The sequence below is a fragment of the Nothoprocta perdicaria genome, unplaced genomic scaffold (genome assembly GCF_003342845.1).
Source record: "Nothoprocta perdicaria isolate Ctin4 unplaced genomic scaffold, notPer1 scaffold_27, whole genome shotgun sequence".
NCBI classification, from domain to species: Eukaryota; Metazoa; Chordata; class Aves; order Tinamiformes; family Tinamidae; genus Nothoprocta; species Nothoprocta perdicaria.
In genome coordinates this window covers 4,847,986-4,920,074 of record NW_020455499.1, presented here as the reverse complement: position 1 = coordinate 4,920,074, position 72,089 = coordinate 4,847,986, and the positions used below count along the sequence as shown (strand labels likewise).

General features: G+C 41.0%; 1 long non-coding RNA gene across 2 annotated transcripts; it reads right to left on the bottom strand.

Moving 5' to 3' along the window:
* Positions 1-29,760: 29,760 nt before the first annotated feature.
* LOC112948634 lies at positions 29,761-63,144 on the bottom strand. Of its 2 annotated transcripts, none has more exons than XR_003249671.1 (5): positions 62,969-63,144; positions 38,271-38,309; positions 37,466-37,548; positions 36,832-36,904; positions 29,761-32,031 (listed from the first exon to the last, which is right to left on the bottom strand). It is a non-coding gene; the product is annotated as an uncharacterized LOC112948634 (long non-coding RNA). The 2 variants fall into 2 exon arrangements; XR_003249672.1 differs by having other exon boundaries at positions 29,761-31,984.
* Positions 63,145-72,089: the final 8,945 nt, after the last annotated feature.

Genomic DNA, 72,089 nt, shown 5'->3' with positions numbered 1-72,089 from the left:
CATGTTGTGAATTGCTCTTAATGCTCCTCACTGGCCGTGTAAGGCACCTATACATCTTCTATCGCATTGAAACAAAAAGCCCTGGAGGCATTCTGCTCGGATCAGGTACTTCATTTGGRGGAATTATAAAGGATAATCTGTAAGTACATAAAACGCCTCGTTGATCCTGGTGCATAGTGCCAGTAATGCTGGGTGCTGTCAATACTCATGAGGAGGCCAAGTCACTGATCCAAAAAACTATCAAATGATTAACACAGCACGGTCGCTAACCTGGAGGTCGCATAATTTAGTCATTTATAAAAAATACGGAAGAACTCAGATAAAAATCTTTAAACATGAACCATTCTAATCAATTTCTAGAACAATTTTAGTTGGTGGATCATTTGTTAGGCTTACCTAGCTTCAGGATGAAATAAGAAACAGAATAAGTGCAAAATTCTCTTTAAATGTGTTTAGCAAAACCATTTTGGATTAAAGGTTGAGAAAGATTAAATTCCTCACGTATCCTCAGTATCCTTTTAGGAAAGTGTTATCTAACATTCACAGACCCATATCTTTAGGGGCTTCAAAGAGAAACAAACTTAATGTCATATTTCTTTAAGTAATGATTTGTGCTAGGAAAATTCTTATATGAATACAAGCCAGGAAAGAACTGACCTATTATTAAATACAATTTATCATAACGGTCATGCATATTGCCATATATTAGCTTTAAAGTGACTGCCTTTACCAAACTTTCAGCACTATCGTTAGTACTATCTTAGCATGGAAAGCTATAGATTGCAATTGCCTTAAAATATGGCAGTGTGTTTGTTTAAGTCTATATCTAGATATATTAAGTCGATAGCAGAGAAGCAGTATATATGGTTAAACATGTGGAACTATCAAACATTTTAGGGTTTTGCTGATGGCTTTGCAGGCTCTTACAAGAAGAGCATGAAATCGGGAAYGGGAGGTTTTGAGAGCGCATGAACAAATTGTGTTAATATTTGCTATGTGCAGGAAACCACCAACAAATACGACCCACTGTCAAAACCACATTCCCCCTTCAGGAATGACTCCCACCATTTCCATTTTAACTCACGAGTTTACTGGACAAATGCAGCTCGAATTCACTGTTGACTACAAGTCACAACCATGCTGACACCACGCTATTCTTTATTGAGATTCAATAGCATATCTTCCTCTTTCTGTCCCTATTTTCCATTTTTTTTTACTACATTTAATGATTCGGTTTTCTTCCAGCAGGTACCAGTCAAAAGTCATCTAAAATAAAATGGATCCTGATGTAAACGGCCCTTTAAAGTTTACAACCTAAAAGCTAATAAATAAATAAAAATGAAAAGATGGCAGGGAAGAGGAAAGAGTTGAGTAAAAGGGTCTAACGTACATATTATATTACACAGTAATTATGTGCTTCTGAAATGCCAATTAGGAGCCCTGTCCATGATCCAGCTCACCGTCAGATCAATATTGGGTTGATAAAGAGTCATGATCTGGTAGAGAATGTTTTATTTTTAAAGAATGTGGAAAACCACAGAAATATTAACTCCCTTTTTCTTTTTTTCTTTTTTTTTTTTTTTTTTTGCAAGCTCTAGTCCTGACTGTGTAAACAGCAGGACATTAGTGTACTTATGTTTTGCAGTATCTGTAATTCTGCACAGATTTGGGGTTTCAAAGGATTTATAGCAGTAAATAACTCCTTTCCTTTTTTTTTCTTTTCTTCTCAGAAGAAAAAAAAAAGCAATAATGCCTTAAAAGACTTTTTCTCTGTGACAAATAAATAAACAAACAAACAAACAAATGGCCATTAGTACAACATARAAGTGCACAACAGCAGAGTGATTCTCCTGGAAGATCTAATTTATTCACTGTTGATGAGGTAAGTCAAGAATGTAAAGAATTAAAACAGGTTCACGGTCCTAGGGGAGAGTTCCACAGGGCTCTCGTCCACACAGGAAGGCTCTGAGGAGGGGCAAGATCCCGTACAGGAGCATCAACCTCCCTAAAGCAGCCCAGTGCCTTCAGATGGGAACCTGGTCTTATGTTTACAGATCCTGGTCTTGTATTTACAGCGAGTTCTCAGTCGACAAAGTCATATTGGTCATTTGGCCAGCGTTTCCACACAGACCTGCAGCATTCCTAGTGAATAGCTCACCTACATCCCACTAACTTGCAGCCCCTTTCCTCTGTTTCACTGGCCTGGGAAACACTTTGATCTACACCATTCAACGGATGCAAAGTTTCTCTTTAACTTTGTTTTCTGGCACTTTCACAATTGTTGGAATTCAGCATATTTYTTGTCAAGACAGGGTTAATGTGCAACTTATATTTCTCTGGCATATTCTAGCGGCTTATTTTAGAAATGCTTTCTGGTCTCCAATGGCATATTTTAGAAATGATTTTCAATATTAGTTCCCCATTGCCATAGGGCAATTACTACCTGTCTAGTGTCATATATATACTTTGTAATGGAGTATCCATCTGCTTAGCAAAGGAGCACTTGAAACTATTTATAAAGCACATTTTACACCTGACACGTTAAATTAAGAGCAGAAAAATGAGAGTTTTCTAATGGCATCCATATTACTACGTTGGATGTATAATGGACCCACGTTGGGAAGGCTCTGAATCACATTCTCTCTTTTTGAAGACTATTGACTGGTTTTGTGTTTTCTTTTTTCTAATGGCATATTGACATTTTGTTGCTGCTGTTTGGGCTTAGAAGYCCAGTCAAAATTAATAAATGTCACTGTCAGTGAAAAATCAGCACGGGCCGCGCCGGCTCGGACGGCAGGATGCTTCCCGGAGCGAGCACCGCGCTGCACTGAGCTCCCCAGGATGTTCTGGGACGGACCCGCGGAGGATGAAACAGGTTTGCGTGATTTGACATTATAAATGCTGGCTCTCTGAACAGGCAACTGTAATTCTTCACTCCCCGTGACCCGCTTGAGCACAGGCTAACTGGCTGCTGTGGGCAGTGGATGTCGTTATCCATGTCACGACTGGCCCCTTTGAGACGCAGGTCAATCCCCACCGTGTCCCCGCGGCGCGTGACGGACAGCACGCTGGAAATCCTAATGTAGCCTCCATTAACAAATGACAGCTTTAATAGGAGACTTATACCTTTTATCCCCTCCTGCCTCAGCTCGGAGTCCTGATTCTCATTCCGAGCAGTTAACTGTATAAAACCTAACAGAAAATTTGCCAGCACAGTGCGTGCAGGTCACCTATTCCTTTAGCGGGAGAAAAAAAATACAAACATGCAGAAAATAAGGGCTGCAGCTTCTCCTTTCCAAGGGGAGAAGCGCTTCCCCGCGCTCTGCTCCGCAGGTCGGAGCACCCCGCGCAGTGCCAGCGCTGAAACCCCACGCTAACTTTTCTTCTCTCACGCTATTTGGCGACACGCAAAACCCACCAGCGGGAAATTCCTTTCTGTGGGACTTCCAAAGCCAAGAATGGATAATCAAACGGAGGGGCACTGAGTGCGTTGTGATGTTTGCTTGCTTGTTTCCAGGAGAAGAACAAACAAATAAAAGCACTCACTTCTACAGCGATACTTCTGAGCGGACGCAGACCCGACCRGGAGTGACACCGGAGCATTCCCGGGCGGCAGCTCCGCCGCAGGGTGATGGAGGGTTTGCCCGGAGGGAAAGGGGAGCAGAGGGAGCGCAGGGAGCGCGGGCAGGTTCCCTCCTCGGCACCCCGCGCACCTCCCGCATCGGGAACACCCGACCCGACCGCCGCTGCCTCCGTTTTTCAGCCGTTTCGCGCGGCTATTACTGCAAACCTGCGCACCGCCGCCGGCCGCCCCGCGAGCGCGGAACTCGCGCGACTTTCCCCGCGCGGGCGAGGCCCCTACCTTGGCGGCGGCGGGCGGCTGGCACGGGACGTGGTGGGACACGCTCGCCGTCTGGTTCATGGTGCCGCCGCCCGCGGGACGCTCCGCGGCTCCGGCGGCTCCGCAGCCCGCGCTGCCGCCGCCCGCGCCCGCTCCGCCCCCCCGCCCCGCCCCCGGCCGCTTTTTTAGTAATATGTTTATTTATTTGTTTTTTAACCCTTTTCCCTTGGTCCCCGCACCAAGCCCCAACTCCTGCTGCTTCCAAAGCAGAGCGCAACAGCTCCACTCTGCCCCAGCACCTCGGGGGCCACTGGCCCCATAACTGCCTTTAATTTTGTTTTTATTATTTTGGAATTTGTGGCACGGTTGCTCACGGACTTGCTAGGATGAGGTAAAAGGCAGATCCTGCAAGGCTCAACCAGGGCAGGTACTGGACATGCTGGCTTTAGGCTGGGGCACTGGTAAGTTTGGCAGAGCAGGCTCAGCACAGGCTGATATGTGCAAGCAAAGTGTAATATCTATACACACACATACGTGTGTGTATATATATATAAATATATACATGCACATATATGCATTTGTATTGTGCAAATCCCATTTTATAGACACCTCCCAGTAAAATAAAGCACAGTTTGCTGCATAGCCAGGCATGGTTGGACCGTGTCCAAGGTCTGGCTGAAACCAGTGCCCAGGCAGGTAGGGTAGGATTGGCCAAGGAGGGAAAGGCCAAGCTGGAGCCAGSGAGCAAGGCCTGAAGCCTGCAGAGGAATTGCTGATGAGGAGCCTCTTGCTACACAAGGTTCCCGCTCCAGGCGGCTTCAAAGCAGCTGCTCTTTGCAGGGAGATGCTGCTGAGCGATACCAGGTATCGTGCTGAGAGCTACGCTCCTGGCACAGGACAGTGTTGTTCAAAAATAAAATAGCTTTTAAAAATGCAAGCCCTGAGTTCTCATTCTCTGGTGTCTCTTGATTTCTTTTTCTTTTTTCCTTCTTTTTCTCTATTTTCTTTTTTTCTTCCACATTTTGTCCAGCATACAGGGCTGCAACTCTGCAAAGAAAACGGGAAAGTTTTATTAAAGTCATCAGCTTGTGTTTCCAGCAGCACTCACCTCGTGCAAGCACTTGCAGGAAGGGCACGTGGTGGGGTGGCAATCGCAGGAGTTCGAGAAAAGCCTCACCTTGCAAGGGAAGGACGGACAGACGGAAGATAAAAGGCTGACTGCTCACTCTGCTGCACAAATCAATACRGTCAAATGCCCATCAATATCCCAAAGTCAAAATCCATGTTACACTTCTTAACCAAGACTCCAAGTCTGGCACTGCTGCAAGMAGAGGGCAAAAGAGATTTAACGGGTAGGGGAAAGCTCAGCTAGACTAGGCCATGTGCAAAAATAAGGAGAAAAATCATGGAAAAACCATGAAAACCATGGTCTCTGATAGAATCCCCACTTGGACACCCATTCTCTGGTGGGGTTTGCTCATGCTCGTCTCCTTCAACTCAGATTTTGTATTGGATTTTGAGCAATGAAAAGTGCRCTCAGCAAGCACTGCAGAGGCTGAGCAGTGCTTTCACCTCCCTCCTGCCCTGGCAGGATGGAAACTTAATGTATCCAGATGGAGGAAAAAAATATTAAAGAAAAATGAGACTTTTGATTCCCTCAAAGGYTCTCGATTTGGTATAGAGGAGTTGGAGGGATGGATTAAACTGCTATTGGGAGAAAGCAAAGCCTGAGTTTCCCTGTCATCATACCCAAACATTTGCTCTGAGCAGAAATATCCATTTGCATTGGGATACCATACCACAGGATTCAACAATACATATTTCCTTCTTGAAATATGTTTGTCTTTTCCTGGTGTTAGTCTTAAACCAAGTTCTACAAATTTTGATTTACGTGTTCCTAGAAAGCATAAATTTGGCTGTTTCACCTCCTGCTCTTGATAGATGCAACCTAATTACGATGTGAACCTAACAAGGGTGACCAGGGTAGCAATGACTCTGCAAGAGCCTCRTTGATCATTATATAAAATATCTAAAGAATTGCTCAGCTGGGTTTTGCCTGCGAGCACGTGGTGGCACGAAAACACACTCAGCACCACCCACAGCATGGTGACTCAGTGCTGGGAGAGGGGATGCAGGAAAAACAGCCTGGAAACAACCATGTCRTAATCAGGGAAGAGAAGCCAGCAGTCCTCAAGTCAGAAAGCTGCAAACGTGCCAAAGCAAACGYTGTGCATGAGCATCTGTGGATGTACGCGCGCGGGATGAGCAAAGAGCAACTTTCGGTCCTTCTTGTTTTTGAGCAAGGGTTCAGAGTAGGAATCGATGCTATTTAGGAATACCAAAAAAAAAAACAGTRGAAAAAAAGATGGTGAAATCCTACTAATTTGCCCCATCTGATGCACAGAAAATCCACAGAAATGCCAGGTTTTGACTGCAATTGAAGTTGTGGTTGTTCCTTAAAGATCAAAGCTGCACTCTGCTCGATGTGAACGCACCAATCATACACTGTGTACAAACTAACTTGAAAATATTGGAAAAAAAGTGGAAGAAAAAAATAACCAGCTACATATTTTTACACATGAGGAGCTCCAGCAAAGAACTATGAATTCTTCTACTCTAATCCTATGCAAAGCCCATAGTAAACCCCAGGGGCACTAAGCTCCATCCTACTGTTTTAGCAAGGAGTTTTCTTATTCATTTAAGGCCCTCATATCTGTAGAAGTTGTATTATAAAAATATAAAAATGATAAAGACACAAAGATAAAAAGATAAAAATGATCAAAGAAGCTGATTTAATTTCATACCAAACTATTACTTACACTGCTAATATGATTCAATATATCTGCCACCAGAGAATTACAGAGTGGGTAATATTTGTGCACACCTGAAGGCACACAGGAGCACCTACCTAGCAAACTCCTCAATTCTGAGTGCAGTGCTCATATTCCCATTGCACAACACTGTGGAGCTATCACAAAATACAGGGAGATCCACCAGAAGTCACGTAGCTGTTTTTCTGTTCAAATTTAGGCTTCTTTAAGCAGGAAGAGCTTTCTCGTGGTGGAAAAGAGGAGAAACCTGTGCAGCATGCTTAGTCTGGAAGAACAGGATTTGTACACCTTGTCCATCTCTGGGCTTCCAGGGATGTTTAGATTTCTGCCTTAATGCCTGAAATCCACAGTCCAGAGGGACTTCATTAAAATTTCCAGATTAGGCCACCAGTTTGAAAGAAATGTCAAGCAAAACCAAAGATATTTGGGCTAAGCAGGACCTGCTCCCTTATTCTCAGTACATAGGACATCATCCAAAAGCAGCCTCCATCTTCTAAAAGTCACATCCCACCAGTGACTCACCAAGAATCAGACTAGCTTTCCAAGTCTTAATGCTCCATGTAGACAGCCCTGCAAACTTGTCAAGGCTTTGCCAAGCTTATTACAACAGAAAAACATGATCTGACCAAATTATTCATGCCCTCACTGGGATGAAGTTTCCCCTTCAATTCTCTTTCACATAAGGCTTGGACAAGCCTTGGACAAGGTATGAAAAGCTGGCAAAATTAATTCTTGGGTCATTGGGTCTGCTTGAGGAGTTTTATCCTGAGCTGTTCCTATCTTGCAGCAGCAAGCAAAAATCAGCTGGCAGTAAAGCCGGGGAAGAAGAAAAAAGGGAAAAAAATGGCATATATAAAGGGTTTGGAGTTTTAATTAATCRTTTGTAGCTATGGAGACTGAAGTGGAGGAGGAATATTTTTTATGCAGGATCTCAGAGGCTGCAGGAAAGAAAGATGTTTTTCAAATTAAACAAAAACAGAAAAAAACACTCAGTGCCAACAGCAGGAAAAGAGAAAGCGAACTGGCTACTATAGATTCTCTTTCTTCATCTGAGTGAGCTAATACAAACTTAAGAGGAATTTTGGGGGATGTGCTATCACTTGTGGGCGTGAAAAAGAAAACTTCAGCAGAACAATACTGAGACTGTAATTATTTCCAATGTTATACTTCAGAGTTACTGAATAGTTGAGCAACAGGCACCCTTTCGCGCGGATGCAAGATRCGGCACTTTCCCCAGAACATCTCTTGGAAAGGGAGCTCCGGGGAGTCAGCACCGTCAGAAGTGCAAAGAGGTTTTTTCCACCCTTTACACCAAGCCAAGGTCTCATTCACCGTGAGACACATCCCTGCCTCCTACTTCTAAAGTGTTTTTACAAGTCTCTCAGAGTGCCAAGGAAGGCTTTAATTCATCGCCACATGTATAAAACAGCAGACGAGTGATTCATCTTCTGGCTCCCTCTTCCCCAACCTTGCAGTATTCATGCACTGGTTGGGCATAGTTGGTACACGTGTCTCAAACACTTTTTAATTAAAAGGGCTCAAATACGKATTAGCAACCAGCACCCAGAGTGCAAACAGGGCTGAGTGGCACAAACGTGTCGTGAGGATTTACCACTTTGAATCCCCTGCTCCAGGACAAGAAATTACAACCTGAAAACAGCAGCAGCCTCATGCAAGTCACAACTTCATTGCTTAGGTAAAGCAAAAAGAGATGGTGCAAGGAAACACCAGTAGGCAAAAAGCATAAAGACCTACTGCAATGAAGCTGAGCGTAGACAAACCATAGGCATTTGAAGGAAGAGCTTGCTGAACGCACAACAACTGTATAGGCTACAAAAAGCACTTTTTAGACACAATCCTTGCTATTGAGCTATAGCAACTTAGCTGGAGCTGAGATTCAGGACTGGATTTTGCCACACGAAGCCCTTCGCTGCTTGGGCTGGCAACTCTAAACACTGCTAGTGACCTTGTTCCTGCAAGAGACTCATCTCCTGTTGCAATAGCAGTTACAGTTAAAATAAACAAGGGCCGAGGTGTGAGGTGAGAGCCTTCTGGGCCAAGAAGCTTTCAGTGAATTCCAGACAGATAGTGAGGACTGAGGAACTCAAGTGGTGGAGACGGACTTGTCCAGGAATGACCAAGTCCTACATACTGTTATATATTCTAAACCTAGAAAAATTGCAGTCAGCTCTGAGCTTTGGTAATACAGTAAAATATGTGCTTATAGGGACATGCTAAAGGCCTCAAATGCACATTATTATAGTGACTTATAGACCTTCTGCGACAAGTGTAAAATAGTTGTCCAAATAAAGACCACTAGCTCCCCTGTACTCCCAACATCCAGCCATTACTCGSTTTGCAGCATATTTTCTAAATCATCCCACCAATGTTTTTATTAGAGCACACGATTTGTCAGAAGTGATTCCAGCAGGTGCAAGGAAAAGAGCAGAGGAACTGAAGCTTGCTTAACCAGGTCTATAAACCTGCAGTTTCCATCTCAAAGATAAATCACCGTGCCCGAGCACGCTCACTAAACATTCATGCTCTCCTCCTTGCCCTCCCATTTATGTTCAAAGGGGAGAATAGAAAAACATAAATCAAAGTCTCAAAACATATTTCTTCTCCAATACCAAAGCTGCCATATCTCTATGTTGAAATCATAATCCCCCACCACAGAAAAAAAAAACCCATGGCCTAGCATTCAGCACTTCAGAAATAATTACACCCAGCACAGCAGCTTAGACTTACCTCAAGCCTTTCACCCCAAGGATCCCAAAGCAATTTCTACCTAATATAGATTTGGCTGATATGAAAACACTAGTGGCAAGGACCTCTGGGGAAATTGAGGGAGTCTATAATRCAAAGTCTATAAGATCTTTGCAAACCAAAATTTGGCATATGCCAGTTATCTTGCTAGCAATGTGAACCAAATCTAATAAATTTTGCCCCAAATTTAGGTATATTCCAAGTCCAAAGGGGATTCTGAACCTCTCTTTAATTTCAACCAGTGATTTTGAGACATTGGAAAAGGACTTGGTGCCCACCAGTCATCCCCAGGGTTCAGCAAATGTTTATCCAAAGCACTGACCCATCCTTCCAAAGAGAAGGAACTCCTCCAGTTCTCTGCTTACTCTCCTTTATCAATGTTTTTCACACTGATTTACAGGAAGAGTCTTGGCTCTKGGTGTGCTAGCTCTCCAATGCCAGCATGTCCCCAAAGACAAGCAGAGAGGAGTCTAAGGGACCTTATTGGACTCCCAACCTGATCAATAGCTCAAGGCTGCAAAAGAAGAAACACAACACRAAACTGCTGCCAAATTGCATCCCTGGGCACTGCATGAAAGGAAGTTCAGAGAACTCCACAGATATGTACTTTTGAAAATTTAAACCGTAAGTCCATTTTTATATAGCCATTTATATTTCCAAAGTAATTTTCACATGAAAGGGGCTATTTTCTCTCTCTACATTATAAAACATGAGTTGTCTTTCCTCACTCTTCACCATGCGGGCACACARGCTTTGCGGGCATTAGCTGTATGCTTTGTGGGATCCTTAAAACGCAAATTCAAGAAGCTAGTGGGACTCCTCTTCAACACACCTTAGAGATGCTACCAACAGCACAGCTCCCCTTCTGGGGAAAGAAATTTAATTTTTTTTTTAATAAAATGGCATATGCCAGAGAAAAATCTCACCATTTGTGCTACCCACTCAATGCATTTGAGCTTCGCTTCTGKGTGGCAACTGCAGCATCTCTTAGCTGGGGGACAGAAGTGCCCATTTTCCAAGGAGGAATAGGAAAAGAAGTGATGAGTGGGAGTTTTCTGCTCTTCCTCATGATTTCCGGTGTCCTGACAGCTGATCCACTAGTGACACTCAAGTCTGCTGAATTATTCACCAGTTTTCATACTGACATGCTGGAAAGGGTTGATTGTTTTGCCTCACACTGGATTTCTTTTATTATTATGATGATGATTACTTTTGAGAGGGGGAGGGCAACAAATTAGACATCTCTTTAAATAGAGTGGCCTCAGAGATGGCAAGCATCCCATTTTGCCCGTAAAGAGAAAGCTGCCAGAGGAAAAAACACAGGATTAAATAGGTGATTTGAGTTAAACTCTGAAACTAGACCAGCAAATGTATGGGAGYTGTTTATTTTTACAGTCTTCATACTGCTGCAGTCTAGGCTTCAAATTTTCAAGAGGCGAAGAAAGATTTTCTTTTAGCATTTATAGACTACCCAGAGAAGCGACACTGATTTGTACCGCCAGGGAATCTCACCCCAAGCTACTCTGCTTCACTCATCCCCAGTTCTTGGCCTACAATTGCCTAGAGATGAACTAGTGTTGATCTGCAAACACATCCTTAAAGAACAGCCAGGAACATGCTCCCTCCCCAAAGCAACCAAACCAAAGCAGACTTCAAAACTTAGGTTGTGAAAATGAATGGAGGCAGAGACAAAAAATAAAGGAAAACCCAAAAAGGACAGAAATTGGACTGAAAGATCACGATTCAGCAGTGAATCCTGGTTAGGACAGGTCCTTTGGGTTTCTTTGCTGCATACCGGAATTAGTGCCACAGGAAAATGACTTATAACCCGGCACTTATGGCTGCAAGGGTAACCCTGAAGGTCCTGCGTATTTTYACCTGCCCATTCCCTGCTCCATCAGAGTGCAAGAAGTTGTACTGGAAATAGCCTATATTTTGATTATGGGAACTATAGGTCTAACCTTTGGGACTCAATAGAGAGTCATGGCAGAGAACTGACTGCAAAAAGCAAATATTCACAGTTTCCTATATTTCTCATCATATCATCCAGCTCTGCAGATACTTTCAGGCACATACAGCGCTCTCCCTTGCTATTGCAGGTGACCTCCAAATAAAATCCATCTAGCAAACTGATGGATTGCTTGATCCTGTCAAAAGACATTTGGTGTCACACAGTTTCACCTCTACTCAGAGGCTTTCAGTCAGTGGATGGGAAGCACCAGGCACACTCATGATGGAAATGTTTTTCCTATTCAGGCTGTAAAAGCATGAGAAAGGTGGGAAAAGAGAGGAATGTAASGAGCTAAGAGACAGCTTTAGTACATTGGATTACCTTGTTTAAAGCTGAATTCTGATGAGAGCTGAATTCTTCGAGGCATTTCTGCAGTTTCCAGGAGCGTCATTTTCTCCTTGCTCAATTTCAGAACCAGCAAATCTACWAAAAAAGATCTGATCTAGGTTAAACCTAGGAAAAAATATATTCYTTGGGTACATCTAGCTTGGAGCTTGACCTAACCTCAGCCTGCTTTGCCCTACTAGTTCCCCCAGGAGCTTTGGRGGATTTAAAACATTAAGGGAAGAGCTGGGCAGAGTCCATGGGGTACTGCAGRAGCTCTGGGAAAAAGATAACCAGGATATGCTCTGTAAGGAATTAGGCATTAGGGACATGCTTACTTCCAGGGGACACAGCTGTATGAAAATAGGGTCTTCTCAAGTAAATTGGATGTTCTCTTTGCCTGTGAACAAGATGGGAAACCCAGGGGAAACTGTGATGAGAGGGCAAGCCAAGAACCATCCGCACRGGAAGACGAGTGCCTAGCTGCCCCAGGGGGATTTTGTTCATATTTATAACAAGAATAGTTGAAAACCCCGGGGAAGGGAAAGAGGAGAAATACAAGAATGACAGAAGGAGACCAAAATACAGCTGATAACGAAGTGCCTCAGAGGCTTAACCTTTTCACCCCGAATACCTACATAGGAAGAATATAGTCAGTAGCAAAAAAGAGATGTAATTAGAAAAAGAAAGGATAAAAGTCATGCAAGAATTAGAAATTGAAGTTTAGATGAATAATCAAGTTCTGATTTAATAACAGTAGTCAGCTGTTGGAAGCATTGAGGAATTGTCACCATTTGAAAACATTGAAGCAAAAAGCCCAGCCCCAGGAAAAGCTGGGTAAGTTTTAGTAAAGTAAATGTTCAGGTRTTTATTAAGGTTCAGCGTCTTATCTTGGGTTCATAAATGTCCTTTTGACTCAAGGAGCCACTGCTGAGAGTCCAGTGGGCGGAGGAAGCGGTGTGGAGGTGACGATGAGGAGCAGACGAAGGCAGAGCAGGATGCAAGAGCTGCATGACAGACACAGAAATAATGTCAGCATTAGTAACTCCTGCCATCACAGATGTTTGCAGCCAGGAATTGCTGTGACAGGTATAATTCCCTGCTGGAAAGACCTTTTTTTCACTTAATTTTATGTTTGGGAATATACAAGAGCACCAGTGCCTYGTGGCTTCTGTGCTGCTTGCAAAGGGCTTTCTAGCTCATTGTGGAACCTTTCCCTAAAGAAATGCTCTTTCATTGCCTGTTAACTTTGAATCCAGCTTTACACAATTAATTAGGGAAGCGTTCAAAGGCCTAGATTTTAAACTACTTAATTAATAAGGAATGAGTGTTTAATGGCTATTCCTCTCAGACTGTTTAGTTTAATGAGAGAATTTGCAAGAAAAAGGAGCAAGAAAAATCAATTTAGTACATAACAAATTGCAACAGAAAACAGGCCTGCCTGGGATGAGCATATGTATCTATTTATTATGCAAATGCATAAGAGCATCCCTTATGCAGAGCTCAGGGTGCTGTGTGTATTTTCCATTGATGATTACACAGCTCATCCCACTAGAGAATCTCCCCTATCCAGGTGAATGAATATCCATCCACACACCACGTTGCAGATCATTACTATTCCCACCCCATCTCCTAAAGGGAAAAGCCCAGATCAGGACAGGCAAGTCCTATGGTTTGTCCCAGACATGAGCAGGGGAGGAGGCTGAGGAGCTGCAGGATGCCCACGGTGCTCACATTGCACTAACACCAACACATGTAGGACACATATATCTAAATTATACCTTTCCATTGCTGGAAAAATAGTGCATGTCACAGTTGTGGGCTGCGAGAACTGTCACACCGATATCTCTCCCAAAGTAGCATTTCTTTTCACGTCAACGGAGGGTCTGAATGCCAGCTGATGGGAACGGGCCCTTCRAAGTTACTCAAACGCTGCTAGCTCAGCTTCGTTCCCGGAGGTATCCACCACCAACTGGAAGAACCACCCCAGGAGACAGGCTGATTTGGTCGGGAATGCCAAAATACTTCCAGCAATATAAATCAGGCACAGGGCTGCAGTTATACTAATGTTGGTAAGGAATATAATAGACACTGTTCCTCTCCTGAGGTGTTTCAAATCTAATTTTTTGTTTGTTTTTTTGAATCTTCTGTAACTACRGAACATAAGGCTTTGAGCTGGGGAAAAGCTATGGCTTTGTTTTWTTCCTCTAGGAACACAGAATTTGGTCAGATCTAACTACAGAAATTCAAGAAAACAATGAAATTTGAAAAAAAATGTTATCCATCAGTACTAGTAAGACTGAACCACTTATGTTAAGAAAAAAATAAGACTCCAACGCACTTAACATTTGTAAACAAATAAGGGGCATGCAGCTTTGGGAGGATTTTACCAAACACTTGCATGATTCATCATCATGTGTTGGTTTAGCTGCCCACCTATTTTTGCCAAGGCATCTGGAATATGGGCTTGCTGATACAAAGCACAACCTCATTTTTTCCCCCAAATACTGCTAATGAGCATTTTACCTCTGGAATTTGAATGAATCCGGAAAGTCTAATCAGAAATCACTACAAAACTGAGTGGTGGGAAGAGGATATCTGCAGAACTGGGCCTCTCTGAGTTCACACAGAGAAAGTATATAACTATCAGTACAGAGAATTGCTTTCTTAACATATTAAGGGACCCTTGATCAAAAAGGAAAGGAGGAATATGGACCTTCAAAGGGCAAATTCCTAAACAGATCAAAAAAATGCAAGGAGTAAGAGCCTTGCAAATCTATTTGGCAGTGTTTATCAAAAATACTGCTTATAGCTGCTCCTGTCATATTGTCTCAGTAACTCGGAAGGTATAAYACTCTCTTCAATACAAAAAATGGGCTAGTCCATTGTCAAAGTAAACTCAAAAGCTTTTTTGAAGGTAAATAGTTAAGAAAAATAAAAGTTTTTTCTTTTGCCATTTTGGTATTTTAAGTTTAGAAGTCAAGACTACAGGAATGTGCATTTTCAGATCCTTTTGGAGATTAACATTTGAGGAATTTTATTGAGMTGTAGGGATTTTTATAGACCTGAGTAATCTCCTTATGATACTTTTATATGCCTTTGAGTTTGGCGTTTGAGCAGTGATGAACTTACTGTGTAGATTATGATCAGAAAAGACTGTTTTACATGGGTTAAAAATATAAATTCAGATGTCAAATCATCCTTTTTTTTTTCCCCTTCTGCTTTATTTGATCCAGTCACTATGGACATTTGCTTTCTTCCTTGAAGCATAAGTGAGTTTAACACAAGCAAAACTTATATTGTGGAAAAGTTGTCATCACATTCCTCTGTTTCTACAGATAAAAATAGTTTACAATCATATTTTCCTGCAATATCTTTGTAGATTCATGGGGTTTATTTTATTTAGACATGTTGCATAACTTACTGCTTTGATAGATATCTGAATTCTTCCTGTGTCCTTTAAGCTCCTAAAAACAAACCAAAATATGTTACTTTCCGCAGGTTATAATGATGAAAAAAATATRTGTGTTGAGCAGTAACTATCAACCTATCAGAAACTTCAAAGAAACAGAGTTTCAGAAGTCTTCCCCTCTTCTCTGGCTTGTTGAATATCTGACTAGGGCTAAAATATTAAGATACGAGAAAATCAATTATTGAACCACTTCCTTTATTCACTGACATTTTTTGTCAGTTAAGCCAGATTTGGATTCTCAGGCTCCCTACATCATATTTTATCAGGATATTTCTTTTCCCCCTCTTCCCTTCAAGCTTGGCAGTTTCCTTTTAACTCCTGGCTCCCTGAGGTCAACTAACTCATGCCCTTTTACAATGCTGTATTTCAGAAATTCTAAAAGAAGGGTTTTTTGTGGTCTTCAGGCTGCCAGAGACCAGGGTTCACTGATGCATGGGGCCTTTGGAATAGCTCAAGTCATTTGAGCCTACTAATGAAAAGTTAGTAAGCAGCTAGCAATAATGAAGATGAAGTACAGAACCAATATATGGTCCTCCTATGGTACCTCATTCATTTTTTTCCATCAGAAAAACAAACTGACATAAGAATATAGCATCTGTTTGCCAGCAGAGGAGGGTGATGTGGAGAGGAGATGAGCAGCAGGACCAGCATCTCGCTGCATACACATGGGTCCTGGACTGGCAGGTGCACACAAACACCAAGGAAAATCAGCAACAAATGGAGACTTTCTGGCAAGAATTAGCACTGATTATTTCTGCTGCTTCTCCAACACCATATGCATCAACAAGACTGTATCTGCCTTTAGAAGGATGAATGGTGAATAAAATCTATTTTGCTAAGCTGGAGAACACGCAAACTAACCCACAAAGGTTCCCATTGCCTTAGTCAGCTTGGCTTTACTCAAACTTATTTATGCCTCCCATTCTAATCATAGTTTCCAGTTTGCACCCAAATCATCTTTAAATGCTTGACAGAAACCATGATTGCACTGCAGCATTTCTTAGAAGCTATTGACATGGGGCTAGGGGCAATTCCATGAATATATCTACAACCTCTTCATTGAACTCATAAGGAGAAACTTCCCTAGGATTTTTTTTCCTTCTCTCTCTCTTTTTTTAAGTTGTTTGCTAACTTATACTTCATAAGTTGCATAAGGAACTGCAAGCCRCTAGTTAGGTCATTCAGTAAATAAGAACAGGTAGGTGTCACCTGGTCCCCTATCTTTAAATACAAATGGCAGCATTCACTCCTGTAACACATTTCAGTGGCATCTGCATTTTCGCTTCTATAGAGCTTCTTGTTATCTCCCTTTTCCTCATGTTGTCTGTCATACATTAAGCAGTGTGAATATGATATATCATCTGTATGGTTCTCCTTCCCACGTTCACAAAGGTGGTAAGAGAAACATTAGTGTTAATGATAAAGTTATAGTTTAATATTTGGGCTGCTTCCAGTATTTCAGACAGCTGCTGCCCTGAGCTGCTATGTCTTCCTCAGAAAGCATTTTTCAAAAAATGTATCKTGATTTAAAAAAAATAAAATAAAAATAAAAGAAAGATCCCCTATTAGTACTTATCTTTCTGCTAACATGATTTCCAGTTGTTTGCATGCTTTGTTTCATATCGTCTTTTCAATTTAAACATCCCTATGCCAAGATAAGAAAAACAATTCACTGGCTTGCATTTCTTTTTATCTGTTCCAATTAGTTTTCTAATTAATTCACAACTCCAAAATGCTTAATTTATTTTATGTTTCAATTTAACTTCTGAGCTGCTGCAATCAGGTTAGCAATCAAACCAATTTTGAAAATCTTTTTTCTTGCGAGAAGTTGGGCAAGCTCACACAAAATTGCCTCTTTTGAACATAACRAGCTCACAGTTTTTGCTTTGGGAAAGCGCTGATGATGCTCTGCAAGCACGTGCTCAGCCCCRATTAAGGCTCTGGAGTGAAGCATCCCAAGGAACAGATGGAAAAAAGACGGACTTAGCATGGGATTGCACTTTTTTAGTTGATTCTGGATGTGGAAAACATCACCCGAAGAGCAAAAARTCAAAATCATCATCAGTAGATTTACGGAGCATCATGATCCTGTCAGTGCCCATCACTTGACAGGGTTGGCACCAAGATCTCTCATTCATCTAGGGCTGTCATGCCCATGAAATAGATTACACAGCAGTCCCTCCAATCTTCCCATCATCTTCCTCAGGAGATACCCACACCCTTGTCCAACCTGGCAATATTGATAACATTCCTAATAATGCTAATAATTCAAGTCTTAATGCTGCGCCCTCTTTCAGACATCCCTTGGAAAAATGAAGAATGTATTAAAAGAACCTGGACAAACTGCTTACATTCAGGTGACAAGTCACACTGTTGACACTCTCAACACCATTCTGGCCAAGGAATCATTAAGGAATGGCACAAAATGTGTCTCAGTTTAATGAGCATAAAGTCACTGCCAAACACATTGCTACGACTTCRGCTCTAACTCTTGGACACATCACAACCAAAAAGATTGCAAAATCCAACTAAACRTTTAACCTCTATTCCAAAGCAAGGAGAAAAAGGCATACATATGATTAAAAGAGGGATGCACGTAGGAAGAGTGAAATAATGCTTGGAAGAGGTTTGTTAAAAAATAGTGCAATAGTGCCAGTACCACTCACCTTCTCCTGTGTYACACTAAGGACAAGTTTAACCGGTTAAAAGCTATTACGTGACAGTTTTACCAAGGATTAAAGGTTTGTACATGCCAATGAAGGAAGTCTTGAAGTCAGAAGTCATAAGAAATGATTTAAAATACTTACAGCCTCTTGGGTTTTTTTTTTTTTTTCTCTCTCTCTCTCTCATCTCTTATATCAACTACTACTTGCATAGAAGTCTTCCATGAATATCCTAGGGAAAAATAGCTTCATGAAACCAGAGGTATTTTGTGTGCACAGATGTCCCCTTGCATGAGAGGAAATAATCACTCTCCCACTAAGCTCCTGAGAAATATTCATTCCTTACACAGCCAAAATCTSTTCTCATTTCTCTATTTACGCACTTTACCCACAGCTTTTATATTAGCCTTATAAGCATCAGCACTTACTTTTTTTTTGGTGCTAAAATTTCATGTTCTTATYGAATGCTGAGGCCACCGGCCCCCCGTGCCAGAGCTGATTCTCCACTGCCACTGAACTCACTCAACTTAAACCCGTGCTCCCATCGGACTGTGCAACTCTAAAAGGTTTTAACCCTTTTCCCAAGTCCTCTACACAATTTTCTTCTTAACTTGCTGAAGGAAAAGCCCTCTATTTTCATGCCACCTATTTCAAACTGGGATGTTYCCTCAAAATTTCAAAAATACTTTATCCCAGGAAAAATATTACTATGGAATTCCTGAAACTGGGCTTTCACATTCAAGCCCTCTGCAGCTTCAGTTAAGCAGCACATAACGCTATTTGCAAATAGCCAAGCACCAAGGATTTTATCCAACAGTGGGCTCTTTGAGTCTTTAAGCAGGTGCCAATAACCCTATATAATCCATGACAAAAAAAAAAAAAAAAAAAACCTTCTATGATCTCCTCTGTCTCCCCATTGACTGCAAAGGCTAGTCCTAAATGGGGGCCTAAGGTGAGGGAAATCCAGATCCCCTTTACATCCTCATCCTCTTCCTTTATATTRCCACAAAAGATCAAAAAGCAGCTAGTCCTTCCCATTCAATCCCTTAAAAATTTAAGAGGGTGGATTTGTCTTGACCTTCTTAGTGCAGGAAGGAATGATGGCACCTAAGCAACACATCTWTCAAGATCACAACAGAGTGAATAAATAGATGCAAATATTTTCTTTTTTAGGTGTAAGAAATAATGACAGTAGAGAACACCAAAATAAGTCTTTGAGATATCTCCCCACCAGAGGGAGAAATAAATTAAAACACGCAATAAAAGTTTTATAGCAGTTAGTGATTTCTCTTTGGGAAACCTGCTAGGAACAAAGTTAATGGCATAATAAATTTCCTTTTTTTTTTTTTTTTTTTTGAGGAATGATTATTTGGAGTGTTAAGGTTTGACAATTTCTTGTAAATCTATTCAGCCAGCGAGCAATTAATAATGTTAAATTGCTTCACATTTTCCTGCACAAGTGCCGTCATGCCATACCAGAGCCTTCAACACCTTCAAAGGCTCAGATGTCTCCTACTGGTTATTCATGTTAGCCATGTAGGTGCAAAAGAAAGCATTTCTAGAATTATTAATACTCCTGTGAGAAACGGCCAGACAAGCCAAGATTTCTATCAGTAAAGTTGAAAAATTTTTTCCTTCCACTTTTGATTCTGCCTGACCTATCTTTCATGCTTTATTTTAATTAGAAGAAAGAAGCGGGTAATTTGGGTCTGACACAGCTCAAACCATCACCCAAAACCTTTAACTTAACATGCTCAGAAGCTGAGGACAGAGTCCATATCGCTCCATTTGCAGGGACTTGGGCGCTGAGCTCTGCACCCTCAGCCAGAGCATTTCATGTCTTAGCACAGCACAGTATATGTCCATCTCCAAGCCCCTGTGCTCAAAACTCTCCCACTTCAAAAGGAAACRGTGGTGGAGGAGAACAGGAGCTGCTTAATGCTCATAGTTCATCTTCACAACTAAATGCAGCATTAACCTTTTCCTTTTCTATTTGCTAAGATGCTGAAGTAGCTGCAACATTTGTGACCTACCCAAAGCATGCAATAATGATATTCCCAGAGGAATATCAGAGTCCTGAGGATCCTCTGGTGCAGCCAGCACCACGGAGCAGCCTGGGGAGCAGGTGATAGGCACACTGACCCATGACTGTGGGCTCGCTGCCAACCCTCAACATTGGGTAATAATGTGGAAGGGCCACATGGGAAGAATATAGGCACATTGTAAGAGAATGGAGGGATGCAATGATGAAGGCCAAGGCCCATTCAGAATTAGAGTTGGCAAGAGATGTCAGGGACAACACAAAGGATTTCTACAAGTACATCAGCAGCAGGAGGAAAACTAGGGAGAATGTTGGTCCATTCCTGAATAGGGAGGGTGCCTTGGTGATGGAGGATGTCGAGAAGGCAGTTCTGGGCTCCTCAGCACAGGAGGAATGAGGAACTTCTTGAGAGGGTCCGGTACAGAGCAATAAAGACGGTTAAGGAACTGGACCATCTATCTTATGAGGAAAGACTAAGTGAGCTGGGCCTGTTTAGCTTGGAGAAGACTGAGAGGAGATCTGATCAATGTGTATAAATACCTAAGGGGAGAATGCAGGGAGGAGGAGGCCAAACTCTTCTCGGTGGTGGCCAGTGACAGGACAAGGGGTGATGGGTACAAACTGCAACACAGAAAGCTCCATCTCCACATGAGGAAGAACTTTTTTCCTGTGAGGGTGACAGAGCCCTGGAACAGGCTGCCCAGGGAGGTTGGGGAGTCTCTTTCTCTGGAGATCTTCCAAACCCACCTGGATGACACCCTGTGCCCCGTGCTCTGGGTGTCCCCTGCTTGAGCAGGGGAGGTGGACTAGATGTTCTCCAGAGGTCYCTTCCCACCTTAACYATTTTGTGAGATTCTGTAGGTAGTCAATGACCAGTGCTAAGCCACCCTCCAGTTCCCCTGCCAAATGCAAGATGATGGTTCCCCTGCAAGGAGGTGGCATTTTGCTAAGGCCCAATACAAGTAAAATGTACAAACTCCCCTATAAAGSCACCCAGGGTGCAGCATCATATAGTCTGTTATCACCTATTCCCTGATTTTTGGCCTTTTTATAAATACGTACAATTAGACTATTTTTTAAAAAGCCTATTACATGTGTAGGGTTCGATAACAAAGCTTTTGGCATATGTGGAAAATTTAGGATACCTTTCCCTATAAAAACAATGCTTGAAAGCTGCTATTCAATTAGTGCTGCCAGCACAAATTGTTTTCACTCTTAACGACATGATAAAATGTTAAACAGCAGGTGGGAGCTCCRTTACTAAATGCCCAAGAGGAAGCCAGATGAAGGATTTTTTTGTCTGTTGAGAATTGACCATTATTATAATTGAATAACCTTTTAAAAACAGGAGACACTGAGCTAAGTTTTCACAACCTTAATTGCTTCACATAACTTCACACATCATGTGTTTGTGTTTTGTCACTTGGTATTCCTGACAACCCATAGAGCCTTTCCTTCCCCATAACTGATGTCACTAATATACTTTTTTTGAAGGGTTTTCTGTAATCATTAACCAACCATATGGGATGTAAAATCAATGATCTGAACTATGTTGTTAATAATACGTTAGGTATGAAAGACTTTTTCTTTAAAATATGAATTCTGCAGGTTGTGTTGTTGCTGAAAAGGTTATTACCTTGGCATGTACCAATGTTTCCACATGGCACAACACTTATTTGATGCTTGCTCCTTTAAAAAAAAGAGCAAGAAAACACTTTGTTTTCTATACTCCGTGTAGATCATCAGTACCAGATACAGGAAAATTTTTCCAGTGGAAAAATACTGACTACCACATCCCCTTTAATATAATTAACAACTTATCTGAATACTGAAAACATTCCTTGGATCTGAAAGAGAAGGAAAACAGTAAAATTCTGCCACGGTATATTGCAATATCCCTACTTTGCAGGATTTTTGCTATTTCTTCTTCCTCTCCATAAAAATTTGGAGGGCTTTTTACACTATAGAATTTCTCTGCACAGCGCAGAAACTTCAAGACACAGGCGAAAATAATAATAAAAAAAATATTTGAGGTAAATCTTCCTCAAGATGACAGTTTTATAAGACCTATGCTCCTGACTGACAACATCTTTACAGATGAGGTGCTGTCAAGAGGAATGCACCKGGATTTGTGGATTTTCAAAGGCAACAACGTAAATTTTTTAAATGTTAAAATGTTTACTCATACCTGCCTGTCCTAGCTAGCTGTGAAATTCAGATCAGGTCTCGTCAAAACAGTGTTCCTTCTCCAAAAGGTATTTGTTCTCATTCTGCATTTAATTATTTTAATTGCTAGCCATAAGAAGCCTCTCTCATTATGTTAACATAAAGCATACCATTTCCCCTCACCCTTGCAATCACTAACTCACATAAAAGAAAATACATTAGATTGATTTTCTTCCATAGGAATACATCAAGGAATGGAAAGGATTGATTTCCCTCCATAGGAAACAAGACATGAATGTTTTTAATCCAGATGTTGCATTCAGCTACAATGTACGGTATGAAAAACGGTGACATAAAAATGAAATTAAATGCATAGTAGCACAGATTACTGTTCTCTTATTATCTTAAAGCAACCAATATTTAGGCAGGACACAGTATAAATCTTTAAACATGACAAACACCCACTTTTTTCCCCCTAAAGGGGTCCAGTACCTATTTATTCACCTTTTTAGGATACCCTTTAGAAAGGATATGTCAACATCTGTCTCCAGCTTCAGCAGAGACTTTGAACGCAGCGTGACTTACTGAATCTGAGGACAAAACACCAGTCCCATCCTATGCCACTGCAGTCCATGCTCTTGTATCACATATCAGTCCCTCAAAGATTTAGGACTCAGGTTACAATTCACAAGCAAATCAAAGATGTCACTTCAGAAGCTGCACCCTCCTTGACTTCAGAATCATTCATGAAGATTTCCACAGGCCCAGGGCTCAATTATATCAAATTAAGTTTTGCACCTTGTATAAAACAAAACAAAAAAAAACAGCCAAAACTAAAACACCATGTCCAGGCATAACAAAGTTTGTGGCTAGGTTTGGGTCTAGGTTGCTGTGTAAGCTTGGTCTTATCCCTGGGGAAAACAGGGCTAGATCATTAGTGACTATGTGCTTCTGAGGTCATCATCATAGACAACCAGTTATGTGAAGGGTTTCCCTGTAACTTGCATTTGAAAAATGCTTCCAAGCATCCCTTCTTTTCTGTTGCATATCCACAAGCGGGGAAAAAATGTTTCCTATGCTCTGAATGCCCAGCAGAGCCAAGATGGACACTGCTTGGCCTCCAGCAAAGTGGGATATTCATTTGCTGACTCGCCACCAAGGGCACACTGCTCCTTAAACACATTCGTGTCTCTCCTCTCAAGCCAGCCTCCCCCATTAGCCAACAACAGAACTACTTCAATCTGCATTCAGCAAAAGTCAGGCAGATGCARTCCTTTTGGATGAGACATTTTCTATATCTTTAAACAAAATATCAACAAAAGGTTGAACTTATTCTGTCTTCCCAGCTGAGACACACACGGTTATTGATCTGGACATTAGGTTGCCATTTTATTGAAAGAAAGACTGATCATCTTTTTATCTAAATTGTCAGAAGATATCAATAAGAACGTTCCTATACTTAGCCAATGTACACAGCTCCTATTTTAAGGACAGTATGTTTGTCACTAGCAGAGACATGGCTTTCCTCATTGTCTTTTAATGACGATTATCTTGTATTAAAAAAAGATAACCAGTTTTAGCTCAATATATTTGAAAGCTAAGTGAATGCATGGAGTGCCATAAAGAACAGCAGAGGTTAAATATAGCTTTTGCAGTTGTCTTAAGTGTTCAATGAAATAGATGATTCAATTTCTTACAATTACCCTCTGCCATCCATTTGCCAGAAGCGCCCCGACGTGCCCAATCTCCAGTTYGGATTTGTATATGAAATTCCTTACATATGATGTTCCCAAAGACGTTAGTCTCAGCCTAGGAGATCTGCTTACAGCATCTCCCCAGTCCTATATCCACAGTAATTTGCTGCACGCTACTTTCTGCCTAGCYCAAAGTTTTATTCACTTGTCTTTCTAAGGTTTTCCTCAGAGGATTTGCACTCCTTTGTGCCTTTAGCCAAATAGGCCTCCTTGACTCTGAGTTTTAATAATAGCTGCTCAAGTGGCGTGGAGTAGTGTGCCTCTTACAAGAGCACTGCACTCATTTGATGCCCTTTTACAGTCCAAAGAGTGAACAAATGCACAAAAGGTACTTGGGGACACRTGATGAGCCATGCTGGGAAGATGCTTCCCATGCTGGGAATTCTCAGGGTGACAAATCTGAGGTTTCTGCCATCACAGTGGCGAGTTCTCACATGAAAGAAAAGCTTTCTCTCTAAGTTTTTTCTTAGGAAGACACTATTTTCTTAAACTAATTCCTCATCTTAAAGATGCTTTCCTCAGAACAGCAAAGGGAAACTGCACTTTTTGGTTTTTGCACTTTGGTTTTTGGACTCATAGTCCCAAGAGTAGCTGCAAAAKATCAATCTGCTGATAACCACCGTAGGACAGAACTGAGCAAGAGAACAAAGTGAGAAACATTTGCAAACATAGATCTGTTTTTCCTGTGGCTGATAGTACTGGCCCATCACTTGTCACCTAGTCCAGAGTAGCCTACAGATKGTTCTGCCTTCCTGTGCTGGCAGCAGCCAAGAGAAACTGCTCCYGCAATTCCCAATAAATTAGAAGGTTTTAGTCCATCAGCAGACACTGTCTTAGCATCAGTGACATGCATTACTCTGTGCAACAGCACAGCAATTTATCTGGGCTTGGAGCTGTGCACATTTAGAAGGCAAGGCACACAAGACAACCACATATTCTGTGTTGAGTCATCCTGGATGTCCTCCACCCTTCCCAGAAAGCCTCCTAGCCACTCTGAGGTCCCTGTGCTAGCCCTCAGCTAATCAGCATTTTGGGGCTAGCCCCTCTCATGGGCTTCCCTTGGCTTCAGGATAAGGGAAGGCTTATCASGCTATGGTGAAAATCTGCATCTCCAGTAAATCAGCAACTTCAACAGGAGGCCCTGATCACCAGCTCAGGCCCTCCACAGGCTCTCCTACGGCCTGTAGGCTGACCTACAACTAGATCCAAACTCAAATAACTTACAGGAGAAAGAGAAAGTTGTCTTATTTTTCCCYGGGTACTCTTTTTGCCTCTGTTCATATCAGGAAATAATATTCATACTCTGCTGTTCAGCCAAGGTTGGAAATGAACCAGCACTGAACTAGATACATTCACAGTCACCACTGGCCATCACCAACTGCATATAGATTTCCAATAAACAGGTCTCATTCATTGYGAAAATTAGATAATTGAAACAATCTCTTAGCTCCAAGGCTGTGGTCTCGGATGCRATGCACGCGTGCTGCCTTGACAAGYAGGAGCTGCYGTAATTCACTTCCACGCCACCCTGCCACCCGTTCTGCTCGTCCATAATGAGAGCATTTTGGGAAATGCCAGAGATTAYTGGCTGGCTCCTACCAAAATTGCTATTCTGCCTTAATAAGGCCTCTTTCCCTATTACCATCACTATCTCAGCAGAGATATTTAGGAATGATAGAAGAAAGGGWTCGCATCAAAACCAATCTCCAATTGCTCCTGTTATCTTTTCCACAATTYGGATAGCTTGCTATTGATTAYTATGCAGGCTCTGAAGTAATTACATTGAAGCAAGGGGGAAAATGTAAACTCTGCCAACAAATCTGCATGCAACAGATCCCACTCAAGGGTAACTTATCTACTGAAGGATTCATTGAAATTTCCTTGCCTTTCTGATTAAAATTTCAGGGATAAAAATAAATATGATTTGAGAGATTTATGATTTAATATTTTGTACTGAGTGTATGGAGGTCAAGGAAATAGAGGAAGATCTTCCTGGTATAAGGAAAGGCATCTATGAGCCACTAAGTTAGCAGGAAGCACTGTAAAGTTCATTGTATGTATTGATAAATCCATAACTACACAGAAAGTAAAAAATCAAAAATAGAGAAACTTCCTACTGACAAAATTCCTCTTTATAATATTTGTGCCATTGTCTTCAGCCAGTACAATAACATTTTAGCTGACACTGCTCACTCCAGTGCAAGTCCACTTCAATTGCTCAAAACCTCCATTCAACTGCAATACATCTTTCCAGCCATTTTTTTCCATTTTTTTCCAGTTTTTTTTTCCTCTCTATAACAATCATGAGCATCAGATCAGATATGCCTTAGCTGCAAATCACTCAAATATACTCAGCAGCACATGATACTTCAAAGAACTGGCAATTGAATGATCCATCAACTACTYGCCACAAAGAGTGTTATTCACAGGACATCACATTTTGTCTTTTGATAGACTTAGTTCCCTGCTAGGCAACTTAAAAGTTCTTGACTTACTATTGTTTGCATATGAAGTCATTTTTTAATGAGTTAACATGGAAATATGGAACCTTATCTTAAATCCTGAATTGCTAACTTGAACACTTGCTTTTAAGAGGGCTTAATATAAAGCTAGTTCAGTGGAATTGTGGTCTTGGTTCATGTTTGTACAGAAACAGAACGTATCAATGAAAAATTATAACTTATTCATCATTTTATTACTCTTAGCAATGGAAATGTAAACATACAACCAAATTTAGCAGAAAAATGTAAAAGAAAGCTAATCAGGACTTCTTAAAGTAAACTTCTTTGTTTTAATTCATGATCTACAGTCAGCTGGACCAGAAAGGGCTGGAGAATGAAGAGAAAGCAAAGAAAGCAGGAGGCAGCAGCTGCACAGGACACAAATTTGTCCCTCCTGTAGTAGGACTCATTGTGAAGGTAGTCCTGAAAGGAGCCTTTTCTCACCTCATTTGGAGATGCATGACCTCCTCCTCATTTGGAGATGCATGATTTGAGATCAAATGCAAGATAAAGCAAGGACACGTTAAAGTGATGCTTGAGCCACATTATTAGTTCTTCTCCCACCATAGGAGAGCATGCAATTCTGGTATCTACCAGGGGTGAAGGAGAATCCTTCCCAAGGAGGATATTACTCAAGAGATGCTGCCATCAATTGCAGTGGGAACACTTGGCCAAGTACTCAGCAGCATCAAGGCCTTTGCCTTTAAAATTGCACTATATTTCATACATAACTTCAGGCTGCCTTCTATATCATCCATTTCATCATTAAGAAATTACTTTTACTCACAATATTTTTACTCTAATATACCTGCAGGGAAATACACATTTGCTCTACAAGGGAAGCCTTCAAAAATTGAAATTAGCAAGTCCTTCATCCTTTGCCTTCCCTTGATATAAGCCAAAATATTCATTGTGCTTGTTAAAATAAAAATACACAGTACTGAAAAAGAAGATATAATTCTAATTTATAGAGACAGTATTCAGTCAACACTTTGATTTAAGTCATTTATATGTGCTGCTTTAAATAACCATCCTCCTACACAGAGGAAGAACAAATAAACAGCTGGAATTCAAGTTGATGTTTTATCCTGTACAATGACCATTCAAATAGAAAATTCTCTGCTGATTACATTCATTTGGTAAGGATAAAAACTATTTTAGCAAATTTATGAAGATTAGAATAGTCATGACTCATGGGAAAATTTATATAAGCAGTGCTAAAACATACTTTTAGAGCATGAAAGAGGTAAAGTTCTGGCAGTGGCTGCATTAGTAAAGAGAAGATGTACAATAATATTGATTAACATTTGTATAATACCTGCCTAATTAAAAATATACTGTTATATTTTGCAGCCAATAGATTAATCTATTTTTCAACCATTTTTAAAAGAGAAAAAAACATAAGTCTAGTTCAGAAATATTTTTCGTCCAGCAAATTGCCAAATAAGAGGCTAAAATGTAAAATATTTTTTCCATTAGTTTTAGGTAATTGAAATGCAAAGTGCTGAACACTTAATCTTCCCAGGCAGGGAAAGCTGCCTGCTGTCAGATTTTATTAAGTCTTTTTGCTGCTCTTTGTATAGTCAATAACAAGTGTCTAAAATGCAGGAAATGATGTAGAGGTAGTGTTCAAAGGTAAGGATATGATAAGGTGGTGTTTGCATTCAGGATAATATGAAAAAGTCCAGCATGTATCCAGGAAGATTTTTCTTCATGTCAACTAATTAGCATGTTTATTGGAAGCATTAATTATTCTGACAACCTCAGAGATTTTTAAGTGAGTTAACTCCTTACATGCTCCCTTCCTACAAGCCTTTCCACACCAAATGTATATTTGGCAACTATCAGAAGTAGATTTACATATCTTAAAGCTAAAAATAATGGTGGTTCCCAATTTTAGCACACATTAGAGTGCCAAAAGAAATTTTGCCATAAAAAATGATCCTGRCCTCATTTTCAAAACAAACCAAAGTTACAGTTTTGGTAAAAATTGAAAAGACCTTGACAATTTCCATAGAGATAACCTTGCATTTAATCACTCAGTATTATCCTAGCCTTAAAAATATAAATCAGAATTAAGCCTACAGCTGGGAAAGCAGCAGTTTACATGAGCCTGTTATCAAAGCAGCCACCAAAGCTGGCACAGGTGGGCTGTCTGGAGCACGGTCCCTGCACAGGGAGCCAAAGAAAGTTCAACCTGTTTATAAAACAYCCAGATAAAATAATGACTTTGCATATGGGAGGGGAGTTGGGTCCAYAGTGCTTCAATTGCTCAGCATGTGTGTATCCTAATTGCTGTTGATGAGAGAGTATCGAATAAACCACACATCTTTTGTGTGTCCCAAAATGTAATTCCTGGACACCCAGAATAGAAAGTTGTTGAAATATTCCCAAGCTAAAGACTTGAAGGATTGTAAAAAAATAAAGGTCTCTGTATTCAGAGGCCTTTCATTGCTCACTCTGTTCACTCATTCACCTGCTACTAAATATATGCATGGAAGTTGTTGTTATTAGCATGAATGTATATGAAATGAGACTTGGGTGTTCATTAACAAGTTGCCCTTGCGGAGCTCTTGAGATTTGGCACTATCCTAGTAAATATTTTTCTAAAGATTTCCTATTCTAAAGATTTCCTATTACTGTCATCTGCTTTATTGGCCAGCAAGATGGGACCAGTGTCTACATCTGCCTCGAGATGCCCCGAATCTARAATTATCATGTAGCTTCCTCCCCTCCCCCAAATTAGCTTTATTCTTCCTCTGAAAAAAAGAAAAATTAAATGGACAGAGATCTAATTACCAATATCTCCAACCATCATTAACAAACGAGACACAACATGAATTTAATATCACTTCAGGGAGATTGTTACATTTGCAATCCCACAAAGCTTTTTAAAACACCTTTCATTAAGGCTGCACCCCAAGCATTTCAAAAAAATCAATAATACACTTGTGAATAACCAATAATTTGGGGATAAGAAGGAAGAATTTAAGAAACTCCATAAAAAGAAAAGTATTAAGTCAGAATAACATTCAAAAAACAGCTAAGTGACTGAGTGCATTGGTAATGGTGATTGTGGACACATCTGAGTTGCTTCTGCTGATATTAGCCCAATATTAACTGATAGAAAACAGATTGTTCTTTATGGACAGACTTTGTGGTCTGGAGGCAGGTGTATATAAAAAAAATTCAAGAAAATTTCAAGAAAAGATTCTTGAAAGCTCAGAGCTTGCTGTACAACTGAGGCATTTCCAGAACCAAATAAAAAGCAGTGTTTTTCCCAGATGCTGAACAAATCGCATTACTCTTATGGAAAACAACAAAACCAAGTAGGAAAATAGAGCAAGAGAGAATTTGGGGCACTCAGTGTTTGTTTAGAAGAAAACTGCCAGGCTGGTCCTATTGAGGTTAAACCAGGAAGGTTTCTATCGAGAAACAAAATCTTAGGGAACTTAAACCTGTCTTCACGTCCCCTGTGTTCAGAGAGCTGCTGACCTTGAGCTATACAGGCAGGACACCAGGAACTTCAGGTTTTTGTAAAAGGTTACAGCTCAGGGATCAGAGATGTAGATAATTATGTAAGGGCACAGAGATCTCAGGAACACACTAGAGGTTTCTATCTCTATCTTGATGTATGTCAAAACCCGCAACTCTGATGTTAAATACTTACCTTTTTTAATTTTACAGTCTGAACTTACTTTTAAGGTACTCAAGCACGTTTAGTTAATCACTTTTGTATGTCAAGAGGAGAAACAAGATCAAAAGCTCYTCCTGATACATGAAAGCCTGAGCATCATAAAAGCAAAAGGCATAAAAACCCTCACTTGCCTCTCCAAAATACTGTCTATAGCATCACACTATTTTACCATAGCCAACCTTTTCTTCTTTTCCTTGCCAKATGTTCCCAAAATGGGGTATATATTGCATGATAAATACTGCTGCTTTATCATTTCAGATATATCTTCAGTTTAGACATAAAAATCTTTAGCATTTTGTTGTGCCACCAGTGTTCTGGAACAATTCTCATTGCAGCTACAAGTGTTGCCACCCACTAACTACAGCATTAATCAGCATACAAAATTAATCCCAATATCTTCTAGACATATTTGCATGCAGTAACAAAAAAAGGCTAAAGAAAATATAATAAAAATCTGTGCTCTAAAGAGAGAAACAARGATGAAGACACAAGTTATAAATGTGGAATAATGGATCCAAGTGGAGCTGATAGAACTCTTCCATATTCTGATGATTAAGTTAATTTATTCTAGAGCATTAAAATATACCTTTCAAAGGAGATATTGAAGTTGGCTAGAAATTTAATGCTTTCCCCTGGGAAGGAAAGGGAATCCAAGCCAACAGCGAATATCTGAAGCCAAAATAATGTTTCACAAAAGACTAGGAAAAATCAAAGGGGAAAATAAATTGCTGAAAAACTTACTGGTTTGCTATTTAAAACTGCTGTCCATCTGCAAGTCTATTTAAGTCAGAGGGAACATTGACTACCTTTTTAAATGGGTGAAAGAAACAATAACTGGGTAGGTTCAACAAGATTTCAGAAGGCCAGTGATGCAAGATCAAGAGTTCTTAACTAGTGTTATAAAAAAAGTTTAAGAAGAAATGTCTCAGAATTCACAATGCAAACATCTGCCAATTTACTTTTTTTTATAAAAAACAAGACTCATTTCCTCTACAACCTGATGAACAAAACATCTTGGTGACAAGTACAGGATTATAAGTAAGTCTGTACTAACAAATCAGTATTCAAGACATAAAAAAATGGTGAGAATATATATATCAAAACTTGCCTCAGTGATCTTTTACTTTTAGCTTTGTTTTTCAGGAACACACAGAAAACTAAGCAGGTTAAAAACCCTTCAAAATGCTTTGACACTGACATATCTGGGCTTATAAACAGTACACTGAGAGCAGAACACTCCAATCCTTTATTCTCAGCTTTCCCAAGCCAGAAAACAATATCAAAGACTTGCAGTTGTCACAAGAATAAAGGACTGCAGGGTACCATTTCATATTATTTTTAAGCTTAGGATGTGTTAGTTGTATCATTCATGAGAAGTTCTTATAGCCATGGAGGCTCCACTGGCTTTTTAGGAGATACTTCCAGGGGCTAATGGGGTGATTCGTATCACTATTTGAGCAATTACTCACTTTGATGGGAGGTTTCTCTCAAATTAAACTCCAGTTGACAAGAACTACCCTGTGAATACATTCATTTCTAGACCACACCATGGTATCACCTGCTTTCCATAAGCTGCTCAAGACCAGAAACTTCCTTTCTGAAAAACAGTTCATTGGTTTTTACGTTTTGCACCATCTCAGCCAAAGGGCTTACCCAGTTCACTTAACCATCACAGTAGTTCCATCAGAAATACATGGTCACCTTTCTCCTGCCATTGCTGACCAGTCAGATAACATCCCTGTCCCCAATCCAGTGGGCTGCCAGGTGGAAGAAAGGCTGCACAGGGATGTTGGTCTGGTCTCCATTTCCACCACAGGTGRGTCCCACAGGTGCAGTATGAGAGCTCCAGCCAAACATGCTCCTCACATGTCTTCTTGTTCACCAGGTACATTGATTTGCTGCTTTTTACAGTGTATCCTGAAAAATTTGAACAGTTGTCCGGATCACAACTTCTACAGCCATCTCTAAGTGAACACAAGTTGTTTAAGAATGCTGTAAGCTTTTGAAATACTTGGGCACACTGAAGAAAGTTAAGAACATTTGTGCTTTTTGCAATAAAAGTCAAGGTAACTGCTTTGAAAATTGTTGCAGTCTTTAGGAACAGTGGAGGACGATTTTAGGAACATTCATCAGGAAGATTAAGTACATTCAATTTCTTTAATGACAGAAAGGCCATTGCAAATGGCTGCATGCTGTGTCATATGATACACTTTTAAAAGATCTGACTACTGAGATGCTATTAAATTAGAACCACTCTTGGTGAAAAGTGTCTTAAATTGCCCTATTTCTTGTAAGAAAAAAATATTTTTGTTCCTTCCTGTAATTTGTCATAGCCACACAAATCTATTACATGGCTTGACACCTTTTTGAAGAGYAATTTCTAAGAAAGCTCATAAGAGAAAGATGAATCCACATTTCAAGATACAAAGAGACATCTGGGTGAAATAATACAGAGCAGCAGTAGCGCCCACACAGCTAGCTGTACCTTTTTCCCCTCTCCCATACAAAGGATTTGTACCACCCCTGCACTGCTTTCCATCTCCTGAGCCCTCAGGAGCCAATATGGGAATAGGAGAATTTACTCTAAGCAATAATGAGTCTTCCAAAAAGCCTGCACAGCCCCGTGTGCAACCTACCACCTTGTGAGCTATGGGTGACTCACCAGCTGCAGAAAATACAAGAAAAAAAATCTTGCTGACCAGCAGACTTGAAATCTTCACCTCAACTGACAGCACTGTCCATTTCAGAGGGGAATGGTTCAGCTAAGCATTCTCCTACTCAATATATTTCAACTCTAAAGAGAGAAATCTTATCCAGCAAATAATTAGATCTGCTGGCCAGGATGCAGAATTGAGCACTCCAGGCAAACATCAATGGAAAGATACCTCTGCAAGACCTTTTAAAAGTGTTGTGTCACCAATAGACATCAAAACATGCTCCTGAGTTACACTCGTAAATGGAGAAAAGGTGCATTTTTCTTGAAGCCATTAAGTTTGGACCACTGCTAATATGGATTCACTGTCTGAAAGATACAGGCAGAGGGAAACAGAGRTGCTTTATGTACAAGTGCACTATGCTTTACACATTCTGAATTTAAAAAATTGGTTTTAGGAGGCAAGTGTGATCAAGACGCTCCTCCTGAGAAGGCATGGTGGTTTTCTTAGCACCACTTCCAACATTCAAGAGAAGCTCAGCTCAACTGTGATGCTTTTCAATTCCCTGAAGCACTAATACACTTAATTGCTTCCAAATACAGGTTGATTTTGCTGTACAAAATTTAATGTGTTAAGCCAGGTTATACAGATAGGAATGATGCCTGTTATCATGGTATCACTCCCATCTCCTATCAGCAGAGATGCTGGGCAGTTGTACCATGACCAGAGAGATCAAAATCTGACCCTTCTGTGCTGCAGAGATTGCATTATCTACCTTGCCAGCTGGCTAAATACTTCCATCCAGCTTTCTTGGAGACAGTTACTGCTTTGAAATTCATTAGGGAGAATGATTCATACATATAGTAATAAATGTCTACAAATACTGTTTAATTTTCCTATACAGTTTCCTGAATTCCCCTACCTTAGTAGATTCATCAAAAACCTGCATTTTTTTCCTAAAATGCAAAGAATCACACTGAAATCCTTCAATAGGTTAACACATTTTATGGTACCACTTACTTTCATTTTAAGACATCTCTTAATTTTAGTCAAATGTGACAAAGAAAATAAAAATGACACATTAAAATGAATGCAGTAAATATTTTTTTCTCCCCTTTGGGGGGGAAGTGTATTTTCTGATGTTTTTCCACTAAAATGAAAAACATTATAATTGATTTTCTCCCCTTTTTCTTTTTCCCCTGTGCACCTGCTCACSAGAGGGGCCGTGATTAGGGTTTTGGAACCTGATCTGTATTCTGCATTCAGCTTTCCATGCTACTCTTTCTTGAATCTGCTTGACAAATTCAAATACTTGGTAATTTTGTTCCCCATTTTCAATAAGAATAAGGTTTGCCTCAAAACCCTGGTACCTGTCCAAATTCACGCTGAGCTCTGGATAAGCACAGTGAGCCAGAATCCCAAAGCAGAGCTGCTCTGCATCCTTCTTGCATCTTGCCCTTAGATTCTGATTGAAGGAGGAGCTATCCTTTAGAGAATACAACATCCAAATCTGCTTATGGGAAGAAATGTCCATAATTTTGTTCATAAACAGCCTAGCACAACAGGGCCCTTATTTCAGGTGCTTTACCATACCAGCTACAAAGAGTAGCTCTTATGAAGATATCTCATAAGACACTAGGTCTTACCAAGCATGTTACCATTTCCCAGGTCAGATTAAGATAMAAATGCTTTCTTTCATGGATCTGTATGTACAGAAATACAGAAAAGCATTGCTCTAACTTGAACACCAYGCTGGCAACCATCACAGTTGCCAGTGGACTCGTGAGATTTTGCATATTCTTGATGACTAGATGCATTCATTGAAACTTGGAGAGCACTTGAGTGGATAAGGAGAAGGAGTTCCTTTTATGATCCTTATGCAGTATCTTGTCTGATTCATATATCAGACACTGTCATTATATAGTATAGATAAGCTGCCAAGCCCCAGAAAGACTGCTAAAAGCTTTTCAAGTACCTGGTGTGGAAATAAGAATGGTTATTTATATATTCCAGGTTTTGCAAACAGGTTAAACATCATAAGATGCTGCTCGTTTCATCTTTTAACACTGTCAGAAGTAACAGTGCAACAGAAATAATTGCTGCTTTATTTTGTATCATAGTGACTAGTGAAGCTGTTACTTGTTTCTGAATKAAGCTCAATAATTTCAATGGCAAACTTATTCAAAACACTTCACTAGATGCGCACATGATGTTCCACCAATATATAACATGTTTCACTCAACCCCTTTCTCCATCCCACTTGGCTGGTCCTTTAGAAACCTGCCAATAGGACAGACAAATCCAGTTTTCATACTCAGCTAAATCCTTTAGCAATGATATTTAAAAGAAAAGTTCAAGTATGTGCAGAGGTCCCCTTAGGCTTTAGGAGGGCTGCTCATGGACTAAGAACATTACTACACAGCACCACTGCAACATAGCAAGCTAAAATACACACCAATCTATTCTAGGCATTAAGAAGGCAATGAGTTGATTTATTTGCATGAATATTCAGAAGGACAACCAGATATTTGATTCCCTCACCTTGAGAAAGGCTGCTGAGCCTTCCCAGGAACTCCCCAGGGTCTACTCCATCCCAAATAGCCAATTTCCATGGAAGCCCCAGAGCTCAGGGAGGGTTGTATTATTACAACAATTGGCTTGGGATAAGAAAAGCTTCAATCTACTGAAACACACACCTAAAGACTTTTACACTGCAGTCAATGAYTGAAGTAGCAGGAAAATCTCCATAATCTGCCTCATCCTATTACTTGAAATGAGTCTTCATTCTCCAAGTTTGAAGCTAAGAAATGTTTCCCTAAGTAAATACATACACAAACACATGCCTTTTTAAGGCATAATGTGAATAGTGACTTATTGCAGGCACACTCAACCAAGTTATAAATTTAAAAAGAAAATTAGATTTATAAATCTAATTTTCTACACATCTAAACCTTGTTTTAATTTCTTTCTTATTCTGTCAAGGTCAAGGTGATGGATATTAGAGCTGCTGTTACTATTTTTACAAACATCAGGCTGACACAAAGGAAATTACTGCATATTGGTTATCATACAGAACATAAAAACAAAAAAAATCATGGCTTCTCCCCTWATCAAAGAAAATAATTCAAAAAATTGAAAACAAGAAAGAAAATTTCTCATGAGTTTACTGATTAGGTTCACCGAATTCAGTCTTCCCAGCAGAGAGGCATTAAGACAAGGTCCCTTCCACTTCCTTCTGCTGGAGCTTCAGCAGAAGCTGGTGCATTTTCTTTGGTACCATCTCAAGAATCTGGAAGCTTGTCTTGAGAGAGATTTTCACTAATATCTTGAAGAACTACGTCAAAAGGCAGTACMGCACAGAACTAAAGAACAAGAGAAGGCCTTGCACACAGGCAACTGAAGGTTGATGTTTATTTTATTGCCATTGCTCAGTATCATCCTAAGCCAGAAAAAGCTGGACTTTTCTTTTACTGCTTTAGATGGTCAAATCTGTGTCAGCGCTTTGCAAAGAGTGTAAAAATCTTCCAACCTTACAGTTACAATAGATTTGACTGAAGCACGTTGTTCTTAGATTACTGAAASTTTGGGGTGCAGTTCTCTGTTGATAAGCACTGCTTGTTTTGATTTTCAAGATCAGAGGGGATAAATTTATTTACACACTTTCAACTGCCTTAGAAATAACCATCAAAAATGCTAAAAGAATCAGGTCAGGCTCCTTTTAGAAAATTCAATGTCCGTTACAAGAATGGAGAGAGACAACTCTCCAGTGAACCACATTTGATGTAAACTGAGGGGAACTGCTAGCTGCAGTGGTATACAGCCTTCTCTCTGAACTTGGTGGCATTAGATTTATAAAACAAAGTGCAAAGTCTCTGTGCACTTCCTTTGATGTTCCAACTGCCTCATTTGTGCTGATGAAGTTCAAAGATAAAGGTGACCATCAGGYTCCTTCCACATACAAAATATGGATGCAAACCAATTGCTTTTCCTAAAGGACCGATTTCTATAGTGCATTGCTAAAGAGTATACACTATCCTATGTCAAAAGCATTAAAAGTTGCCTGAAATTCAACCATTAATATACCCAGTTCATAACTTCTACCAAACCCACCTGCAAAGCAGGGTCTGCAAACCTTCTCCAGCTCATCAGGAGAAGCTGAAACACCACTACTGTGAACACAACTCTGCAAAACAAACAAAAAAATTCTTTGCATATACAAGAGGACTTGGGTAGTACCTCAGACGATGGSTTTGGGAGGTCACACTGCACCATAGACCTCAAATATGAATGTGTACAGCCTGTTCTTGGTATGTTTGCCAGTCTTGGACACTTTCTTTATTAGAGGAGCCAGAAAGTCTCACACATTGACAGGACTGGCTCTAGGAAAGAGACAATTTAAAGATTTTATGATCTTGCCTTTTAAGGGCAATGCTTTTTYTTTCACTGAAAACTCAAAGCAGTTTGCTTTCCATTTTTATTTATGGATCGTTTCAGACTGATATAAAGAAAATTAGAGATGAGATCTAGTTTCTTTTTACTAATAAACAGCATTTTTTTAAGCTGGGAGGAAAGATGCAGACACACAATGAGGCCTCAAATATCTTCAAATCTGATTTTTTTTTTTTTCCTCCTTAAAGGTACAAAAGTCAAAGACAGCTGTTCCACTGCAGCGGAAGATTTGCAGTGACTTTAATGACCCAAGTTATATTAGGAAAAAATATCTTCTGCCACTTAAGATATTTACCAAGTGAATGTGCAACTTTTCTGATGTCTGAAATTTTTCCCGTACTCCAAAAGAACAGGAAGTAGGTGTCCATCACTGACAATCTAGAAAAATTAGCAGAAATACTAATGAAACAAAACGGACATAAAGCTATAAGCACAACCAGTTATTTTTTGCTTTAGATGTCTCCTGTGTTACAAGAGACAAGAATAATTTATGTGCAAAACCTAGAAAAAATACTTAAATTTTATTTTGAAAGTGTATGTATCTGAGGCAAAATGAGAGACTTTTCTTAAATTTGTAAGCTGCCAAGTCCAACTCTCCTTTGCAAAGTCATCCAAGAAAATTTGCTCCAAGAAAAAAAGCCTTCATAAATTTCTCCTAGATAAAAATTAATGTCAGCCTCTTCCTCACATTGAATTCAAGCARCTATGGAAAACATTAGAAATCTTACTTATGAAATATGTTCAGACTAAGGGCTTTKTTTCCCATTCATAGTCTGGCTTGGAACATCTGCTCTTCCCTTAAAATTTAAATCAGATCAGGCACTCCAATGTTTCAAATTGCCAATAAGTAAATAAACATCACAAGAGTTAGAGTATTTTCATCTTACAGAAAGATTTTTCCTCTACAAAAGAGGAAAATTCATAGAGCATATGTTTGGGAGGATTTAGGGAGTTCTTTTCAATTTTATTGAGGCACCCATGAGGATTGTAAGATTTTTGGTGCTCTGGCTTGTAACATACCCCTGTGAAGCTTTCCTGTTGATGTGTGAATTTTAAACAATGATATTTATATTCATTATAAAATCAGATGAAGTACTTACTGAGTTTCAGCTTGTAATGACTGGACACAGAAGAGCAACCTGACAATAAAAAAATCAGTTAGTTTGTTGGCCTAAACACTCTCAACCTTGCCAGATACAGCTGATTTCTCACAAACCCTGGTACAAGGTCTTCCTTAGAGGATATTTGACTTTTCTTATTTGCATTTTGCTCTCTGATATTTAATAGTAAGCATTATTTTCCACATTCRTGTGTGCAGGGGGGTTAGACAATACCTACATAATGAACCAATATAATGGTATATAATGGAACAATAAAACAAACAAATGTGAAAACCATGTTAGAGTAGCATAGGAAGAAAGATGGAAAACTAAAATTAATATGATTTTATTTGAAATACTTATATTAGTAAACAAGCCTAAATTAAGCTTATTTTAAAGGTAAAAATCCATTCTATGTAGCAAACAAAAAATAATTCAGTTAGAAACTCCTGTTTGAGCAGAATATTCACTTCAATTCACTGCTAATGCTTCATTCTGTTATGATGGTGAAATCATCATGAACAATTTTTGCGTTGTTTTATTCTACTGTATTTCAGGCTCAAATAACTTCAGCCTTTTATTAACTGCACAACTGAGTCCTATTCATCAGTTAGGCAGGTGTATTGCCTGATAATGCAATAAGCTTTCGTGAATGTATGAGTAGTTTGATTTCTTTTATACCAGTAATCAGTTCTGAGAACATAATAAAAACAAAAGTTTTATTTTTTCTTACTGGTAGCAGAGCTATAAATTATCATCCATCAGTAATAACCGTTGTCATTTAATAAAAATAAACCTTTTCTTAATCTCACTTGGGACTTAATAGATAAAAATAAACAATAATATTAAAGCTAGTGCTAAAATGAAGGATTGCTACAGCTGAGGATGTGCAAGGAAGTTATGTAGATAACATTTTGGCAACAAAAAGGAACTAATTTAGCGGTAATATAATAGATAACCCAARCTTTTCTGAAGCATAAATAGCTCCTCTAGTCCTAACTCACTTTCCAAGCACTTCAAAGCCTCCAAGAAAGAATCATTCAGGAAAGTAAATATAGAAAAGTACAAAATCCAGGCTGAATATTTTCAATACTTCACCTAAAAAACAGTCTTAAGATGTTCGCTCAGAAAGAATCTGCAAAGAAGCACTGCTCTAAGTTGAGCTCAGATGGGRCTATGGTCAGAGCTCTCCAGCTTTCCCTTCCCTCTCCCCTCTAATCTACTGCTGAGCTAAACGTTGACTTTAAACAACCAACGTGAAGATTTAATACTTCAAAGTCACTTGGCTGCAGGTCCTGTGACCACAGCCAGATAAACACCGTATCTGTAAAACCAGGTACAAGCAACAAAGTCAGCCTTGAGCAGCTGAAAGAAATTCAAATAATTTGAAGTCTGAAAAAATTATTTTCAGAGAAGGTTCCCAAGAACTGTTGGATGCGAGTCTAAGACTTAGCTTGTATTTCGAGTGAAGCATCTATGCAGATAAACACATATACAGTATTTTAAAATAACAAATGGAATAAAGCATCTTAAGCAAAACTACTACTTAACCTCCCATGCCARGTAAGTTACAACTTTTGACTGTCCGCCCAAAACAGACCACTCCTGAGTTTTCTCACTTAAGGAACTTCATGTATTAAGCACTTTAAATGCAAGTTTCAGACAGTTGTGCCTCACTTCACCGGCAAGAATATTACTAACATTTGTCAGTTCTAGCCTATTCTATAATAAATCTTCTCATTTCACCACTCGTGCTCTCTTTCCCCGTTCCCAGTTACAGAAGTCCACGAAGATAAAAAGCAAAGCAAAAAAAATTGTAGGAAAAAATTCTCAGTGTGGACAAGTTTTAAGAGCCAAGTGCATCATTTAGCCCCCTTAGAGAAAGAAAGTCTCCCAGTCTCTCTAATGGGCAGCTAATTCAAACTACATCAGTTCATACCAAGAGAAGGATAAATTCATCGCACACATAGCTAGTATTGCTAGTTTAGCAGCACAGCCAGTGCAACATTATAGGCTTCAATATTCAGGCATGAAGCATGATACATCATCAGCTCACTCATTACACTGCCTAAGAAAAGCATGACTTAAAGATGAGGGAATTTGTCGTCTCCTCAATATGACACTGTATGCTTCAAAGATTAGCAACATAAAACTTCCCTCACATTAGCTCCACTAATTCTGCTGGGCTACAATAACTTAACAAATATACTTAGGATTTTCACAATAAAAAGAAAGGGATAAGGCAATTAGTTGCTACCCACAAAAAGCTTTGAGCGAATTTATTCAACACAACATCAAARTTACACATTGGATTAGCAGGTTGTAAATGATAATCTAGCACCAGCCTCAAATGATGATTTTTGCATCCCATCTAGAAGGGAATAAAAATACTTTTTCCTCCCTTGCTCTCATTTTGACAGTGAAAACTTTCCAGTTACAATTCATATACAATTCAGTATTTTATGCACAAGTGAAGGAAACTAGCAACATTTAAATGACAGAGTTATCAGTCTTTTTGGTATATTGCAGCTGTTTGGAAAGCCACAGGGCAAAGGCATTTATATATGAGATAAGCGCAGCCTGTAGAACAAATTAATGCTCGATTGTGAATTAAATGGCATGTCTTCGGACAGCTAATTAGCTCTGTGCTGCTCAATTAAGCTTTGAAAGGACATGTTGTGTTTCTTGATGGAAGAGAAATCATTTCCAGGCTGTTTCGTATTCTCAGGGTTTTCTGTTTCTCTGACTGAGAAGTCCATGAAGAAATAAAGAAAAATCCAACAGAATTACCAAGAGGTATCAGAAGCTAAACCACAAAGACTACAAAGTTATTTTCAATACTCCCAGAAGTCTTTGATTTTATGTCAAATGGCTTAAAAATAAGCTAGCTTGGAATAGCAACGAACTATAAATCCATGTCTACAATGTTTTTTAGACTAGAAAAGTAGCAAACCCAATCTGAGCAAAGGATAAAGAGACTGCAGAAGAACTTCCAGTGATTAGTTAACATTGCATCTTCAATTAATCTAAAGTTTTCTGCCTTTCCTTTTCTCAGCTCCCAGCACCCTAGGCACATAATCTAGTAACAAGCACTAAGAGGTCATGGGGCTTCTCATTTAAGAGTATGAAAAGATGCTAAGAGGGTCAAGCCCTGATTAAAAATATAGTTATGCAAATCCATTGAGATAAACCCCGAGAAATACCTAGGTCTGATGTCCCTCAACTTTATTTCAATCACATTTGTTTCTTCTGGTGTCATCCCAACAAAGGCAGATTTTTCTTCTTGCATTCCACTTGCCAGCCTTAGAGTACAAAAGCCCAGTTACACTGGCAGGGAGAGAGTGTAAAACTAAATGAGATTTCCAGCAAGGAGTCATAATTTCTAGATCCAAAATTTAAGTTATKGAGGCTGAATTCAGCTCTAGCCAAGGCATATCAATCAGGATGAGATCCTTTCTTTTTCACAGCCCATTTTTCACTCTTCTATACATTAATCTACAGCTGAGCTGCAGACTGGACACAAAAAATATTTATTCTGTGCAAGAAAATAATCACCAAGTAAAACCTCACGATCAAACGCTGGCTTTTAGCATCAGACATGATAAATTGACAGTGTCAGATTTCTGTGCTTAGGTATCTTCTTCAGTCTGAATCTTAAAGTCATGAACATTTAATAACTAAACAATGTGAATTATGAAATAGACATTTGACATTTCTACAATAAATCACTGAGGGTCACACTAAGAAACAATACTCAAAACCTGAAAAATTATTCTAAAACTGAAGTAGTTTTCATCTTCATTTACCAGTTCTATCTGTTGCAGTTTTCCAAGCAAATTCTGGATTTAGGCAACCATACTCCAAATGCAGATTTTGAAATCCAGCCCAAGGAATGACAGCTGTCTGCAGGCATAAATGTACATTGTATCTATAGAGATGTCAATATATGAGAAGCATATAGGATAGTACTTTCCCTTGTCAGAGRGCTAGAATAGTTATATACAAAGTTAATTTTCCCTGTAACTATACTTGTAAAGATTTGTACTTCCAAAGATGCAATTCAGCAGATATTGCATAACTACAGTAGTCTACAAATATATAAATACATATATTCTAGATATAAAATACATCTTGCACRCTCATCTGTAAGACCATAGCAGGGAACCCTCATTAAATAACTCATTTTCTGTTTTATTTTCTTTCTCCAATTTGCTTCGTATGAAGAAAATACCTTATGCTTTTCTGGTCTTGGGACTCTTATTCAGGAAGGAAACAAAATTCCTCAGGGTTACGTAGGAAAATCTTTGACATCAAATGTTAATCCACAGGYAGCAATGTCAAGAAGTAGAACCTAGGGACTCAGATGAAAACCCATCCAGAATCYGATAGGAAATATTAGCTTATTCTCAACGAGTATTTTCACAATAGTGCTGATTGGACCTTACCAAGGGGCTGTCTTTTTAAAGATGTTCAGTTTTCATAGATGTTCCAGAATATGAAAACTTTAAATCTTTTGCTATCCTTGCTCTCAAGGCTTTCATCATTGCTTTCCTCATCAAAATTAAGACAAATTCTCTCTTGATGTTTTCTTACTAGCCTTAGAAAAGGAAAGTCAGAAACCAGAGGCTATGTGATTGCAAGCATACAACTGTTATTTCATTATCAACTGGGAAATGAAATATCTATACCTACATCTGACAGGCAAAAAATGCCACAGATGGACAAGAATGATGCCACTGACAGTGCCAAGTCCTTTCTCAAGATGAATTTAKASTCTCATTTCCTAATGTGGTCAGTAGTTCTTAAATAGATCATTTCCCCAAACAGAAACCTAGCAAAGGATGCCTGGTATATGTCAGCAGCAAAAGAATGTTTTCTTAAATACCAAAAATAAGAGCAAAAAAACCCACAAAGGAAAAAAACACCCACAACCAGATATCATCCTTCATTTTCCATGAACCAAAGCTCAGTGACAAGCAAAGGGCTGAGATTATTCAGAGATAATGGAGGATTTGCACCTGTGGTCYTGACTACCTGCAGAATGGTTAAAACACTTTAATACAAACAGCCATGAAAATTTTAGCAGTTATTGCTATTGTGCAACCTTTTTCAGTGCTTTGGTTACTTCTATATTACATGCACTTTTTTGAAAAGGTATCATTAATTTTATTTCAGCCTGAATTCTCTCTCAACTTTCTTACCTCCGCCTCTAATTAAACAAACTGAACACACTCCAGATATACCAGGCATCATAAGCCAGCGCAAGACAGAAGTGTTTCACACTGAAAGCTGTCAGAATCGAAAAAAAACATATTTGTTTGAATTGCATTTAGCATTCTCTGGGTGAATTTGACATTGTGTTAGGAGCAGAGAAGCAGCAAGAGCCAACCGTGAAAGRGAAGGAGCAAGCTTTGTTCTGAGGCCAAGAAAACATTCGGCATTGCTACTTTCTGGAATTATATGAGCCCTTTCCCACTTTACTCAAAGCCCTAAAKATGTTGGGCTGAAAGCAGCAATTCTTCTAACTGCTCTAGTAGAAAATCTGCAGCTCTTGAGCACTGCTGCATCACCCCAGTAAATCCTGTGCTTCTGGTTCCCAAGTATTGCCAAGGCAGCAGGGATGAAGCAGCAGCACCTGGAACAGATGTTTCTAAAATCATGTATAAGTTAAGGTCACATGGCAGCAAATCAACCAACAATGAAATGAAAAGGCACAGAGAAAAAATGAGACAAAAGGTGCATTTTGTCTCATTTTCCCCTTGCAATAGTGTTTGTGAAAGTGTCAAAACCCAACCATGCAACTGGACAAAAAAGTTTTTCATAAATATAAAAATTAATTTGCAATGAGATGGTTTTTCTTGCAAGAATTCACCAGTCTTGCAGCACACGGTCCCTATGGCCTCTGCCCTGTGGAGCATCCCTGGATGGGATGCACTGTCTTGGGAATGCACTCACCCGCATCCCAGGGAACTTGCCCATGGACTCCAGCAACATTCCAACCCACTGCTTTCACCAGCCACCTCTCACAGGGATCCCAAATGGACACATTTGAGTCAGAAAATCTCCCTCTGTGGGAAACTCAGGGCTGCAGAAAAGCCCAGATAGAAATTTCCACCTCAGCACCCTGCACACAGAGATTAATGTCAACAGAAACTTAGATAAAAGCTTGACTGCGTCTAATGCCAGCAGTGCTCCTTACTTCCCTCTTATTATGAAAAATTATTTTATCTTGATTTTCAGAAATGCAGTGTGATTGCTCTTTCAATTAACTCAGTGTGCTAAGTTTTCATTAGCACGGCACAGAAGAACTGCAATCCATTGTACCATTCCGGGGCTCCTTTCAGAGACAATGATTTACAACAGAAAAGGGATTTTGTGTTTTTGCCAGTTTGGGCACTGCTAAGGTAAAGCAGGGAAGCAGGCAAGTTAGCATTCATTTCATTTCCAGCACTATTTCCCCAAGAAGGCTGCAGTAGGCAGCTCAACATAAAGAAAGTTATTAAAAATTCCACATCCTTGAAGCAGTCTTCATAAAACTGATAATAAATTCAATTTTCRAGTTGCTTAATACAGTCTTCTCTCGACTAACACAGTTCTCCTAACTTAAGGACCTTTTAAACTAATGACCTGGAAGAAATAGGGAATATTTCATTTGAATCTATGCAAAATTTGAAGAACTGCTAAGCACTCTGATTTTCTGCATCTCTTAGTACTATTAGTAGTCCTCGTGCATCCTTCTCTGCCCTGGAAACTTACAGGCAAGAACAGCATGATTCATAATGCAACACAAGTGATTAGGTACATTTGAAGTCAGAAATATTAATAGCTTGGTTGTCATATATTTAAAACAAAATCATGCATAAGCAATAACKATCCCCATTCATCCAGTGGGAAAGATAAAATAAAGTTTGCTGCACACCTAGGGCCAGAACACACTATAGATGAACTTTAGGCTTGATCATAACTCCAAATCAGAAACCATTTAAATCTTATAGCTCTTTATCAAATGAAGCACTTGGTTAAAATAAGATGTACCTTTCTAGCAAATAAATGACGTGAGTTTAAATTTAAAAAATTAGATCAGATTTGTCCAGCTAATGGGTTTGGAGATACACTGCTGAGAAGACCAGTTCCAGGACACAATTTCCACCGTAAGAAAACCACTTAAATCAGTCTACACCTAAAACAAACAGAAGGTAATATTTTATCTCCATCAGTTCCATTTGGAAAGAGTGACCTAGCCTTCACAAATTTATTGCAGAAAAATCACAGCAGAGTAAAAAGATCAGTTGTACTTGGTCCCAGCACTAGAAACCAGCCTTTCAGTCATCATCATCATCCCCAAGGAGACTCATGTCCTGGGAAAGCAGCAGTCCAACACACAGATGTTTACTGTATGAGCTAAATGAGCATCTCTGCCACTGCTGGCATATTTATACAGGCTTTACTAGGCCACAGGGCCCAGAAGRGCATTCACTTGGTCAAGGCTTATGCACAGCAGAGGCCCACATACACAAGAAATGATACTCAGGAAAGCACAGTTAACAGTCAAAGTTTGCCTCCCACCTTAAAAGAGACTGTCAATTGCCCATTTTTAATCAAATATGGGGAAGAAAACCCTTTTTTTTTTTTTAAATTGGATTCAGTTGTCCCACTTATACTCCAGTTCAATACCCGCACCTTGACACTGGGTCAGCAGCTTTGGGAAGAAGCATGGGCAGTTGAAAACAAATGTGAGGATAATATTTTGCAGCACAGTGTTTTCACAGTCCCCAGAGCATTTCACAGGGCTGAACCCTTCTTTAGAGRAGGCACCAGGATTATTGCTTTTGAACTGCTGGGGTTTTACTTTTCATTTGAGAACAAGCTGGTGTATTGATTAGCCAGAGAAAGAGGAAAGAGCTTTGAAATTGTTCTTTTGAAGGTATTTTCTTCCAGCTTCATGGAAATGTCCGATGCATCCGGGAAATTTTTGCAACTTTAAGTAGCTGGATCTTTAAAACACATACTATTGCCTATTGCAGAGATTCAGATGAGCTTCACATGAGCTCCCATTMTCTCTCCAAGAGTTACTTTATTTTTAAATGCAGATTGGCAGATTAAAATTAGCACATTCATGAAGCAACTTCAGAATGAGTTTCCTTCAACTATTCACCTTAGAAATCACAGTTATAACTTCTGATTCAGCACAGTGCATGTTGCCCAATTCAGAAAGAGATATACTCCTATATTAACTGTGTGACAGCTGAACTTCTCAGCATATAGGACTGGGACAGAGTAGCATCTGGGTAGCTTTTGTTTTAGTAATTTCTGAAATCAAATCAATCAAAAATATCTCAAGAACAACATTAGGTACTGGCAAGTGTCCTCCAACCCTAGTGGTGGCAGGGAGGAAATTAAGCACCTTGCCTAGACATTAGAGATAAGTAGGGTCAAGGATCACTTAGGGGTTTCCTCCTAAGAGCTTCCTCCTCCCTTTCCAAGAAAACCCACAGCTTTGGAGGAGCATTTTCTGTTGACCTCTCTCTGCTCCCACTAAAATCAAAGGCAAAGCTCCTACTGACTTCAGTAACAGCCCAGACAAGCCAACGGGAGGTGACTTTTCAGCTCTGCYCCATAACATGCACAGCGAGGAAGCAATTTCATGGGCACCGTTACGCTGAATGGAGCATCATCAGCTCTGAGCACACCTATTTCCTAGCGAGCTACAGGAGCTGCCGGAGCATAAGCACAATCTGCCATCACGTAATAAAGTCAACACATTAGAGTTTAATTGGATGGAGTCATTTACACAGCAACAACAAGGATTAAGACAACAGCCCATTTTCTTAGCGCTGTAACCAGCTGGCTGCACTGCAGGAGTAGGAGGTAGGTGCCTCACGCACCTCCTTTTAGTCTGTGTGGTTTGTCAGGTAGGTTAAGAAATGGAAAAATCCACTGTTTTCAGACTGAGCTTGCAGGGCAGTCACTTGGTGCCCTCCAACTCTTGCTAAGCAGCTCTACACCAAGACGCAGGGAGCAGCAGCCCCCGTGGCAGTTCTCAGAGTGGCTTTTTGCATGGTTCAGTCTCCGTGCGAGATGAGTGACACAAGGTGCTCAGTGTCACCAGCAACACCRGTCAAGGCGAAGCAGCTCCAGGAGATGACAGCCCTGCATGGCTAAGTGCAAACTCGCCCAGCACGAGCAGACAGCAGCAACAACACGGTGCTTGTGGCAGAAATACAGCTTAATTCAATAAGCTGACAGGGACAAAGATTTGTACAGGGACATTTGGGGAGSTGCTGTTATGGACAGAGAAAGAAATGAAGCCAAAAGAGATTAACTAATTGTCTGAAGTTATTTGCCAAATTCAATCTCAGCGTTCCTTTCAATATATTTACAGCTAATATTTTATTCTAAATGAAACTGTTGGAATCRCATCTTCTGAATTAACCCTCCTGGCTTGATTAGCACAACACAGATGAATTATTTGGTTGGATAAACATTAGTATTTTCTTTTCAACTGCAAACCTTGTACTGGTGGTGCCACTTATGCCAAAGAGTAGCCCAGTCAGCTTTGCAAACCAGACTTGCTTTCCAGTAAACACCTTGGGAGTAAACTGAGTCATCCTTAGAAAAATAAATCCCAAAGTTATGCTGCTATTGACAAATCTAACTCACTTTCAGATCAAATGAGTTATTTYGATAAATTTTGGCATAACTCATCTGTATCTGGTAATTAGGTTATTTTCTCTCCCAGTGTTTGCTTCAAGAGCTCTACTTCCAGCAATAGCAAACAGCAAATGCCACTCAATACTACAGGCAGTATAAAAGAGATAATCCAAAGTGAGAACCATTTATGCCCAGAGACTGTCTCTAGTCATCTGCTGCAGGAGCTGAGATCAAGCAAGTCAGACTTTTCCCCCAAAATCTAGATTCTCTGGGGAGCTTTATTTTAGAATCATCAGGAAACAGAGATGAAAAGCCAAAAAGCTCAAAATTCTGAAAGATTTTAGCACTTCCAAGAAGGAAGTGACATATCTAAAGAAAAAGAAAATCTTCTCCCAATCAAATATCCAGATAAAGCACATCACTGCTCCTGCAGTTGGGGCCACTGGGGTTCTCCAGCGCAGCCCCCAAGCCCACTAGTCCCTGCACCCACATCCTGGCAAGTTCCCAATAGCATCTGCCTCTGCTCAAAAATAAATCAACTTCAGCACATTTTTGCTTTTGATAAATTGGCTTATTCTGACACAAAAATATACCTTCAAAAAAAAAAAAGCCACTTTGCTTTTCTTGGTGCGATTTTACTGCACAAACAGATCTTGACAGTGTTTATTGCCATCCACCAGGTCTCCAGTAGAAGAAAGGAAATTTATCATAAGCTGCTTCTTGCAAGAAGTTGCCATCATTTCAAGTTTCTTCCTTAGATGTTATTTTGTCTCTTTTCTTCTGTTGCTCTGCAAGATTTTTACTTTACACTTGATTCTATTGTTTTACATGTTCCCAAGTCATCTGTTCAGTCAGAATTTTCAGCCTACTTAATGCTCTCTACTTAAAGAAATACACTTAAATTCATTTTGTGAAGGTAGTTACAAGCAGTACTTGAGATGCTTTTGTCTATAGGCTTTATTTGAATAAACGGTATGGAAACAGAATTCTTCTATTCTCACTGAAATGAGTGTTTCTAACTCCATGTTAGTGTGCACAAGTCAGGAAACCCTGTAGACTATTCCCTGGCACATGGAATAGGAAGGTGTGTGGTTTAGGGGTACAACAAGGCCTGTCAAGCCTTGTCATCTGTGACCAAGCAAGGTAATGAGGTGTCGCAGTCCCATGCACTGGGTCCCCTCTGTCTCCAGGAGAGCAGCTGCCCTCCATCCTGCCCCATGGCTCCCACATCCACAGASTCAGAATAGGAATGGAGTGAGCAACCTGACACTGGCTCCCATTTCCTGTTAGGGAAAACTGGGGATCTGTTCTATCTTGCTTTAATATGCAAGGAGTAAAATATACCTGGGCATATAACAGAACAGTCCCTTCTCTGTCTGCTCTTGTCGCACATGGGAACCCATGCAAGCAGTACATTTGCAGCTAGAGCAAATATTACAGACTGTTTTAAGCAGCTAAACTGCCTGCAGCTATCCTTAAAGATTCCTTGGAAAAAAAAACTTAGAACAATCAAGCCATATATGGGATTTGCTTGCTTAATTTAAATCCATGTATAAGAACTACTCTGGTTCAGAGAAGAATTTCTGGAAGTTTGAAATGTTTCTAAGTCATTGAAAAAAACACAAACATTGGTTGGTATTAACCATTACAACACAGATACTTAGATTTCCAAGGGGTTGTAGCAAAGCAATAGTGACTTTAAGCTTGCCAAAACAAGACACAAGCTTTTGATGCCAATGACTGCCTTCATTGCACAGGGAAAAAGGAGTTTGCAACATGGGCATGCACAGGGCCAGGCTCAGCTCCCAAAACAGATCCCTGGGAGAGGGTAGTCCCCCTGGGCATCGAAACTCCAGTGTTTCCATTAGAGGTGAGACCCTCGTCCATCCCCAGGTGCTGCCTGGGCTCACTCAGCTGCCATCCCCTCCATTGCCTCTATAGCAGTGGTCGCTTCTCTTGGCAAGTAAGCTATTCCTGCTCACTTTCACTGTCCCTCGAAGTGACAGCACCAAAACAAACAGGAGTTATGGCTGAGTACACTCTGGTTTGGATTAAGAACATAGTAAGGGTTGCAGTGGGATCTGCAGCTTCCCACACCTTTCCTTGTCTGCTTAATAGGCTTGATATGGCTTGGAGACAGGCTGTTCGATGACCCTGTTCTGGAAATAATTACCGGAAAAAAATCAGATACTTCCCATTTCTAAGGGTCTAATCAAAGACATGTGTCCTGGGCTTCTGGTGCCCGCTCGGGGGTTGCTAAAAATCAAGTAACTGCCACAGCCAAGTCAACCCATTCCCAGCTACAGTTACAGAAAGACTTTGACACCACTGACAGCAAAAGACGATGCAAGTAACAAACATCTGTGCCTCTGGTGTCTTAAAATAGATATTAAACACATATAGAAGCAATTCTGGTAGCCTGTGCAACAGAAGTCTGCTTCCTACAGGTTCCCAAACAGTTTAGAGAGGAGCTGAGCATCTCCAGCACAAAATAAGCCAAGCCTTCTCCCTGCAGGAAGGTAAGACCCACAGCTCTTCAAGCTACTTGCCAAGCTTAATTTCTCAGCCCTTGTGTAAAATGAGGTTGCTGGGGGCTGAAGAACAAATAGCTATGGGAATTACTCTGATGTATATTTGCAGAGCACTATTTGGTTTGGAGCATAAGTGTCGAAGAATTGCTAAAATCTCATAATTGATAAACATTTGAGATATTCAAAGACATGCGCAGGGGTGGGTGGAYAATCTTTTAAAAAATCCAAGCAAGTAAATAAAATGAAGGTCTTGCCCACAAGGCCAAGATAACCCATAAATCAGGGTTCTCGGTCTCACACATCAAAATAAGCACTAAAGCAGAAATGTGGAGCTGTTCGCTCCTGCCTTTCTCACCACCATGCCTCTAGCTGCCGATTCTCCGCAAGCACTGGCTGGCTGGCACACAGATCCATGCGTTAGTTAGGGGCTGTGCACACCCACAGAAGACAAGTCTTTGCCACGCTCATGTCTCCAAGCTGCTTCTCTCYGAGATCCCCCTGTGCAACCCTGCAGAGACTTTGAGGCCGTTTGCTTGCCGAYCGTAGCATGGGATGCACCAGGAATGAGGCACATCCAGCTGTGCCATGGCAGGAGCTGAGCAGCATCTCCAGGGTGGCTCCCGCAGYCCTGGTGGCACCACAGCAGCCAAGGTCACCACAGCCCCCAGGCTGCACGTGCTGTGSTTTGCCTCCTATGCACCACCATGACGGGATAAATGCCTTGAAGTAACTTGAGCCAAGAAGTGCTGCAGAGCGCTGTAGTTCCCTTTGTGCAGAAGAGAAAATCCCTCTTAGCCTCCTACCACAGCCAAAGTTGCCATGAAAACTGATTATTTCTATTTACCCTCGTTAAGTAAATAGAAAGGCTGCTTACATGAGCACTTGGAGGATCTGTGAGCATTTTAGCACACTGAGCCCTGTGATGCTGGGATGCCCAAAGAGCTTAGGCAGGGGGTGCCCAACACCCTTGGGCCTTGAGCTGACTTCAGCCCCCGTTTGGAGCTGGACAAAGGGGAAAAACTGTTATGTGATTTCGCATGAAGTCAGACACAGCCCAAGCTGGCAACAGCAGCAGGCCCAGCCACACCGCCAGTTTGCTCACTTTTCATTAGGTTAATAGCAATTTCACAATGGCCATTAAAGTTGCCCAGTAGTTGYCTTTCCTTTTTCTCCAAAGCAAAACACTAACCATCTTCCCAGAGAGCAACACATTAAAGATGCAAGTTGTGGTGCCTTCAGGATACGCTCAACGCATCTCCAAAGGCCTTTKCTCCATTAGGCAGGGTTCAGCAGTGTCACCATCTGTGTTTGGGCAGCCAGGACATCACCCACGTGGCACTGCAGCYATCAACCATCTTTGCTCTCCTCACCACAGCCTCCAGCCTCTGCAAGGCCAGGATAAAGCCCACTTGTTGATCATGAGGCTAATGGATTTTGCTGTAATCGACAGTGACAGAAGTAAAAATAAATTGCCTTGGGTAAGCAAGGAACAGCAGCCTCAGTAGCAGCTGGCTCYGGTCTGCACTTCTGGAAGCAAAAGCTGCATGGAGCTCCAAGTGAGACAGACACACGGCTAAGTCATCCATTTCCACAAGTAATTTTAGACAGATCAGCAGGGGCCTGAGACATCTCAGAGACTAGGAAACCTGGGAAGAAGCAGGTAGAGCAGGATACAGTTGAAAATGGAGAAGATGCACCCAAGTGAGCTCCAGGTTGCCCAAACTCTGCACCTGGCCCTCCATATTAGCTATTTGAGGACAAGGTAAGGCTGGCTTCAGGCATGAGGTACCCAGGAAGGGTCAGTAGAGCCCTCTCAGGGGTCCCAGGTGGCTGGGAACATTTTAGGAACCGTTCAACCCAACAGGACTCAGCTCACCCACMTGGGAGGATGCACTAGCTCCAGGCAACACAGACAGGGACAGTCCCAAAACAGCCCACATTGCTCCTGTACAAGTGAGTACTTGGATATACAGCAAGGTTTGACATATAGCACCATCAAGCACCATAAGCCACCTGGAGACCCTCAGGAGCTGCCCTTGCCTTGTAGTCTACCCAACTCATCAGCAAAAAAACATCACATGGAATCCTGCATATCTGCTTTAAACAAATAAACCTAATACCAGACAGCCAGATTACCACYTCCAAGCATGTTTTAGGCTGAACATTCATCTATGCAACAGTACTGTTTTATCAAGGCTTATGGTATTAAAATACCTATGGAAATGTGAGGAAGAAAGAGCCATTTCTGCTAGTCATATTACACAAAGCTACAGCAATAATTGGAGTCAGTGCCCCTACTTAATTTGTAAATGCCAATGAACATGAAACCTCTAGCCCTACCTACGTAACATAAAAAACAGCTCCAAAGCAGCAAAGGCTGGGCTTTACAAGCAAAACTTTTCCAGAAAAAAAAGCTTAATAATGGTCATTTTTATTTGCATCCTGCTGTCACTCCAGCGGGTGCAGTCCAACAGCAGATGTCCATTTTGACAGCAATGTCTACTTTAGAATTATTAAAAAGTAACCAATTCATCATAGCATTTCAGAAAAACATATCAATTTTAGAGCTATCAGCTCCCTGGTTGCGGATCACAGATTTAAAAGGCTACCAGGAGAACAAGATGGGAAATTGTTACTTTGAAAAGACAGTACATTCAGACATAGCAGCGTAACACAATAATCAAAAAAAAACAGGATGTGCCTTGATAAAGGCTGTTTATTTGCAGCCTTATAGCTGGCCCGGGAGCTGGGGAAAACACTGGCTGTTTGCAAACATAACTTTTCTCTCTGCAAACTTGCCATATAGCCTTGCTGCTCCGTAGAAATAAGGCAATGCATCTACACTGCAGTTATGTGAAGACACCAATTCACCTAATTTAGCTGCTTTGGTCCCAGGAGGCAAAAGAAWTTATATCCAGTTTACAGGAGGAAAGGAATAATAGTGAAATCAAGCAACTTGACAGAGGATACTTAGTGACACTTAGTGACATTACCAAAATAARTGACACCAGAAAATAAGTGCCATTAACAAAAAAAGGCTGATCCTTGAGATACTTATCCCCACTATGAGCCATGTTACCTCACTTACAGCAAAGAACTCAAGAGTAAGGAGTATGTGGATTAATACTGTTCACCTCTTGCAAAAATCCCTTGCCTTCCTTATTTCCTCCAAGGCTCCCTCAGCAGACATCTGCAACCCTGGCTGCTCTTTATCAGAGGGCAATATCTGTGGTCAAGGACCTAACCTATCTCTCTCCTCAATACCACACASCCCATGTATTTCAGCACAGCTCTAGGCAAAGCAGTCCAGCATGCACAAAGTGGTAGCAATGGCCCAACAGGTCATCAACAAGCCATACTGGTCATCATACTGGTCTGTTACTGCACACTTCCAAGCCTACCAAATCTAACATGTTCTTTGCAATAGGCGTACCAAGCTCTGGAGCTCTAGTTGCTCCTGAGACTTTTTTTTTTTTCTTTTTCTCTCTTTCTTCTTCTTTTCTCTCCCCTTTGGTTCTTCCTGTCACAAGGGTTTGAGACATCACATCGCAGCCCTGACATGCCACGTAGYGCTAACATCCACATTACAGCACCCAGCACATACCAGAGAATAGATCCGCCAACCCTTATACATGTTGCAGGTACAATGTGAACATCAAGAATCTGAAAAAGGAGTAACTGTCAAACAGCAGTATAAAAATCCTTTAGAGTCAAGTTCTTTAAACATTTATGGCTAACTGCTCTACAAGTCAATTGCACTGTTTATATTACCAAATGTCATATCTAATTCCCTGTTATAAACTCTTGAAATAAAATTATGCGATAATTACACAATCTGTTTGAAACCTGACAAATATATTCCCAGTACAAATGATTTATGAAGATAATGTGTCGCTATAGCATAATGGTACTTCTTAATGGAAGCAGTAAAGCTGTTTCCTATGCTCCGATAACCACAGTGATTTCTTACACAACTACTGATTAAGCAATAGATAATGTAGGCATGTCGGAAACTATAAATGCTACAGATTTGTTCCAGGCAGCTCAGAAGTTACAGCCTGTCTATCTCATSAGCCTGTTAACAAGGTATGAACTTAATTTGGGCTTTCTCTTGTTCCTACCCAATTTAGTGCCACTGCAATAGATTTATGCTTGGAGTAAYGCGGAGTTTGGTCTTTTTTGAGAGAATTGCTCTTAATCAGAAAATTAATGACTTGGCTAGTCTGGTGTGAGACATCAGTGATTTAGTTACCTCTAAACACCTTCTTCGAGGACATCTAAGATACCGCTGTACATGCTYGGTGCTCCTGTTCTTCCCCCAGTCCACGCTCAGCAGCACCATAAAGGGAGGCTACTGCCTTGCCCAAGGCTCCTTTCACCACTACTATAAAAAGACCTTCTTATTCCACATTTCCCAGTCTTAATTTTAGCTCACCACATATCCTCCTTGTTAGTGCTGAAAAGCATCTTCTGAAATGGGGATGCCAAAGAGCGCTGAGCCTATGGCAATAAAAAAAAGTGCAGTAGGTCTTGATCTTTGATTTCATTATCTGAAAGCATTACTGAAGTAGAGTTGACCTCCTACAAGCTCCACATGTTCAGGCTGATACCACTAAAAGGTTTGTTCAAGCAAAGCATTACACTCCTTGCACATCACTGCTTTGTTTTCCAGTAGAAATTGTCTGTAAAACATCTATTGCAGAGTAATAGATACAATAGAAAAGAGCTTCAATAAAGAGCTGGATAAACAGCTTATACAAGCAGCTTATATCATAAATCAGAATGAAAAGATGGGAAGCTGCTCAAGGGAATAARAAAATTATTAATTTTTCCAGGTTTCAGAGCAAACCCACCTGCTAAACATGGTATTATTTTCATACTCTTTAAATTGGGTTGATGCACCCTTGAAAGAGAAGCATCTTACTTGTTTCAGCACCAGTAAAATTAATATGTACAGCAAGCAATCATGTTAATTGTTTCTCTGTTGAAATCCAATACTGGTGAAAAGTTAATAATTTAAGTGAGACCCTCAATTTCCTACACATTTCTGCAGAGACTTCAGTAATTGCTTTAGATTTATTCATCCTGCCAATCCGTGCTTCACAACACTGATTTCATCAATGGACCGCTAAAAACAACAGCCCTGCTGATGATTTTTGCCTGTGCTACCTGTGAAATGTCATTTTAAATGGCCAAAAAATGTCCAGAAAAAGTGCACTGAAGGCACCAACTGATAGGGATTTTTTTTTTAATTCCACAATCATCACTTGAAGTGGAAAGGTTAGATCCGTATAGACACACACCCACAAAAGACAACTGCAAATGATCGATGCACATTTTAAAAATAGCTCTCAAGTGAAAAATGAGAGCTTTCACTACAAYAATTTTCCCCCTCGGTTAAATAATCAGCATAAATGTATATTCTTTAAGTGCGTCATTGATGGAATTCTGATAGTTGAGGGATTCCTACTTATTTTTTCCTCTGCTTTTGTGAGTAATGCTAGGTCTGTAAAACCCAAGCATTCAATACTCGMGAAACAGTGTCAGATGGACTTAAAGCAAAGTGCTGAAGGTGTTAAGACCTAGCACTTAGAAGCATCAAGACTGTGCATGGAGTCATCACCTCTGGAAGAAACAGATGCTGGGAACAGATTAGCAAAGATGAAGCCTTATAGATTGAGACACTTGGGCTGACCTATGGAAAAGCAATAGCAGAAATTTCTTAACTAAAATCAATCCTCTGCAAGTTTGCTTCTTAAGTACTATTTCTGAAAGGTCTCACCAGAAATGGATCATACATCCTGTTTTCCTCTATGTGTCTTTTCTGTATTTAATTGGCTTAAAGGATACACAACTCACCTGYGTTACTGACACTTTTACTGTGACACTTCCCATACAGCTATTGAAGAGGAGTCTTATGCCAGCACACATCCTTACTGCACATGGGTATTCTGTAGCAACACTGTTCTCATTTATAGCTTTTGCAGGATTTGATAGCTAGATAGATGATTTTCATAGCAAATGTGCATTTTAAACCAGACTTAAATCTCATCTAAACATAAGACTGGAATAACACCTATCATCTCTTCACCAGAAGAGCCTTGCCCACCACCCTAGCCCTCCACAAGGTTTCTCACGTTTTGACACCCATTCTCCTGGCTGCTTCTGCAATGTTCCCCAAGTATTTCCTATGTTCAGAGCCTGCCGGCACCAGTCACAGGCCTAGGGACTGAAACCAGAGATGCTCTTGACTCTGGGGTTGTGGGTTCATCCAAGAACAGCCACAGTCTCACTCTTGATCTATCTTCAGATTCAAACACATAATTCCCATTGCACTTTTTCCATCCAAAAGTTAAAAAAAAGACTTGTGAAGGCTGGTGTACAGAGAGCACAGCTTCATTACAAGGAATGCAACCTGAGATGAAGGAGAAAAATATTATCAAAACTCAAAGTAAAGGGGTGACTGGAAGGTAAGAGCTTTACCCCCATGCTTTGCAACTGCAGGCCTTGATCAATGGTGAAAAAGTAGAGAATCATTTATATTTAAACAGGTTTACCTGTTTTTTTTCTTTTAATTATTCAAGAAATTCTGGAGTGATACTTAATCAATTCCTGTCCATCAGAATTTGAAATTCATCTGTTTTGCAACTAGTAAGTTGCCCTCAATATCTTACTGACATGTTCAGCAAATKAATTTAAATGCAATAAAAATGTATATGATAATGAAGCCACTATTTTTTTTCTGATTTAATCAGAATATTTGTTCCATATAAATCCATTAAAAACGGACCAAGAAAGTCTATACTTCCGCTTTAAGGAAACTACAAATTGTTTCATAATTTCATGTTATAGTTGGAGTTGCTTGACTTCTCTCACAAGCAGCCACTTAGCACCAAGCTTCGATCTGATATTTTCCTTGGACAACTGTTTACAGCACTACCGTATTATTACAACGCTTTGCTAATAAGAGTCTTATCATTTAAAAGGTGTCATATTAAACACTGCATTTCAACTTTAAAATGTAATCATAGCTTGGTTTAGTATGCAGAGACCCCTGAGTGTAAATGTGCGTGCAATCCAGCCTTCATTACCCAGACCTGAAGTGCCCATTTATCAGTGCATAAACATTTACTGTACGCTGTGAGCACTAATTGGATTTTGAAATGAAATTACTACCAGTAAAGAAATCCTATGGATAAATATGAACTACCAAGTGAAATCTGCTCTCAATCTCAGGCAGAAGATACCAATACGGGAACTCTTGTCCTTAGGCAAAGCTTTTCCAACCAGCACTACTGATTCCAGGTGCCCCACAGCACCTGCCTACCCAAACACTACAACTGTTTCTAGGCTCTAACCAACCACCTTATACTTGCTCCCCTACCTGTATTTGGATTTTTTTTAAAAAAAGTCTTCCCAGGTAGTGTACAACAGATATTTACAATGCTACAGTCATGTGAAAGATTATATCAAGGTAAAATACTTCAGGAAATTTTAGCTATTTATAATAAAATTCACTATAGGCTTTTAATGACAAAAGAAGATTGGAAAGTCTCTTATCCATATATGAGCTTTGACTCCTCAAGAYAGGGCTGTTGCTATATACTGTAGATTAATCATCACTTTTTTCTAGACATGTCAAGAGACCAGTCCTAGAAAGCCAATGTTGACAAGGCTGAAAAATGGACTCTAATTAATAGTGCTGCCACATTATTCTCAGTACCAGACTCAGAGAAAAGAAAAAGCCACTTTAAGGGAAAAAAGTCAACATATAACTTCTCCATTTCCATAATGAGCATCTCTCTGCATTTGAGAGGCAAAATACCCAGTGCCACCATTTCCTCAGTACTGTTACCCTATTGCACTCCTAGGGAKATGGTAGCTGGAGGATAAGAAATCCTAATATACAGCTAAAAACCCCTCTTTGGTACCATTCAGGTCACTGCCAAATAAATTAATGGCAATAAAAATCAGGTAAGAATAAAAACAGGTAATAAAAACAGTATTCAAAGATGAGCTCACCAACACGAGCCCAATCGTACCATGAAACCAGGTACTATTTGCACTCAAGTGCATCAGTTTTGGAGCAATGTGTCTGGTTTCCCTTCAAAAAAAAAAAAAAAAGAAGAGTCTCCAGACAGACGAAATTCAATAGTGAAATTCATTTTGATATAAACTGGTGTTAACTGGGGGTAACCCCTCTGAAAGATGTCTTTTTGTGCCGGTGTAAAATTTAAAACCTGACCTGCACAGAGAACAGGATAAAGCTTTGTGGGGAGAGTCCTGGGAAAAGCGTAGCACTATCCCAGGACTCCTACATAAGCTGTCCTGCAAACATTTATCAAATACTTTCAAGCCAGCATACTGCACTAAACATCYTTAATTTATACTGAGCAGATTATCATAAAAGACATTGAGATAGTTTAAGTTGAGCTTGTATTTCTGATTGTGTCATAAGCAGTTACCTAGAGAAACAATGTTCCGACTTAAWTAGAGAATTCCTGCTCTACACATTGGCATAAATGACATTATAAAGGCACACCTCATTAAGACACCTTTAGGAGGAGGAATTAGATTTTTTTGTGCTTCAGCATGTCAAATTTCATCTCAGTCCAGCTTATAAACCATGACAAACCTGAAGATAATTGCAAGAAAATTTGGAAATGATCCTTAACAAAAGAGGTGAAAAAAAATAGTGTTTAGGTAGTCTTAAGTTTCAGRTAGTTGTTTTTATATGGCTTTCTTTTAAGAAAAAGATAGCACAAATGGTATCTGGGAGCCACAAAGCCTCCCCAGGAGCAAGTCCACTCTCTTGTCCCAAGCGCCACACTATCTACCCCAAGCAACCTCTACTCTACCCATCAGGGATATTTATTTCCCTTCTGGTCTTTTCCTTTCTCCAGCTGCAATTCAGCTGAATGGCTCAAAGTTGCTATTCGTTGCTCAGTAATAACTCAGCGCCTCCTGACTGACAACAAATACACTCCTAGCCACTTGTGCTAACGTGGGCATCCAACACAAACAGCTTCCAGAGCAACACAGGAGCATGGGAGGGATGTTGCTGCAGAGAAGTTTGACTCATCTGCTTTACACGTGGGAACAAAACACTTGCCAAGCTAACTCACATTGCACGGGTCCTCATAAAAACACCCTGCAGCCAGGAGAACTGGCGTTAGGACCTCGCTTTGAGGATGCCTGGAGAGCCTGCTCAGGGCTAAAGGAGAATTCAAAGGAAATCTCTGCTCCAAGCACTCACTATAACACCACTATACATTAAGAATTAAAATTTGCTTCCAGGAAAAGAATACACATATATAAATATGTGTGTGTATATATATATATATATATATACACACACACACACACCTGTCTCGAGAAGTCATCCCGTTCTGCCTGCAATGTTCAGCTTTAAGACATGGCTTTCATAAAGCAATTAGGAAAACTAAAAAAAAGTGTGTAGAGTGTTTGACAACAGTTTTTTTTTTATTATTTATTTTAAGAGGGGCTTGTATGAAGCATCAACCTTCCTCATCTCTGGCATACCTGAAAAATATGCATTTAAGAGCATTCACTTGTAGGCTTCAAGTTTTCAGCTGCMCTCTCTGGGCTACAGAGCAGACAGCATCACCACTAAGACAAGCAGGAGCTGCCTGTGAATGCTGCAAGGCCTAAACACCCAAAGCATCTTGTCAAGAGCTCAGTGCAATCCCTGCTGAAGGCACAGCAGYGGTCAAAATGTCTAATCAAACAATTGAATGCTGAGCAAATGAGAGAGAAAACACTGAAATTAGAATAACGTACTCGGATCAATATTACACTTTGGGAATGCAAAGAGCACTGAGCAGCCTAGCTGCAGAGAGATGAAGCTTCAGCTTCAATTTTTTACCCAGTCTGCAGAAAGGCACAACTTACAGAGGGGGGGAAAAAAGCATAAAGATTGCTTTAATTGTAAAATTGCTTGTTGGCCTCGTCACAGCAACGGTGTGAACCGGCGCAGGGAACAAGTGTTTTGGTGTGTGTCAGCACCTGCACAGCTGCTGAGCTCTAAATCCTATGGGCAGAACATTTTACAGCTTGAACCGGGTGGAACGGATGCTGGAGAGCAGCAGGGATACCAGGTTTGTCAGGAGAGCTGACTGCACACATGGCACGTCTGTAATTGCAATCTGGCCCCTGCTCCGAGCAATTCCCAGCCACCACTTAGGAGCAATATTTCTCCTCCTGTCCCTCTCCCTTGCTAAACCAGCTCCATAAAAGCTCCTCGGGTTGACTCGGCTCCCCTCAACATCGCATCCAGGGTGGGAATTGTGCACACCCGCACAGCTGGCAGGGCAACAGCCACCTCTCCACATCCTGGTGCCCACAGATTCCCACAAGGTGCTTGGAGGACAATTTTGGAAAGAGATATTTTGACCTGCCCAAGCTGCAGGGCTGTTCAGACCACATAAACCCTTGAGCCATCTTTTCCATTAAAAAAAAAAAAAACACACCAAAAAATTAAAGCACTTGCAGGGACTTTTGTCACCAGCTTCTCTTCCAGAGCCACTGCTCACATTTAAGGGAGAGATGGCTTGCAGGAAAGAGCATCTCATCACACTGCACTAGCACACCACGTGTGCTTATCTCTTAAGATATGGGATTTTTAGCACGGGCAACTTAACCCCTGGGTTTTTGAAAGAAAGGAAAGCCGAGGGCATCACAGCTCCCTCTGGCAGAGTCCTGCTAGCTCCAGGGATATGCTCAGATCCTACGGTACTCAGCGGGAGGCAGAGGTGTCTGCCGAACTGATCTCCTCACCACAAGAGCATCAAACGATACAACACACTGAACAAATCATTTTTGGATAACCAAAAAAAAAATGATACCTAGACTTAAAGATCCCTGCTTCCCTTCAGCCAATGCAATTCTAACCAAGAGAGAGGACATCTAGATTCATGTATTCTGCAACTTGATGTTATCATTATGCTTCTCCACATTAGCTTCTCTGCCCCTACCCTTTCCATACCTCCATGAGGAGGTAGGATTTCCTACCACTTCACTGCTTCAGATCACAGCCAGAGCTAAAACAGAAACTTGGAAAAGCTGAAGACATTTTGTAGGCAATGTCAGGAAAGCTTAAAGACTTAAAGTATTTAATGAGAAATAGATTTACCCAACAGAGAAAAAAAATAAAACAGGAAAACATAAGATAGAAAGCTGTTACCAACTGTAACATTTTGTATTTGAATTGCATCCCATTCACTATTTCCAGCTTTAGGAAACAAATTACTATACCAGCCAGCACAAAGCTGCAGCCATGCTGCAGACACTTAGACCCAAGAATTTCTACTGCTAACTTATTATAGAAGGGTTTTTTTTTTTTATTAATCTATTTTTTTCCCCATGAGGTAAATTGTTTTGTCAATGTTTTTATTTTTTAAACAAATACTACAATTCTGTACAGAAAGGAATCAATGTCTGCTGTAATGAGTTTCAGAATAGCAATCCCAATACCAAGAAGTAATTATGGTTTATTAGATTTGCTATTTTACTGGAAATGCCCACACTGATGATAAATTGTTAGACCACTCAGCCCAGATGCAAGACCACATTTTACATTAGAAAAAAATGACAAGTTCAGTTATACTAGTAGTGACATAACGTCATCTCCTCGCACTCAGCAGCACTCTCCTTCCATTGTAAGGGAGGAAATATCTGAAAGTTTTGCTTCTGTACAACTAATGACATAAATTAAGCTCTAAATTTTATTATTTGAAAGCTGAAAAGTCTTTTAATGATATACTTCCTCAATAACCATTTTAACTGTGTGACTATTGGACTTGTAGCCAAGGTACTGGCCTCACAAAGATACTCCCAAACCATTTCCATGGGTTATTTTTCTTCCAAATACAGCATTTGCATCAGTGAGAAGAACTGCAACACACTGGACTGTTCAAGAGCTATTTGTTTTGAGACAATTYGAACAAAATTGAAGTGACCACCATTTCCATGACTTGCAGGCGTTTCCTTTTCATAAAATTGTATTAGAAGGAAAGAATAGAAAATATAAAAAGGAATTAGGTTTATTCAAGCACTTTTTTGATGAGTAATGAGCTTTGAGTRGCCCTTTTCAGATGTACTCAGATTTATAAAGTTTGTAATGTAAATAGGCTCTATAATAGCACACACATTTAAAGCAAGCAGGCACAAGGAGACTGAGTATGGAACAGCAACCAGTGCTCTACACAAACTCATGGAGCAGCCTTGCCCAGTCAATGCACTGCTTTCTAGCACCCTGGGCACCAGAGCCATGCAAGCCCCATGGTTTTCCTACACCATTTGACCACTATGAGCCAGGAGATGAGTCCTGAGTCAGCCCCAAGTCACTATGTGCCACACACACACTGTGTTGTGTGTCACACAACATCCTCCCAGAAAAGATGCAGATTAAGCAATACCAGAAGGCTACAATTCAACATTTGCTCAGACATTTTGGGTCTTATATAAGAAAATCATATATTTTTTTTCCCCTCTTACCTCTGCCAAGGCTGGCTCGGCACAGCCAGTACATGATGCAGATGCTCTCACATCTCCATTGCTCAAAGCTCCTGCTTCTCTAACCTCTTTTCTTGCATATGGAGCCACATGCAAGTCTCACACCTAACAGATTCCTTAGCTCAGCCTCAACTGTCAACTCCCCAGGAATCCCAGAGCAAAAAAGCCTTCTACGGGCTGAGATGTGCTTATAAACTCCCCAGCCCTCCCTGTTTCTCCCAGTACCTGCAGCTGTGCTGCAGGAGGGGAGCTAATGGCCCAATTGGGAACAGCCCCAAGGGCAATCATCTCACCTGCTCCTTAGGTGTTACCAGGCTCATTAGGGACAATCAAGGAATAAAAGACCTAAACTAGTCACACCTTCAGGTACAGGCAAGAAATAAAGGTTGTTTTCTTAAACCCAGTCTCTCAAAAACCACATTTTGGAAATCACATTTCCACATTTGTGGAAATCACAAAATGACATAGCATAAACTAAAGAGGGAATAAAGCAAAGGAGCACTTTAAACCACAGGGCAGGGGAACAAGAGGAGGTGGTCACCTACAACCAGGTTCTAGCAAGGTCACTCTAGGAGTGCTCACTGATATATAGATATACCTTGCTGAGTTAACTCTCAGGGGGTGATAACAAGTGATAGCAGAGCTGACGGTCAGAATGAAGTGACCCAGAAGAGGTTAACAACTTTCCAGGCTGAGTTTAGATCCAAATGGAGATCTGTATCCAGAAGACAAAGTGTCATGCTATTCCCTGAGTCTTCATTCCAGTGGCAGTAACGTGATTTAGGGACCACAGGCTGCACAAGGAGAAACTTATCAGCTTGTTAAATCTCAGCTGAGATTGCACTTCTAGTTGTTTACCTATAACCCTTTGTTTTTAAATTTATAACTAACAGCTTGGTCTCAACTCTTTTTTAGTAAATCTCCTCCGTGTTTTGTCACGCAGGCTGCATGGGGCGAAGCAGGTTAGATGAGCCTGGCAAAGGAAGAGCACACCAATCTTCTCCRGAAAGAGTCAATCCAAGCAAAGCAATACGTGGGTCTGCAGACACTCCTGGACGGGCTGTTAAAAAAGGAAAGGTCTGGGGGGCCTTTGCCTGGGGTCCTGCTCACACAGGGAATTGYATCCCCTCAGCAGGACGGTCAGCTGCTCCAGGTGGCAGCTCCTGGTCTCCAGCTCTTCTGTTGTCTCTCGKGGGTCAATTATCTCCTCTCCACCAAAGCCACCAGTTGGGGGAGTTCCTGGAGCACCCAYGGATGTGAAGACTTAATCATGCTGATCATTTGTGCCAGCACAGCCCCAAGATCACCCTACTSTCTGATTACAACCACAGCACCAATCTGAGGCCAGATACCCAGGGAAAAGGCAGTGAATCACCAACCAGTACAAGAGGGATCATGGAGATCCAGGCCTCCCACAACCAGGAGCACGATGGAATCTCCTTGTCTTCCCACCCACTGCAGGGATACAACCCACCCTGCCGTCCCAGCCACCTCCTGCACCACCAGCCCAACACACCACACTGCAGGYACCCCCATCTCCACCAGTACCAGCGTGGGCGAGCCCTAGGTAGGCAAGGTACCTTTTGAAGATGCTGAAACAGTGGATATCTTATTGCAATAAATTTACTGAATAATTTAGAGCATGATTTGTTTCATACTTCTGCATCCCCTGCCACTAGAGACATACTGTTTAGGATGATCAACCCTTCTGTCTTGACAATATGTCCTTACTCACAGCACCTCAGGCTGCCKTTCTGGCATAACTCAGAATGGATGGGAGCTGGTGCAAGGAGCGTTTGCCTGGAAAACCTCCAAGGAATACACAAGTTTCAGTGCTTCGGGGGGTAGGAGCCCTTCRTCATAGCAAAAGCCCCAGTTGATTCCTAGGGAATTCAATGCTATTAAATAATGCACTTCCAAGAGCASAGGCAAGAAACAGCTATTGCCATAAACCAGTCAAATTTAATCAGGAACATTCATCAGAAGACAGTGATGGCCAGAACACTGAGATGTTTCTCTCTCAACACTCTGAGCTCAACAAACTTCTGCTGAATCTTCGGCATGGTTCCTGGAGCAGAATGGAGCTGAATTCTAGGCAGACCCTGCCAAGATCCTTCGATCTCTGGAAGATCTGCCACTGGGCAGATTTCCTTGGAAAACGGTTGTTATCCTTTTCCAAGCTTTATCTCCAGCCATTCCCAAACTTCCGTGTTTTTGCTATCCCATATTCAGGATAATTTGTTTCCAATCTTGCAAGTTAGGAAGGCCCACAAGTGCGGTCAGGTTCTTACGGGTTCCAAATGCTTGTGGAGGTGGAACTGAGACCAGAATGAGGCTTTCTTTGTTTATATTATTTTTATTTTAYTTTTTTTTCCTGAGATTTCCACTTGGTAGGTAATTTTGAATTACGTCTGCCTAACTTGGTCTTCAAATCCCAGCATAAACGTCCCAGAGTCTCCCTGGTTCAAATGGAAGAGAGACACGGARAAAGAAGAAAGCCCTGCTGTGCAATCCAATCCTTTTGCCCACTGTGCAGAGTCAAGGGAGAGCAGCAGATTAACCAGCTCACAACCCAAGAAGTGCTGATATGGGCTGTATTTTCATGGGATATTTATGACTTTATGATTTAATTTGAGAGCTCCTCCTCAAACCAGAGTGTTTTTGCGCTTAGCTAGTGCAGAAGAACTTCTTCAGTCTTCCCAGTGTCTAAGTCCAGCTTGCTAAAATTTAAGTCCAGTGCCCCTTGCTTTACCTGAAGTAGTCATGGGAACACTTTCTTTCTCTTTGCAAGGCATTTCCCAGCTCTGTTTGTGGACTAAGCTCATCCCTTGATCCCGTCTCCTCTGAGGCACAAACAGCACCTCGGTCTGTGCACATACATACATGAAAAGAGTTTCAATAGCACCAAAGGTGCCCACACCTCTCACTATGGATGGTATCAAGCACCAGCTGAGAGCAGCATGTAAAGACTACTTTAAACATTTTAAATGCCACAGTTCTCCCTTTTCATCATACTACAGCATTTTCTATTWTTTTTTTTTTTGGTGGAAGAGGAAAGGAGTTCAAGGATGATACTCATGGTTTCCTTCTCACAGCAGAACTTTTGGAAAATAACCAAGGTGACTCAAAGATCTTCYCTATAAGCATCTTTGGTAACCTACACTACAATTACTGTAACAAGTCCTGTTGTAATGGCATCGTTCTATTTCTTAAACATTGATAAAACAAGAACAACAAATATCTATATGTGCCTATACTGATACAAGTGTGTATGCATAGACACAGAGAATGAGAATAAATGGATAGACGCTTTAGATGTTGTGCTGAATGTTGTGCAGCTTTAGATGTGTGTTTAGATGTTGTGCAGCTGCTGAAATTTTACAAAGACTGAACGCTCGCTTACATAAATTGGATATAAAATAAGGTGAAAGCGACCGCTCGGTGGCATCAAGGGACATCCACCTGAAGGCCCTCATGAGAAATGGGGATGATGACAAGCTCGGGACACTTTGCAGCACCCAGACTTGCACCATAACCAATGCAAGCAAGTGCCACAGCCAGGAATATCCCCATACTAATGAAATCCTAAATTTCTTTATGAGCCCAAACGAGGCAGAAGGCGGCGCAGGGCGCAGGGAAGAGGGAAGCACTGGCTGGTTTCCAGCTGTGGCACAGACACATCCTTCCACCACTGAGCTGCTTCTGTGGGAAATTAGTCACACCTAAAACCTGGGAGGATTTTAGGAGGGTTTTGTCCATCTGTGACACCTCGACCCCTCCTGCAGAGAAACGTCAGGTCTGGGCTACTTCTCTATTAAGCCCAATAGTTTTTGCTGAACTGGAGACACCCACTCATGACAAGCAGCTCTGATTCGAAAGCATTAAGACACTGGGAATCAACTGCTCTGCTTGGTAATTTGTTCCAGCAATTAATCATCCTCACCACTCAAAACTAAACTGGATTTCTCCTTTGAATTTATCCGGCTTCGACTTTCACTCCTTTTAGGCTTTTTTGCCTCGAGCCACTTAACTCTACAGCAGCCGTTACCTTTTCCCCGTGGATTTACGTAAATACCATAATCGAGTCACCTCTTGGGGTCCTTTTTGGTAATATAAGCAATTTAAACTCTTTAAGGCTGTCCCTTCTAGTTTTTTTCTGCTATATCCCCACTGGTGCTCTACACCATCCTTTTTTAAAACAGATCAGCCTTCCTACTTTATGTATTTAAATGCATTTTGCCCAAATAGGCAGATCACTTGGCAAGCAAGGCTTGGCTTTAGTGGCCTTCCCCTTCTTCAAGCAACTTTTGGCGTCTCCATGACTTTCACTACTCAACAGATGACCTTGGGGGTTCCCTGTTTTGGGGCCACAAGTCGCCTCCTTGCAGCGCTGCCTGCACTTCCCCTCTAGCTACTGTGTCTAGCTCCTTATTTCCCTGCGTGCTGGCTGCTTTCCATGCTTTAGGAATTGCTTTGGATGCAAATAAACCCATGTGTGGCTTCCATGCAGGATTTTAGAAGTTACTAGAAGATGGGAAGTCACGTATGACAGATTTGAGCTGGTGATTAACATAGTTGTTTTCAAGGGGGCTGGTTTTCTCTGTTTCTTACCCCAGCAAGGGAGTCAGCGCCCAAAGCTGCAGCATTTTCCTGATATTTCTAGACTAGGTCTAGAAATTTCCTAGATATTTCTAGCCAGGTCTACCTTGCTCTACCGGCTGGGATAGCAGGAACCTGCAGTATCATGAAKGAGGGAAAGCATGGAAAAAGCAAAYACACCACATTTATTACCCCACGTTTATTACAACAGGGATGCTATTGCAGACAGTGTGCATTGCTTTCGTACAGACTTATAGCTCAGATGAGCCGACACTCTGGAGCTCATCGTGCAACCCCAAAGACACTGTATTTGCATGTACTTCACATTCTATAAATAAAAAACTGGAAGTGTCAGAGAAGCATTTAAGAACACTCTGTTATTAAGCAGTTACTAGCAGATCTCATGGGTTTCAGCCATTCATCTTCTCTAGGCTACCATGAATGCTATGAGTGCTGAAAACTGAAGCAAAAGGAAAGAAGAAGTAGATAGAAATGTTAGCATGAGATCTTTGTGTCTTCRAGATTATTTCCTACCTGGAGAGAGGCCCAGGCTGGCAGGTAGGGGGGCAATGAAGCCCCATTTCATCCTGCAAGCAGTCACATCCCTGGCAGCTAGGCACACATAGAGCTAGGCAGTGAGGGACCCCAGTGGGCTGTGAAATTTGGGTTTGCACCAGTGCTGCAGTTAATTTCCCAGACTTCAATCCAAAGCAGTGAGTTCCAGACGGAGATGACTCAGAAAGGACAGGTCTCAGCTCAGAAATGGAGACAGCTGCAACACGCAGGTGAATGGGCGCTCAGTGTGGATGTTGAACACGCACAGCAGCAGCCCAGAGGATAAGAAAATCAAAACTGCAAAAAATCTGTATTAAACAGCCTGCCCCACCTTTTATTTTTGTATATGAACAATGTAAAATCTAATAAAATTCTCCAAAAAATGTCAAAGTCAACTATAAAATTATTCCCTGCAGTTCYTCCGTTTTCTTTGGGAAGTGCAAGAGAACAAAGAGACTGTCTCRCAGGAAGGCACGATGTTATTTTACTTACTCCCACCCAAAAAAGAACACTGGGCCTATCTGAACCAAACCAAAGTCTCTCCCTTTACAGAGGGCTCTTGTTTAACATAGCGACTTCTGGCCATAATTGCTTACTGAGGGGCTCTGGTAGCTGCTTTATGCTTGAAGGACAAAGGATTTAGCTCAGGTTTAGTCATTTTTTGAACTAGGCTGTCTTATGGGGTATGCACATGTCTGAAAAGTAATTTCAGGCCTGCAAGCCTCTGACCTCTATAAAAAGTTTTATATCAAAGCAAAGATATTGGACAAAGAGATCCAGAGTTTCTCAGGGACTAAAAAGCCTCCAAGTCCAGATGTGCCAAGGGGAGATCCTTGTCACTGTGCCTGCCTCTTCCTGGAGAGGAGAGGAGCTCCTGGAGCTCTTCCCCCACAGTTTTGCTTTGTTTGGTCTGTACTTTGGGCACATTTCTGACAACGGCCTCTCCCCACTCCATGTTGTCACTTAACCATTGGCAGGTCCACACTGCGTGAAAATAAGAGCAGCTRTTTTGGAATCAAACACAAATAAAAACTTGCACGGTAAGGTACCATGAAAGACATTAAGAAATTCATCCAAGTTATTTTTGTGGCCAGTTAGAAAGGAAGGATGAATCACACCCCAATGAAAGAAGATTATTTTTATATCCCAGCTTTATCATCTGTTCCTAGGAGCGACACACCCCTAGGGRTCATTCACGACACCTACCCAGGTGGCAACCACCATAAGCACCACCTGTCCCTGGCCATCCTGGCACTGCCAGCCTTCACCACCCTCTTCYAGATCTTGTTCTTGACATGTTCCCTGAAGATGCAGCCCCCAAAATCAAGCTGCCAACAGGGAAACCAAAGAGGGGAATAAAATTGTTGCTATTAAGCATATGCTACAAATCCAGCCCTTACCAAAAACTGTCTCAGAGGGTTTCTATGACCCAAAGCTTTCATGCGTTGTTCTATTCTTCCCTAGGGATGAGAAAGGGCCCTTCTAAGCTCGGTCCTTGCTGAGCAAGAAGAAGGCTGAGATCCAACTCCCTGATTCCCCAAAAGAAGAACTCCAGGGCTACTCTTTGCTGCAGCAATCTTAGGACCTGGTTTGCAAGGCAGAGGGATGGTGCCCTGCAGCAAGGCGGCCAGGAAAGGCAACCAAGGGGTTCTGAAAACTGCCTTTGCGTCTTGCACCAGACTTTGCACAACTGTGCCCTGTGCCTGCAGAGGCTCCCACGGCCCATGAGAATATCCGTGCCACCACTACCACGATTTACTGCTGGGTCATTCCTAGGAAAAGCACCATCGCAGCCATAAACTTGAAAATTGCCAGCCAAGCCTTTCTTTTATTTTTATTATTCTGTTTCCTCTTTGAGGGATGAGGTGCACTGCCAGGCCCGTGTTCTTTATCTGCAGGTGATTTTTACTTAACGGCACTATTGATCCCATGATGGATAGGGAACGCTGCAGCTGCAGCCTTGGCTCCCAAGGTGCGAAAGCTCCATTACATTTATGAAATCCCCTGGGATGCACCGAGGCTGTGCAGTCCATCTAGCAAAAGGCTTTACACTGTACTCACATTCCCATGGTTTCTATTCCCTAATGAGTGATTATGATTATTATTGGTTAGGCTCAAGGTCTCTCTTGCAGCTCAGCTGCACGTGAAGCCCGTTAATAGGTGCACAGAGACAAGAGCAGCCCATGCCGCCACGGGTCCCAGATACCCTGGCTCTCAACCTTATCTTAATGCTCTTTTTYCACACTTAAAAAGGACTGGTATGCAGCTATCAGCATCTCTGCTATCTCTACGCCGATGCACACGACCTGTTTTCATGCTGTGCAATCCAGTGCATCCTTTCCCTACAAGGCTGCTTGCATACAATTTTCATATCAATATAAAAACATGAAGAAGTCARTTCTGTTTACCTAGCTAACAAGAACATTTTATACGCTCACTTAAGTCTGTGTGCTATTCTGCTGGCAATCCAAGGCTATTATTAAGATAAATGTGAGGGCTGTATAAAAAAAATTAATTTAGTTTTCATATCTCTGCTGTTGCCTCTTGTTGTATTCCCTTGTTGCTTTTTATTCACTGTAGGAAGCAGCAAGCACCTATTGCTCTGCTGAAATACAGACTCTATCGGTTATAGTTTTCAGTTATTTTTGCAGTAGAAAAGGCTGAAAAGAAACTCCACTATATATTTGCTGTGCACATAAAGACCTGTCACTGATGCAGACAGCAGAAGGCCAAGGCATTGGTCACACAGTGCTAGATGCCATCCTGATGTCCTGCTCAAAACCTTGGCTTAGGCATTTAGGACTGAAAAGCACCTTGTGTTTTTCACAACGGTCACTGAGATATTTTCCAGACATTACGAAATTGTCTTTCTTGATCCTCCATCCTGGTCAGGATCAACTAGAGACACTTCACTGTTGTGATCACCTCTGTAACGTCTAAATATCTGAACGTTCTTGTATCCGTGCATGCAAGCATTGCAAGCAGTTTTTAATAGCAGATTTTCAATGAAATTTCCCTTATTATTTTTTGGACACCCAATGTGCTTAAGCAACTAACACTGACCTGTCCTAAAACGATGAAAGTTGCGTGAAATTTAAAGAATTGCTCCCAGGTATTTGCCCAGCAAAATTAAGCCCAGCTTCCAAAGCAGCAGGCAGCTTCAACAAATACCAGGCATTTACCTGGCTGCAAAACCTGGCTCTTGGGCCAGCGGAGGGGGCACACAGTAAAGCCAGCCCCTTCCTTGGGATTGGGCCACCTTGAGCTCTCCCATACATATTAGCTAATGCCAGCGACCCCGTAGGAGCCTATACTTCCCTCCTGTCCGCTCCGAYATTCCCAGTTTTCCTGAGCGATGCCCCCAGCTCAGGCTTGCGGTAGCAGATGGATCAGTCCCAAGCTGATCCCGGTCTCGACACCGGCTGCACGCTCCGGGCTCGGACAGACGGCGCCACTCGGCCCACGGCAACAGGCTCCAAYGCTGCAGAGCTTCCTGAACGCTTCCTAGCCTGGAACTGAAGAAAAAACATGCAAATAAAACACGTGGATTTTACAAGTAGAAAACAAGCGGCTCCCGTCTCGGAAATACTGCCAGGAGGCGGATACCGCAGGCACCGGCGCCCTTGGGAATTCCAAGCCAGCGGCACAAGGGAAAGGCGCTGAAAGGCGRTTCCTGAAGCGAGGGAAGGAACCGGGTTTGGAGCCTAAGGGCCGGGCCGGGGGGCCGCGGCTGCCGCGCGCCCAGCGCCGCCCTGCGCCCGCGCGCGGAATTCCACAGGGATATTTCCAGACTCGAATAACCTCTGTAATACGTATGCAAATTTCATGTACATTTATATAATAAAAATATACGCTATAAATTATACCATGAAATTACACATAATTTATATAGTATCATACTTGATACATATCCTTTATAATACACACAGTTCAAGCAATCGCTTCCTAC